This window comes from Coffea eugenioides, unplaced genomic scaffold, assembly GCF_003713205.1.
Source record: "Coffea eugenioides isolate CCC68of unplaced genomic scaffold, Ceug_1.0 ScVebR1_130;HRSCAF=553, whole genome shotgun sequence".
Lineage (NCBI taxonomy): Eukaryota > Viridiplantae > Streptophyta > Magnoliopsida > Gentianales > Rubiaceae > Coffea > Coffea eugenioides.
The window spans coordinates 73,678-145,766 of NW_020861703.1; the positions used below are offsets into that span (position 1 = coordinate 73,678).

At 38.4% G+C, this 72,089-nt stretch overlaps 1 protein-coding gene across 1 annotated transcript; it reads left to right on the forward strand.

The window, feature by feature from the left end:
* The first annotated feature begins 11,324 nt into the window (after nucleotides 1–11,324).
* Nucleotides 11,325–32,516, forward strand: LOC113755219 (60S ribosomal protein L23a-like). Its single transcript, XM_027299274.1, has 2 exons — nucleotides 11,325–11,378; nucleotides 31,951–32,516. The coding sequence occupies exons 1-2, from the start codon at nucleotides 11,325–11,327 to the stop codon at nucleotides 32,368–32,370; spliced, it is 474 nt and encodes a 157-aa protein (XP_027155075.1). The 3' UTR covers nucleotides 32,371–32,516.
* Nucleotides 32,517–72,089: the final 39,573 nt, after the last annotated feature.

Consider the following 72,089-nt stretch of genomic DNA (forward strand, 5'->3'; position numbering starts at 1 on the left):
GATATACTAAACAAAACACATGTTATCTGGTTAGCAAACAAAGTGTTCACACGTTCAATGTTTGCAGACATGGTCAACTCTTTTTCTTGACTCTTCACTAAGGCCAAATTGTTCTTGCTTATCCCCACTCCCTTCTTCTCGGACCATTGATCCTTCATTGCACTTGAGTTTTGTTTTTCATTGGGGAGCTCTTGTTCACGGCTCGGCAGCAACTCATTCGTACGTGGCTCTTCAATCAACGAGGGACTAGACTGAATTTTTCCTTTATTACCACCGGTTGGCACATGGTTAAGTTGCTCCAAGTGTGAATCCAGCACTTGGCTAAGTCTTTCCATCATGTCATCAATCAATGCTTTAGTCTGACTTCGGAATTTTTCCTTTGATTCACGAAGCTTTGACTCAATTCGAGAATTCTCAAACTCCTCGTCTTGATTGTCAAGACGCTTCTTAGATGCACCTCGTTTGCTTGAAGTTGACCTCGATTTGGATGCTCTATGCAGACTTCTTTGCTCCTTCTCATACTCATCACAATCTTGTTTATATCTTTCATATACACACAAAGCACGGTGGTGTTGCATCTCCTCTCGGAGTGAATGATACCCATGTTGTGAACTGGATTGCATGGAACTAGAGTACTTGTGAGTAGGCATCTTGAGACCCCTCCTCTTGAGAGGCTCATTCTCCAAGAATTCTTGGTTGTATCGGTAAGACGCAACTTCTCTAGGCATGAGTGCGTGACCTGCCAAAATGGTAAGCAAAGAAAAGGAGATTCCTCACGTCACACAAGCTCACGTGTATGTGCTCATCCCTCGTGTATCTCTCGAAGCGTTCTAATGGACTTACCAAATACCTTTACCTGTTGGATTAGGTAGTTGAGAAATGCTGCTCAAGTCCAACAACCGTTACCAACCTTTCCACAAGTGTAACCACAAGAATGTAAGAGAAAAAGTAGGAAAGTGTTCCTAAAATCTAGGAGAAAATATAGGAGCAAAAATGTAGGAGAAAATGTAGGAAAGTTTCCTAAAATCTAGGAAGAGAATATAGGAGATTTTCCTAAAGTGGATGAGAGAATATAGGAGAGTTTCCTAAAGTGGATGAGATAGGAAATGTCCTAAAAATGAATGAGAGAATTTGAGGAGAGTTTCCTAAAAAATGGATGAGAGAATTTAGGAAAGTTTCCAAAAAATAGATGAGAGAGTTTTAGGAAAATTTCCAAAAAATGGATGAATGGATGAGAGAATTTAGGAAAGTTTCCAAAAAAATGGATGAGAGAGTTTTAGGAAAATTTCCAAAAAAAATGGATGAGAGAATTTAGGACCAAAAAAAATGGATGAGAGAGTTTGGGAAAGTTTCCTAAAAAGGTAGGAGAGAGAGTGTCCAAGTGAGTACAAAGAGTTATCCAAGTGCTTTACTTAGTTTCCTAATTGATTTTGGAAACAAGTTAGTTTTTGGAAATCTTTTGAAAATCCTTTTCCTCTTGAGCAACTTTTGGTAACCTTCTTGAAACAACTTTTGGTAATCTTCTTGAAACAACTTTTGGTAACCTTCTTGAAACAACCTTTGGTAATCTTCTTGAAACAACGTTTGGTAACTTCCAAATTCTATTCCAAGAAAGATTGCACAAATCAGATTTGGTTCCCTATTCAAAACAATTCGGTTGCCCCTTTCTTTCCTTTCCCTTTTTTTTTTCTTGCCAACCGATTCCTTTTTTCTTTCTTTTTTTTTCGTTTTTGTTTTCTGTTTTTTTTTTCTTGACTACAACTATCAACCACGACACAAAACAAGGAAGTCCACAAATAATAACTACCAAGAACTCCAAGATCTTTCAAGAACTTCCAAGGAAGTTGTCAGGAACTTCAGAAATTTCAAGATTGTGGTCAAGAATTCAAGAAGCTCAAGACTATTGTAAGTTCTCTTCAAGATTCACAAAATTCCAACAAGTTTTGCCAAAAATCCAGATTTGAAAACCAAGTAAACAAGTTGGATAACAAAAACAACAAGGCTGGACAGATTTGTATTCGAATGAACAGTAACTACGAACAGTGTCGGGTGAACAGTACCGGTGAACAGTGTCAGGTGAACAGTACGGTGAACAGTACCGGTGAACAGTGACTCTTTTTTTTCTTTTTTTTTTTTTAACAAGGCAGCGGAAAGTACTAAGAATTCTACGACATAACTACGAAAAATATGGATATAACGAAAGATACCTCTACCAAAGCTCTGAAGCCAACTGATACGTTCCTCGATCAACACGTTTCGAGACACGTAGCACGTTTGCCCAAGGATCTAGCGAGGATGTCCAACGCTTGGAATTGCGGGATCTAGAACCAAACGGACGACACGATTTGATTCAAGATGGTAGACGACACTCCGATGAAGGTGAATACTCCAGGGGAATAGGTCGGTAGAACAATCTAGGACAGGACGCAAGACTGCTCAAAACCCTTGCCAAAGCAAGTAAAGGGGTCGAATCTCTCTCTCAAGAAGAATCGAAAATATGCAAAACTTTATTGATAAAACGTCTCCCTAAAACCTTACAAAGCAAGCCTATTTATAGGCTAAAGTGACTGAAACCCTAAAGGGACTAGGAAAGGGAAAAGTCGGCCCATGGTCTTGGGACAAGATGGGCCGGCCCATGCTCTTACTTAAACACTAATCAATTGCTAAAAACTACTAAGGCCTAAGGCCCTATTCGGCCAACTCATTTGGAGGCCCACTTGACTCTTCATGGGCTTGGGTCATGGTGTAGATAACCCGATTAAAATCCTTCAAGCCTTCGAGGTCTCTATGAGAGTCTTGAGTTAAAGCCGCTATCCATCTCGCCATCCGTGCATACATCAGTCCCCTCCTCTTAAGAAGGATTTGTCCTCAAATCTGGATGGAGATGAATGATACTAGCAAGAGTTGCCAGTATGACGCCTCAAATCTCCACATATTGGCCCTCTTTGATTGAATAACACTTGTACATGTTATGATCAATATAATTTGGTGCACATGTCTCTTAGTCAGCTTCAAGGGCCTCTCGAACAAGGACATTCGCCAAGGTAAGAAGGAACGTGTGTAAGGCTTGTGAACGTTCCAGGTTGCAACACAAAGCTCTCCAATTTGTCTTCGAGTATGGGCATTCACGTGCACTTGATAACGATGTTCGTTGGGACTAAAAAAGCCCCGAATCTGGTTGTGCAAGATGGTACAGTTCGACCCTAGGCATTGCTGAATCGACTCAACTTTCCAAGCTGGAGGTAGGACACTGAACCACCCGTGTTGTACACCCATATAAACATGACCCAGGGAGGTAGGGGTAGCATTCGGATTGTGATTGACACACTTGTGTGCATCACCCAACATAAGCGGTAGTAATGAAGTGAGACGCACTCCATACGAATCACATGCGTTCGCGCCATATGCATCTGGAACAAGTACGAAATCAGGTTGCAACTCCTTAGTCATAGTTGGGAATTTTGGCCAACTTTACAACCTACAAACACAAAATAACCTTCAACTTGAAACAATTCAGAAATTGGATAAAGAAATAAGGGAACATTATTAACTAAATAGTAAGAAGGTTTAGAGCAAGATTGAAATGTGAGAACTCCCTTTGACACTTCAATATTCCTTCCACCAATTGATTCAACTTGAGAGTCCAGTGCTAGTCCTTCCTCATTAAGATCTACGTAAGAGCAACAAGAGTTAGTGCTAGTAACATGCTCAAAATAAGGCAAAGGTGATGAATGAACCATAGGTAAAGAACAAGAAGTAGAATCTGGAATTTCCCTTTTAAGATGAGCTCGAATGAATCCTCCAATGGCGCGGACAGATTTGATTGGACATTGTTCCATGAATTGATACCAAAGAGATTTAGTTCCTAAAAGACAAACTCCATGGAAATTCACAAAGTGTCCAAGTGACTTCGGGATGGAACATGCCATGACCAACTCTACTTGACTTTGTTTAACCTGCACAAACGAGGATATACTAAACAAAACACATGTTATCTGGTTAGCAAACAAAGTGTTCACACGTTCAATGTTTGCAGACATGGTCAACTCTTTTTCTTGACTCTTCACTAAGGCCAAATTGTTCTTGCTTATCCCCACTCCCTTCTTCTCGGACCATTGATCCTTCATTGCACTTGAGTTTTGTTTTTCATTGGGGAGCTCTTGTTCACGGCTCGGCAGCAACTCATTCGTACGTGGCTCTTCAATCAACGAGGGACTAGACTGAATTTTTCCTTTATTACCACCGGTTGGCACATGGTTAAGTTGCTCCAAGTGTGAATCCAACACTTGGCTAAGTCTTTCCATCATGTCATCAATCAATGCTTTAGTCTGACTTCGGAATTTTTCCTTTGATTCACGAAGCTTTGACTCAATTCGAGAATTCTCAAACTCCTCGTCTTGATTGTCAAGACGCTTCTTAGATGCACCTCGTTTGCTTGAAGTTGACCTCGATTTGGATGCTCTATGCAGACTTCTTTGCTCCTTCTCATACTCATCACAATCTTGTTTATACCTTTCATATACACACAAAGCACGGTGGTGTTGCATCTCCTCCCGGAGTGAATGATACCCATGTTGTGAACTGGATTGCATGGAACTAGAGTACTTGTGAGTAGGCATCTTGAGACCCCTCCTCTTGAGAGGCTCATTCTCCAAGAATTCTTGGTTGTATCGGTAAGACGCAACTTCTCTAGGCATGAGTGCGTGACCTGCCAAAATGGTAAGCAAAGAAAAGGAGATTCCTCACGTCACACAAGCTCACGTGTATGTGCTCATCCCTCGTGTATCTCTCGAAGCGTTCTAATGGACTTACCAAATACCTTTACCTGTTGGATTAGGTAGTTGAGAAATGCTGCTCAAGTCCAACAACCGTTACCAACCTTTCCACAAGTGTAACCACAAGAATGTAGGAGAAAAAGTAGGAAAGTGTTCCTAAAATCTAGGAGAAAATATAGGAGCAAATGTAGGAGAAAATGTAGGAAAGTTTCCTAAAATCTAGGAAGAGAATATAGGAGATTTTCCTAAAGTGGATGAGAGAATATAGGAGAGTTTCCTAAAGTGGATGAGATAGGAAATGTCCTAAAAATGAATGAGAGAATTTGAGGAGAGTTTCCTAAAAAATGGATGAGAGAATTTAGGAAAGTTTCCAAAAAATAGATGAGAGAGTTTTAGGAAAATTTCCAAAAAATGGATGAATGGATGAGAGAATTTAGGAAAGTTTCCAAAAAAATGGATGAGAGAGTTTTAGGAAAATTTCCAAAAAAAATGGATGAGAGAATTTAGGACCAAAAAAAATGGATGAGAGAGTTTGGGAAAGTTTCCTAAAAAGGTAGGAGAGAGAGTGTCCAAGTGAGTACAAAGAGTTATCCAAGTGCTTTACTTAGTTTCCTAATTGATTTTGGAAACAAGTTAGTTTTTGGAAATCTTTTGAAAATCCTTTTCCTCTTGAGCAACTTTTGGTAACCTTCTTGAAACAACTTTTGGTAATCTTCTTGAAACAACTTTTGGTAACCTTCTTGAAACAACCTTTGGTAATCTTCTTGAAACAACGTTTGGTAACTTCCAAATTCTATTCCAAGAAAGATTGCACAAATCAGATTTGGTTCCCTATTCAAAACAATTCGGTTGCCCCTTTCTTTCCTTTCCCTTTTTTTTTTCTTGCCAACCGATTCCTTTTTTCTTTCTTTTTTTTTCGTTTTTGTTTTCTGTTTTTTTTTTCTTGACTACAACTATCAACCACGACACAAAACAAGGAAGTCCACAAATAATAACTACCAAGAACTCCAAGATCTTTCAAGAACTTCCAAGGAAGTTGTCAGGAACTTCAGAAATTTCAAGATTGTGGTCAAGAATTCAAGAAGCTCAAGACTATTGTAAGTTCTCTTCAAGATTCACAAAATTCCAACAAGTTTTGCCAAAAATCCAGATTTGAAAACCAAGTAAACAAGTTGGATAACAAAAACAACAAGGCTGGACAGATTTGTATTCGAATGAACAGTAACTACGAACAGTGTCGGGTGAACAGTACCGGTGAACAGTGTCAGGTGAACAGTACGGTGAACAGTACCGGTGAACAGTGACTCTTTTTTTTCTTTTTTTTTTTTTAACAAGGCAGCGGAAAGTACTAAGAATTCTACGACATAACTACGAAAAATATGGATATAACGAAAGATACCTCTACCAAAGCTCTGAAGCCAACTGATACGTTCCTCGATCAACACGTTTCGAGACACGTAGCACGTTTGCCCAAGGATCTAGCGAGGATGTCCAACGCTTGGAATTGCGGGATCTAGAACCAAACGGACGACACGATTTGATTCAAGATGGTAGACGACACTCCGATGAAGGTGAATACTCCAGGGGAATAGGTCGGTAGAACAATCTAGGACAGGACGCAAGACTGCTCAAAACCCTTGCCAAAGCAAGTAAAGGGGTCGAATCTCTCTCTCAAGAAGAATCGAAAATATGCAAAACTTTATTGATAAAACGTCTACCTAAAACCTTACAAAGCAAGCCTATTTATAGGCTAAAGTGACTGAAACCCTAAAGGGACTAGGAAAGGGAAAAGTCGGCCCGTGGTCTTGGGACAAGATGGGCCGGCCCATGCTCTTACTTAAACACTAATCAATTGCTAAATAACTACTAAGGCCTAAGGCCCTATTCGGCCAACTCATTTGGAGGCCCACTTGACTCTTCATGGGCTTGGGTCATGGTGTAGATAACCCGATTAAAATCCTTCAAGCCTTCGAGGTCTCTATGAGAGTCTTGAGTTAAAGCCGCTATCCATCTCGCCATCCGTGCATACATCAGTCCCCTCCTCTTGAGAAGGATTTGTCCTCAAATCTGGATGGGAATGAATGAGACTAACAAGAGTTGCCAGTATGACACCTCAAATCTCCACATATTGGCCCTCTTAGATTGAATAACACTTGCATATGTTATGATTAAAATAATTCGGTGCACATGTCTCTTAGTCAGCTTCAAGGGCCTCTCGAACAAGGACATTTGCCAAGGTAAGAAGGAACGTGTGTAAGGCTTGTGAACGTTCCAGGTTGCAACACAAAGCTCTCCAATTTGTCTTCGAGTATGGGCATTCACGTGCACTTGATAACGATGTTCGTTGGGACTAAAAAAGCCCCGAATCTGGTTGTGCAAGATGGTACAGTTCGACCCTAGGCATTGCTGAATCAACTCAACTTTCCAAGCTGGAGGTAGGACACTGAACCACCCGTGTTGTACACCCATATAAATATGACCCAGGGAGGTAGGGGTAGCATTCGGATTGTGATTGACACACTTGTGTGCATCACCCAACATAAGCGGTAGTAATGAAGTGAGACGCACTCCATACGAATCACATGCGTTCGCGTCATATGCATCTGGAACAAGTACGAAATCAGGTTGCAACTCTTTAGTCATAGTTGGGAAATTTTGGCCAGCTTTACAACCTACAAACACAAAATAACCTTCAACTTGAAACAATTCAGAAATTGGATAAAGAAATAAGGGAACATTATTAACTAAATAGTAAGAAGGTTTAGAGCAAGATTTAAATGTGAGAACTCCCTTTGACACTTCAATATTTCTTCCACCAATTGATTCAACTTGAGAGTCCAGTGCTAGTCCTTCCTCATCAAGATCTACGTAAGAGCAACAAGAGTTAGTGCTAGTAACATGCTCAAAATAAGGCAAAGGTGATGAATGAACCATAGGTAAAGAATAAGAAGTAGAATCTGGAATTTCCCTTTTGAGATGAGCTCGAATGAATCCTCCAATGGCGCGGACAGATTTGATTGGACATTGTTCCATGAATTGATACCAAAGAGATTTAGTTCCTAAAAGATAAACTCCATGGAAACTCACAAAGTGTCCAAGTGACTTCGGGATGGAACATGCCATGACCAACTCTACTTGACTTTGTTTAACCTGCACAAACGAGGATATACTAAACAAAACACATGTTATCTGGTTAGCAAACAAAGTGTTCACACGTTCAATGTTTGCAGACATGGTCAACTCTTTTTCTTGACTCTTCACTAAGGCCAAATTGTTCTTGCTTATCCCCACTCCCTTCTTCTCGGACCATTGATCCTTCATTGCACTTGAGTTTTGTTTTTCATTGGGGAGCTCTTGTTCACGGCTCGGCAGCAACTCATTCGTACGTGGCTCTTCAATCAACGATGGACTAGACTGAATTTTTCCTTTATTACCACCGGTTGGCACATGGTTAAGTTGCTCCAAGTGTGAATCCAGCACTTGGCTAAGTCTTTCCATCATGTCATCAATCAATGCTTTAGTCCGACTTCGAAATTTTTCCTTTGATTCACGAAGCGTTGACTCAATTCGAGAATTCTCAAACTCCTCGTCTTGATTGTCAAGACGCTTCTTAGATGCACCTCGTTTGCTTGAAGTTGACCTCGATTTAGATGCTCTATGCAGACTTCTTTGCTCCTTCTCATACTCATCACAATCTTGTTTATACCTTTCATATACACACAAAGCACGGTGGCGTTGCATCTCCTCCCGGAGTGAATGATACCCATGTTGTGAACTGGATTGCATGGAACTAGAGTACTTGTGAGTAGGCATCTTGAGACCCCTCCTCTTGAGAGGCTCATTCTCCAAGAATTCTTGGTTGTATCGGTAAGACGCAACTTCTCTAGGCATGAGTGCGTGACCTGCCAAAATGGTAAGCAAAGAAAAGGAGATTCCTCACGTCACACAAGCTCACGTGTATGTGCTCATCCCTCGTGTATCTCTCGAAGCATTCTAATGGACTTACCAAATACCTTTACCTGTTGGATTAGGTAGTTGAGAAATGCTGCTCAAGTCCAACAACCGTAACCAACCTTTCCACAAGTGTAACCACAAGAATGTAGGAGAAAATGTAGGAAAGTGTTCCTAAAATCTAGGAGAAAATATAGGAGCAAATGTAGGAGAAAATGTAGGAAAGTTTCCTAAAATCTAGGAAGAGAATATAGGAGATTTTCCTAAAGTGGATGAGAGAATATAGGAGAGTTTCCTAAAGTGGATGAGAGAATATAGGAAAGGTCCTAAAAATGGATGAGAGAATTTGAGGAGAGTTTCCTAAAAAAATGGATGAGAGAATTTAGGAAAGTTTCCAAAAAATAGATGAGAGAGTTTTAGGAAAATTTCCTAAAAATGGATGAGAGAATTTAGGAAAGTTTCCAAAAAATGGATGAGAGAATTTAGGAAAGTTTCCTAAAAATAGATGAGAGACCTTAGGAAAGTTTCCAAAAAAAATAGATGAGAGAGTTTGGGAAAGTTTCCTAAAAAGGTAGGAGAGAGAGTGTCCAAGTGAGTACAAAGAGTTATCCAAGTGCTTTACTTAGTTTCCTAATTGATTTTGGAAACAAGTTAGTTTTTGGAAACCCTTTGAAAATCCTTTTCCTCTTGAACAACTTTTGGTAACCTTCTTGAAACAACTTTTGATAATCTTCTTGAAGCAACTTTTGGTAACCTTCTTGAAACAACCTTTGGTAATCTTCTTGAAACAACTTTTGGTAACCTTCTTGAAACAACCTTTGGTAATCTTCTTGAAACAACTTTTGGTAACTTCCAAATTCTACTCCAAGAAAGATTGCACAAATCAAATTTGGTTCTCTATTCAAAACAATTCGGTTGCCCCTTTCCTTTTTTTTTCTCTTGCCAACCAATTCCTCTTTTCTTTCTTTTTCTTTTCGTTTTTGTTTTCTGTTTTTTTTTTCTTGACTACAACTATCAACCACGACACAAAACAAGGAAGTCCACAAATAATAACTACCAAGAACTCCAAGATCTTTCAAGAACTTTCAAGGAAGTTGTCAGGAACTTCAGAAATTTCAAGATTGTGATCAAGAATGCAAGAAGCTCAAGATTATTGTAAGTTCTCTTCAAGATTCACAAAATTCCAACAAGTTTTGCCAAAATCCAGATTTGAAAACCAAGTAAACAAGTTGGATAACACAAACAACAAGGCTGGACAGATTTGTATTCGGATGAACAGTATCGGTGAACAGTAACGATGAACAGTGTCGGGTGAACAGTCGGTGAACAGTGATTTTATTTTTTTTTTTTGAACAAGGCAGCGGAAAGTACTAATAATTCTACGACACAACTACGAAAAATATGGATATAACGAAAGATACCTCTACCAAAGCTCTGAAGCCAACTGATACGTTCCTCGATCAACACGTTTCGAGACACGTAGCACGTTTGCCCAAGGATCTAGCGAGGATGTCCAACGCTTGGAGTTGCGGGGTCTAAAACCAAACGGACGACACGATTTGATTCAAGACGGTAGACGACACTCCGATGAAGGTGAATACTCCAGGGGAATAGGTCGGTAGAACAATCTAGGACAGGACGCAAGACTGCTCAAAACCCTTGCCAAAGCAAGTAAAGGGGTCGAATCTCTCTCTCAAGAAGAATCGAAAATATGCAAAACTTTATTGATAAAACGACTACTCTTAAACCTTACAAAGCAAGCCTATTTATAGGCTAAAGTGACTAAAACCCTAAAGGGGCTAGGTAAAGGAAAAAGTCGGCCCATGCTCTTGGAACAAGATGGGCCGGCCCATGCTCTTACTTAATCATTAACTAATTGCTAACTAATTGATGGGGCCTAAGGCCTTATTCTCTTGGTGGCCCGCTTGACTCTTCGTGGGCTTGGATCATGGTGTAAATGGCTCGATTGTCTCTCTCCAAACCCTCAATATCTTTGTGAACTCCATGTTGGTCTTGCACAACTCTAACCGGAACTTGGAATGATTCTTTGAATAGCTTGGCCCATGCATGCGTGACTGGGCCCAATGGGACTCGAAACATGTAAGTCATTGCGTGGGCTTTGACCCGTACACACATCATGTATACCCCGTGCACATCAGTAGTTAAAGATTAAGGGTTCAAAAGGTATTTAGCAATCCAAAGGCCAAAAATAGCCTTCAATAGTTATAAACTACTATTTGAAACACCAGCAAAATTTCAAGGGCCCAATTGGTACTTGAATTGCAAGGCGTTTCACTTTCTTAGTACCGAAGTCTAGATGCATGTACTTAGAAAATTTATGCATTCAAAGTTGGCAAAAGAGGTTTGAAAAATTTTGGTAAACTCTAATCAAGAGTAGCTAATGTGAGAAAAATAAGATTGTAGGAGCTCAAAAGACAGTTTGAGTTAGTCCAAATGAAATCCATGGAGTCCAATTAAAGATTTTACTAGCAAAATTAAAGAAATTGTCAATGATGTGGAGTTGGTGAGAATTTGGAAGAAGTTAGAGTGGTTGAAAAAGTCTTGCAATCTCTAACTACCAAATTGCATACCAAGAAGATGGTCCTTGAAGCCGCAGAGGATCTTGATATATTGTCACTTGCTGAATTGGAGGTGAATTGCTAGCCCATGAGATGTCTTTAAATTAGCAGCCATCAGATGCATAGAAAAGTTGTTACAAGTTAAGGTGGATCATGGATACAAATCAAAGGGGTTAGAATTTCAGAGGCAAAGGACATGGAGGTAAAGGAAACTATCGTGGTCGTGGTAAAGATAATTATTCTTACTAGTCTAAAATAATTATAATTGGGAGCAACAAAATGAATTTCAAAGACATGATAGATGCATATTGAATGCTATAATTATGATAAAATTGGTCATTATCAGAATGAGTGTTTGACTAACAAATAGGTGTATGCTAAAGTGGCTAAAATAATGGTGATAAATAGGATACATTGCTGTCTTCAAGTTTTGCAACTGAAGAACCTATAAAAATGACTGATTTATTGATTCTGTCTATAATAATCATATGTGTGGTAAGAAGGAATGTTTTCTAACTTGATTAATCTTTTTGTAGGTTTGTGAAATTTGGAAATAATGAAAGGGTGCTTTTCCTAGGAAACGGAAAGATTATAATTATCTTTGAAGATGGTTCTTTGAATTACATATGTAGACACCAAAATTTCACCATTTTATTTATTCATATTTTCGTTAATTTATTTTGTTTCATTTTATATTTCTTGAGGAAAATCATCGTAGAAAATGAGTTTTATTTGTTTCAAAATTTTGTTTTATTTTGTTTCTTCATGCAACAGCCCACCAAATGAGTTTGTCACCTAACTTGCTATGTGGTCTTGTGATGGAAAGAGGAAGTTGAATTGTTGGTGTTGATTTTGTGTTGTTGGTCCAAGATTAGGCTCCAATGTTTGCTGGAAATCAAGTTCCTGTAATGGCCGAAAATTGCAGAAACCTGAAACCAGTTACGAGGAAGAAAATGCCTCGTAAACTTTGTATGCAAAATTTCTGAAAATTTGAAATTTAGACCCTTAATTGCTGCCTAATTCCAGTGAGGCCCAGAAAATAAAAAAAATCAATCAATTTGGTCCCTTTTAATGTCAATTTCCTTTGCCATGTTTAATTTGTTTTTGGGCAGATTGCTTAGGAATTTTAGGATGGAATTTGAGTATTTAATGATTCTTGATAATTCTCAGTTTTGATTTGAATTTTAGTGGAATTTTGGTGTTTTGTTGTTTAATCGTAGTAAATAGTTTTTTCATTTTTTTTGTGAGAATTTTATTTTTGGTTCGGGCTGGGTTTCACCTTAAGTCCTTAATTTATTTCTTTTTAGACCCTTAGTATTTATAATAATAATTAATTGTCTCCTTACGCTTCTTTAATCCTTTCAATGGGGTCTTTGTTTGTCTTAATTGGTTAAATATGGGTAATACTTTCCTTGGAATGTTTTGAGTGAATCAATTTTATATTCATTTCCATTTCATGTGATTATTTGTTAATTAAAGTGATGCCTTGACCTTTTCTTTGTTTTTGGAGGGTAAATAAGTAATTTCGTTTCATTAGAGCACCAATTCAAGGGAGGTACACTCTATCCCTTATTTTTTACTTTACTTGACCTTATGTGCCCCTATTTGACTTTATGTGTTTAATTCCATGCCTTTTGAATGTTTTCATTTCATTTATTTATTTATTCGCTTTATTTGTTTTAATTTTGTATATTTATTTTAGTTCAATTTTGATTATTTGGGAAGGCATTTAAATGCCAAGTTGTAATAGTTTCAAGACCTGTATTTAGATAGAATATGTAATAGTTAGGGATTTATTTATTTATTTATTCCTTTTTCCCCTTAGATTGTAGTAGGGCCCCCCTAATGTAATAGTTAGGGCTTGTTTGCTTTATTTGCTTGGTATGTTTTGCATGCTTATGTGTTATGTGTTATCCGCTTTCTTAGGGTCTTGTGTGACGCCTCGAAAGAATGAGTGCGAGAACCCGAAAATTTTCTAGGTTTCCAGGGTTTATTTTATTGATCGCCCGCCTTTTTGACATTTTCTTTATTAGAAAATTCCCCAGAGAATTTTATTGAGTAAATATAGTTTTTAGATGATTTTTCTAGTATCAGTTAGTTTTTGAGAAATTAAGAACATATATCGGACGTGGGACCCACTGGTGTGGAAAGTTCGGTAAAATTCGGCCAGTTAGGTTAAGTTTTGGATACCGGGTTTATTTTACTAGGTGCTAAGAGATAATTAGAGGTTGTTATATGGATGAGAGTGGAGAGACAAAAGGATAACCATGTATTACTTATAGTGACAAGTGTCACTTGGAGAATTGTTCTTACTTTTGACCACTATTCATTACTTTACCAAATAAATCAAAAATTGACCCAAAAATCACTCAAAAATCCCAAGCTCTTGGCCGGCCACTCTTCAAGAGAAAAGAAGAAAAACCTCTCCAAATTTCTTGCTCCAATCTTGCCCAATTCAACAAACTAACCGATTAAACTTGAAAACTCTCCATAAAAACCTCTCTCTTAGTGATTGTGAGGTGATTAGTGAAGTGGTTTGGGAGATTAAAGTGCAAAGTTGCTCCTTTTCTTGTGTTGATAAGGTGAGTGACTATGGAACCCCTCTCTTCTATCTAATGATGTTTAATTAATGACTTGTGGTGATTATAAGTGTGATTTGGTGGATTATTTCTTGATTTTAGTTAAGATTGGTGAATTTTTCTATTTATGTGGGATTTTTCTGTTTTCATATGATTAATATTATGTGGCCATGTATGATGGTTGGAAATGGTTTAGAATGAAGCCTTGGTGTTAAGATAGCGGCTATTTGTGGAAAATTTCCGCATTGAACGGAAAATTTCGGACTTAGGGTTTCAATTTCACCCTTTCTGCCTGGTACTGTTCCTCCTAGTTAGAGGCCGAATTAGCCTTAGGTTAAAACATGAAAGTTGTATAGAATGATGTTTTGTAGTTGCCTAAAAAATTTCAGCCCAATCATAGCAACGTAGCCTGTGAAAATGCCAAAATACCCTCACTGCCCTAGGATGCATTCCAGTGTTCCGTGTTAGACAATTCATCTATTTGGTTGTATTGATTCACTATGATCCATGCCGATTTAGCTATTTTCAAAAACATGAAAGTTTTAGTACTCTGTCTTAGCTTTTCAACGCCACCAAGAAAACCTCAAACGGATCTATGAAGCCTGAGTTATGGCCAAAATGGTTGCATCTATTCTAAACTCAGCATTCTGCCGTGTTTCTTGTTTTAACCTCTGACCATGTTCTGTCCGTTTTGATAACGTACGAACTGGGTGTTGACCCCTTCATAAGAAATGTAGATCTTGGTCTTAGCTTCGAAACAGTATAAAGTTCATCCAAATTCGAGTCCCGTAACTCCATTTATGACCAAAACAAGATCGGTTGTCAGAACTGCCTTCGAATTTGGACAGTTCTGACAGGAATGTTTGGACCCATTTTCCTCCAAGCTCTGTATTGATTCAGCTTTTGGTCCAAACATGAAAGTTATAGCCTTATGTCCTAGCTTTCCAACACCTTTGGAATTTATTGATTTGGATTTGTGAGCTGTGAGTTATGGTCCAGAAAACAAACCCTGTTCGTCACCCGAACACGTAAATTTCTGGTACTGTTTTCCATAATTTTGACCTGCTTCCATTGAGATCTAGATTAAGGTGTCTTCATGAGAATTGTAGCCCTTCATCATAGCTTCGAAAAGGTGTCTCACTCACCTTGATACGACATTCCTAGCCTAATCTTTGATCAAAACGGTTTGAGATGACGGATTTGGCCGTTTCCTTTTGCCGTTCCGCGCGCGCGCTTATCTATCTTGCCGTTTCCGCACTTGCGTGTGCCGATTTTTGCCGTTTTACTTGTTTTGGGTTTTTTAGTAACCGTTTGTGATATAATGTGATAAATCTTCTATTTCAGACAGTGGTGAGTTAAGCGGAGCCGGTGGGGCCCACTACTAGAGAACACGCGCGAAGTGATTTTTGCTCTTGTACTACTTTTGTGTTTTGAGTAAGTATTCGGGCCATTTTGTACATAACTTGCTTATGTGTTTAAGAGGAATGAAAGGGTGCCTAGGCGAGGGTGTACTTCATCGCACTCGACCTAAACCCTAATTTACGTGCATATTTATACATGACATGTCTAAATGAATTATTTTGGGTTTGAACCCCTTGAGCTTGGAGCTTGGGGTGACTTTCGTGAGTTCGTGAAGTATGTTGAAGTTGTGGGCCCGATCTCAAGACCTGGATGGACTATTCGAGCCGGCCGGGGCTTGGTCGGAGCCAGTCCAACCTAGTCTGAGGTCACCAAGTTCGTAGGTTCCAGTTGTGAACCAAGTTTGTGACCCGAGCTTGTGACTCAAGCTCAAGTTTGTGATTTCGTTCGCCCGGGCAATTTTGTGAGGTGACTGGCCAGTGAGGGTGATAAGGTGTTCGGTGGGTGTACAAGTGGAGTTCTACGGACCTTATTTATGGTCGACGGAGTGTCGACAGGAGATCACGCATGGCAAATGACTTGGCTTTGGAGCCAACCTGTATCCTTCCTTTGTATTGTTACTTTTGCACTTGACTTGACATTTTTGTGAAATAGTTGTTTATTTAAATGTGAAATTTACGCTTTTACCCCTGTTTACTTACTAAGCTTCTAGCTTACCCCGTTTCCTTTGTTTTCCTTAGCAGGGGAATACGCGGGGAACTTTTGGACACTGCCACTAGTATAGTTAGGTTTAGTTTGTATTAGTTGGACAGTTAAGATGTTCCTTTTGTTTTGGTGATTTGTATAAGGACCCACCTTAGGGTCCACCCTCTGCTGGTTGTTGATATCATGTAAATAGTGATTTGAATAGCTACTTTTGGGAATGTAAATAGAACTCTTTTGGCGTTAGATATATTGTGAATAGTACGCTTGTGGGTGTATCTAGTTTTATTGTTTTGAAATTTTGAGTCCTGGCGCGAGTTAGGCAGGCGTCCCGCCAATACCCTAGGGTTCGCCCTTGGGAGAAGCGGGGGCATCACATCTTGCATCTAGATATCATGATTATGTGTTATGTGGTTATGTGATATTATGTGTTTACATGCTTTTATTATGTTTTACATGATTAATTAGTTATAATCAATGTGTGACGTTACCACACTAGTCCAACGCTAGTTGTGGTCCATTTCCCGAATCCACACTAGTCCAACGCTAGTTGTGGCTCTTTGTTCCGACTTTTCTCACTAGTCCAATGTTAGTGAGAATTCATAGACATAGGCTAGTCCAATGCTAGACCCTTAGGAGCCCTTCGCGCGTTAGATCATGTTTGTGTGACTACACTATATTTTCATGCATATTTTTCACTTTCTGGGGTCTTTTATCATTTTGCATGATATCCCTCCTTATACGTATATCCCTTATCCTATGTTCCCCCTTTATGTATATCCCTTATCCTATATTTTCCCCATATATGTATATTTCTTACCCCTTTGTATGAAAACATGACATTAGACTTGCATTTCATCTGAGCATTAGAATTAGGTTAGATCATTTGCTTGTTTAGATAGGAAAACCCCTTAAGTATGGGATATGGACGAGTTTGGCTTTCTAGCCTTAGCACGCTCATATTCCCTTTATTAAAGGGAACATTGAGTCACTAACATTAGTCCCCCGTACCCGACATGATACATTCCTTTAGGTCATGTATATTTGTATAATTATAATTATCATTATTATTTTCCTTTTCTTTTCTTAGAGTCTTCTGACAGCCCCACCTTCCCCTAAGGCGAACCAAAGGGTTCGGCGGACCGCCTGCCCAACTCTCGCCGGGACTACGGAAACAAATCACACAAACCCTGCATAACGCGCGAAAAAAAACCAAAAGAAAACAAACAATCGGAGACCACCAGGCCAAAATATAACTTACCAAACCATATGGTGAAGGACATCGATTAAACACTTCAATGAAAAGGAAGATGGAACCGAAAACGAAACGAAAAGTGGTCCACGTCACAATCCGGCCAGATTCACGGCCGAATTCAAGGTAGTAGCGAAACCAAAAAATTTTTTCAACTTCCCCTACCAATCCGGCCAAGAACTGGCCGGATTCGGTGAACAGTTTTTCGTCAAAATTTTCTTTTCTCAATCAAATCCCACACTCGTTCGAATCCCCAACGGATACAAGTAAAGTTCATATAAATCCATCGAACGTACATTCACCAACAAATACACGAGAGAGACATGAATAAACACTTTTAAACACACGTTGGAACTTTACAAGTCAAAGTGTGCTACTAGATCAAAATACAATTTGGGTTTTTATGTTACAAAGGAGCTTAACAAAAGAACGTTTACACTAGCTCGACCCTTTCTTCCAAAAATCATGATTTCACAGTTTGCCTCTGCAAGGAAAACAAAGATAACGGGAAGGGGGTGAGCTTACGCTCAATGAGGTACCAAAATACTAGTAGTCAAGAATCATGGCATTTCACGTTTAATCAGTCAGATACACATACTAGATATAAAGTAAAGCAGTTAAACACAGTGATTCAAATAGGAAGGATACAGATGGCTCTCAGGAGCCAGATTCCTGTTGCAGTACCATATCTTGATCAAGTAGTAGTTGACACTCCGTCAACTTTCAAGTAAAGTAACTAGTTCAGTAGAACACCACTTAACACCAAATTCCGTCCACCAAACATACCCCTTACCGGGCCCGAACACCTCAATAGGAACAGGAATGGTAATATTCGAGTACCCCGGAAATCCAGAGTCTCCAATACCCATAGATTCCCCAGGAACAGACACCCATGGATTGTCAATTTCCTCGACCAAGCCCTTGCTAGCTCGATTCAATTAACTCCCCATGAGGTTGAGCTCAAGTTTAACAAGAAGGTCGTTGGATACACTTCCAAATGACATGATAACAGGCGTAGGTAACTGATTCAAGCTCATAACAAGTACAAGTAACAGATTCCAGTTTATACAGTAAACAGTCACGCAGGCCAGAGAACGAGTGTGATAAAGTACACTCTTGTCTCATTTAGAATAAACAGAGTTCATAGTCATTCATGTCACAGATTTCAAGTATAGATGACCGAATTAAGCAACAATTCAGGGGAGTGGTACACTCACCAGTTCAAACAAAGATAACTTCACACGTTTTCACCCAAAGTAGGGTTTTGATCACCGTGAAACCCTAAAAATAACCCTAAAACAATTGAGGTTTCCACATCCAAAACCTAGTAAACGGAATGTACAAGTGAGGCTCGACTACGAGTCATATGCCTATTCAAATGAACTACAAATGCAAAGAGATAAAATGTGACTTTTGAGCGAAAAGGTAATAGTTGGTCCTAGGGACATGAACGACCTCAAAGCCTTTCACCTCTTCCCAAAACCCTACCTACAATGGTTTACTGTTTCCAAATTTGAAGTGGAAAATGAAAGTAAGACCAGTTCTAGGAAAACAGAATTTTCCAGTTTTGCGCAACACTATTTGAAAAATCATATCTCAAGCTTCTTACGTCCAATGGAAAATAGATTCAAAGATTTACAACTTTCCAGAAAACACTATGGTAAGATTCAGAACACAAGTCAGTCATATTCGAGCCTCAAGTGGTCGCTTCATCCAGCAAAAGACAGAACAGGTATGCAATTTCAGTTAACTTTGAAAAATCACAGATATTCATAGGAATTAAAAAAAATCATGAAATTTGGACGGTAGAAACTACTCTGAATCTAGTTTCAAACACAATAAACGGAACTAGATTCTGACTTTTCTACATCAAGATATAGCAGATTTCCCAAGACTGCTCAAGGGTTCCTGCGGAACAATTTCAACAGCACCTCCCTCTAAAATCTCTATTTTTCCCTCCTACAAACAACCACCAATTTCATCTCAATTGCACATACAAATTACAAGTCATTGAACACACTCTTTTAGGGCCATAACACCCTTAATATAAAGCCAATTAATAGCTCCAACATCAACCATCTTCAAGGCCAAATTCGAAACCCTAAATCTGAAATTTAAGTACATAAGCTGAAAATTTCTTTAGGCAAGTTAATCTACTCCATAATCCTTCAATCTTTCATATAGCAAACTAGCAAAACATGGCCAACCCTCAATCATTACATGTGAGCAGAAATTGCATCATAAAAACTGGAAATTTCTATATCATCACCTCAAACCAGAATATTTCTCATAAAATCACAAATATTGTAACCCTAAACCACAAATATCCTAGTTTTAGATGTAAAGAGGGATTTCTTAGCAAATTTACCTTGTAACCTCAAGAAAAATGGTAGCTTAGGCTTCTTCCTCCCAAATTAACTCCACCAACACCTCTCCTTTACCTTAGTGAATGCTTGTATGGCGTGGTTTGCAAAGTTGTTGGCCAAAACTCAAGATTCAAGCAATTTTGGAAGTTGGAAATGAAGTTTTCCTCTCCTGGTTTTTCTCTCAAATGGCCGGCCAAGCATGAAGAAAAATGAGAGGAATTTTGGTCAAATTTTGGTTTTAGTAAAGTAAGAAGGTCTTGGTCAAAAGTGCAACATCCAATGGCATCATGACACTTGGCCTTTCTTAAGTTTAATCTCATCCTTTGGTCTACCAATGGTTCATCTATCTAGCTAACCTCTAATTATCTCCTAACACCTTGTAAAATAATATTCCTTTACACAAAAATCACCTAGTCACCAAAATTTTATCACACTTACCGCACTAGCGGGTCCCACGTCTATAATATACTTCAAACTTAACATGAACCGACTCATACCAGGAAAATGATTTGAAAAACTATATTCACTTATAAAAATGTATATAAAGTTAATATATTGAAGGAAAATATAAAATTGTAGACAAGGAAATAAAATAATGTCTAGAAAATATAAAAATTTTCGGGTTCTCACAAGTCTCATATTTTTGCATTTTTCGTGACCTCTTCAAAGAGTCCCTATTGGGCATCACAATTAATGTGATTGGCACCAATTGAGCTTTGAAGAGATATTTTGATCCCCCGATACATTAGGTCTAGGGTTTGCATTCATATAGTACATTCAAATGTGATAAATTTTTAGGTTAAAATAAGAAAATCTTTGACTAAATCACGTAACTAGCCTTGGGTGGGTCGAAAGGGTGCCTTGAATTTTTATCCTTGCCTTCCCTTTCTTCAAATGTGACTCCCGAACACCTTCTCTGATTTTCGTAAACTTAGGAGTCGTTTAAAAAGGGTTTTCCATAATTTTATGTAAAAATTCATTTTTAGGTGACTTGGTACATCTTAACTCTATACCGAGTGGCGACTCCGATTTTTATTCAAAAATCCTTTTTAAACTCTAATTTGGGCCAAAATCCACTACAAGAAAATCAGTCTTTTGTGACCATGAAATGTCATCACTAAAATAGAAAAAGTCGTCATTAAAAAAAAACACAGTGACAAATTTTTTGTTATCACTTGATTGTCACAGATTCTATGTCACAAATGGGTCTATGTGACCACCTTAATTAGGTCGTCACAGATTCGTAGTATTCTGTGACGAGAATAATGTCATCACTAACCATTAACATTTTGTGATAACTTTTCTTGTCACTGTTTCACTTATATTTTTGTCATAAATAATACGAAAGTTGTCACAAATTACAACTCTACAGTGACGACATCCACATGTCACTTGTAGTCCTATTCATCAGTGACAAGAATTGTTGTCACTAGTTGATTTTCCAGCAATGACAACCTTCCATGATGTTGTCACTGAGCTAAGTTTAGAATGTCTGAAAATTGTAATACGAAAGCTACTTCTGTAGCATTTCTAGCAACCATAGCAGAAAATTGTAGTATAATTAATGCCAAAAACGATAGCATTAAACACATAATGAACCCTGAAATATACATATGGACATAAACATCTCTAAATTTATCCAAACAAACATCAAACAAAATAGGTTACAAAAACCACACTAGTTCAAGTTCTAATAGCCATTATCTATCCAAAAAGTTAAAGTATTGAGCCCACATTAGCTCAAATAGTAATAACCATTATCCATCATAAAAATAGAGTACTAGATCTCTAAACAAAAACATAAACTAGAGTAGCAATCTATGTCAAAATGAAGCCATCTTCATGAGCATATCCAAAACCCAAGCTATTGTTCATTTCCTCGTGAGCATTTAACAGCACTATACTGCATTGAAAGAAAATTGGACATTGGAATATCAGCATAATACATCTCAATCATTGCTTGAGAAGGAAATTTTTTTTTTTATCTTGCATCTGTGTAACTAAAGCAGGAAACTCTAAAATCTAACTGCATGCACCTGTGTAAGTGACATATGAAGCATATAAAATTGTCCCATTAGAAAAACACTGTAAAGACATATACCTAAATTACCTGCACCAATTGCTCTGGATCCACAAAATAGATCTTTCAATTGGGTTTGATGTTATATGATATGAAAAACCCTTTTCTGCCAACCTTGTGAGCAGATGTCCTGATATACAAAACTAAAACACTTGCTTAACAACTTACTAGAAAAAAAGGTGCATGAAAAGAACTTTAGCAAAGTGACTACAAGAGCACTATGTATTACTAAGCATGCAATGTCTAAATATGTGCACTACGTATTACTCAACATGCAAACTATGTATTACTAAACATGCAATGTCTACAAGAACACTATGTATTACTAAACATGTGCCTTTTGAGATGCTTTTTCCAGTTTGCCTATGCTTTGAAAATCATGCAATGTCTATGCTTTTGTTTTCATATAATAACCTGAACAATTTTCCTTAACAAAATAAGAATGTACATGTGCTTCGTTAGTGCACTCAATACAAGCTAACACTCTGTTCTGTACAAAAGAATCCAATATTATCAACTATTTCCAGAAACTCCATTTAACTTGACCAATTGTTTTTCCAATAAATCATCCTCAAGTGCTTAAGGTCGCACTAAGATACTAGTTCCAATTCACCAAGCATACATCAAAACCCTTACTTATTGAAAGGTTTATACTTCAAGAGGAAAACAGAGATCCAATATAACAGCATTGCCAATTGCAGATTTCAACCTTATGTGCAAAAGGTCTTCTCTTTCTTTGAATAGCTAACTTCATTCAGCTTGCTTTGTGGCACTGGTTCATATTTCCATTTGAATTTCTATTCATGGCTTTGGTTTGTGTGGATTCTATAGACTGGGTGCAACAAAAATTACTAAAATTTGTGAAGATATATATTGTGGAAAGAATGACAACTCACTTTATGATCTACATCTGTGTTATGGCTCAACCATGCATAGGCCTCTCTGAAGTCATCAAAAACATGAAGGCCATCAGGAGATTGACATGTTAGCACTATGGAGGGTGCTGAACAAGCTTCTGCTGCTGCCCAAACACAATGAACCTACATGAAAAATCGTCTGTAAACAGTGAAGAGCTCAACCAGGAAGCTAAAGAACAACATGGAAATCCAGCATAAGGACCAAAAAGTGCAACCAAATTTTCAAGTGTTGCTTCCATCTCAATGTTTTTGTGAACTTCTTAGAAAGCACTCACAGATTATATTGTAGTATTTGGAGTTAAATTTGCAAAAAAATATGTCATTCAGAATTTTATGAAACTCTAAGCTACTACTTACACACTATAACAACAAGCAAATTTCTGTACAAACTACAAGTAAAGGCACTTACAGGCCAACTGAAAACACAAGCATAACAACCACTTTTAACATTCTTGGTGACAGAATCCCCTTAATATATATAGTAAACAAGAGCTACAACATGAATAATAATAAACACCTGTACATGCCCAGGAATGGAAAAGTAAAATTAGAGATTAAGAGCAACATAAGGCATAAATTTGAAAAGATTGAGGAGCATAAAATAAGTAATAGCGAATCCCTGGCTACAGTAATTGCGAATGAGAAAGCAATAATGGCAGGAAAACCAGCCCGTTGGAACTAACCAAAAATGAAGCAAAATTTTCAGATGTCATGACGGCATTAAAGCCTAGAACAGGAACCAAAGCAGCCAACAATGTCCCAAGACAACTTGTATTTGAAATTACAAAGAAATTAGTACAAGGATGACTTGCATAACAGCATTAAAGAGGCATATTTATCTTAAAGACATTACTAATTCAATATCAATCAAAACAGATTTGGACAATACTACAACCAGACATAAAAACCCATAATACAACACAAACCAAAACCATAGAAACAACAGAAAAACTGGAGATTGATGCCAAGGGTAAAAATAAAGACATAAAATAATAGGTCACTTACCATAAGAAAGTGTGGATTCAACAAATCTGGAGCTCAATTCAAACTCCTCTGTCACATCAAATATCAAACCAGTTCTTCCCCTCAACACTCGGCTCCTCCCCTCAGATTTGTGTGGCAGTTTCCAGCAACGGTTCCTAAAGTTGACACCACAAAAAAGCTTGATACAAAGGCTCAGGCAGCCAAGGTTGCCAATTCAAACTCCTCTGTCACATCAAATATCAAACCAGTTCTTTCATTAGGTTCATGAGCTCCCAATCCTCCCCTCAACACTCGGCTCCTCCCCTCAGATTTGTGTGGCAGTTTCCAGCAATGGCTCCTAAAGCTGACACCACAAAAAAGCTTGATACAAAGTGTGAGAGCCCGTTAAATTTTTCTTAATTTATACCATTTAATTCTATTCCTTTTCATGCATTTTCCTTATTTTATTTTACTACATTAATTTTCTGGACACTTTATAAGTGAATATAGTTTTTCCAACCATTTTTCTAGTATAAGTTAGTTCGGGTTAAATTTGAAGTGCGTTATGGACGTGGGACCCGCTAGTGCGATAAAATTTTGGTGATTAAGTGATTTTTGTGCGAAGTATTATTATTTTACAAGGTGCTAGGAGACAATTAAAAGTTAGCTAGATAAATTACCATTGGTAGACAAAAGGATAAGCTTAAAACCATAAAAGGAGCCAAGTGTCACTATGCTATTAGAAGTTGGGCTTTTGACCAAGGTTGGTAACTTTACTAAAATCAGATTTTTGACCAAAATTCATTCATTTTCTTGTCTCCTTTGGCTGAAATTAGTGAGAGAGAAACCAAGAGAGTTCTTCATCTTCCACTTCAATTTCTTGCCCAAATCTTGAGTTTCAACCGATTAATTTGCAAACTACTCCATAAAACTTACTTTCCAAGTAGTTTCCAAAGTGTTTGAGGAGTTATTTTTGGAGGACAAAGCCTAAGCTACCATCTTTCATAGGGAGATAAGGTATTTTGCCAAGAACCTATTCTTTACTTCAATTAATTGCTTATTAGTGGTTTTTAGTTGCTTTAGATGTTGTTTTGTGGAAGATTAGCAATTGAATGCATGAATTCCAGCTTGGATGATAACCTGCCCTGCTTCTGCCCGGTTCTATTTCACCTTGTTAGAGTCCGAACTAGACTTAGTACAAAACATAAAGGTTGTAGAGAATGATGTTTTATAGTTGGCTACAAAATTTCAGCTCAATCGGAGCAACGTAGCCTGTGAAAAGACCGAAATACCCCTGCTGCCCTGTTTCTGTCCGAAAATGAAAATCAGCCTCTATAAGTGGTTAGTTTGACCAGGAATATTACCGAATTGGTTGATGATGTCTTCTTAAGAATTATAGCCTTGTATCTTAGCTTTCCAATGGCTTTGGAATTACCTGAATTGGAGTTGTGTGTGCTGAGATATGAGTGAATAAAGCAGGACTGCTAGTTGATTTCTGCAGTGAATTTCGAACTGGAAAATCTGGAGTTGTTTTGGTAAATTTGACCTAGTTAGGGTGAGAACTGGACTGAGTGGTCTTCATCAAAGTTGTAGGTATTTGTCTTAGTTTTTCAACGCCTCCAAGAACGCCTTAAACGGACTTTGGTATCCTGAGATATGGCCATTTAAATGTAGTACGGTTAAGTAGCCGATTAGTTAGAACTTGGTTCTGGGAATTGGGAATTTGACTAGGTTACACTGGAATTTGGACTAAGTGGTCTTCATCAAAATTGTAGCCCTCTGTCTTAGCTTCGAAACGGTATAAATTACATCCCAATCCGATAAGCGTAGCTTCGGATGTGTCCGTTACGCAAAACCCGTCAAATCTGTCTTTTGTTAAACTTCATTTCCGTACATGTTGTTAGCTTGATTTTTGTACTTATATGACTTTGAGCCTATGGAATGGCTATTGAAATGAGATGATATTGTGTGTGATTTTGGGATTGATTGAGGAAAACAATGAAGCCATAAATGGCTGGAAAAATAGGTAAATACAAAGGGCGTGCTGCCCAAATTTTCGCTCGAGGGCTAAGTTTCTATTTGAATTTGTATATTTTCGTTTGGCAAATACTATGACCGTTTTCCATCTTAAAACATGATCCTTCTTCAATTGGAAACTCCAAATGTTTACTTATGCTTACCAAATAAAAAAGAATGGTTTAGGGTTTTCTTGGGTATTTTGTCCTCCCTTTTTCATGGATTTCATTAAAACATTTAGTCTATAATATCTACTTAGATATGAGATGATTTTGAACCATATAAACGATCCCGAAAACAGTATTTCTTAGCCTACCTAGCTGGATTCCGACTTGCCTTTGGTTTAAGTGTTTCCATTTGAAAATTTTATAACCCTTTTGAGTTAGGTTTTACGTTTGGACTATGAAACCCTAGTTATTTTTGTCCACGGGTCCAAATGTCCTCGTTTCACTTTAAAGTCTTTTATACGTTCTACTCATCAATTGTCGAGTTCTTTGAGTTCACCTAATTGTTTGTGTTAGATGAGCTGTAATATTCTTTCTTGTTTAATCTTAGGTTTTCTTGGTGACTAAAGATAATATCCGGAAGGATATTTTGCACGTTGTTTTGCGTATATAGGTGAGTGTTCCCTGTTTGTTATATTCTTCTGGACTTCATGACTTGTTGTTGTTGTTTGATAATGTGTTAAGTGTTTTCAACGATTTCCAAAACGAATTTTCTAGGCGAGCGTGTACTTTATCGCGCTCGACCTAAATGAAACTTGAAATTTTAAATGATTTAATGATTAATACATTAGTTGTGCATGATGTAAGCATTTTGGCTAAACTGGGCCCTGCCCTTCGTTACCGATCGACTCGAGCCAGAAGCGGACTCGGTCGGGCGATATGGTGATCCTAGGTGTGAACGTTGGTATACTCGAGTATTACCTTGTAGGTTGGTGGAGCCTGGCCAACGTCCAGGAGGGGGTGAATGAAATGAACAAACGAACGACCGAGGGGTTTTACTTACAAAAATTTCATTTTCAAACGATCGGAGGAATAAGGGAAAAGGTCAGGAGAACGAAGGAACGAACGAACAAATGGCTCCTTGTGAGCCCGTATCCTTTTAATGTATGTGTTAATATCGCTTTCCATGGTAAATGTCTCTTGAATTATTGATGCTCTATGTTTAATGTATTGGATTGATTATTTGATTATGTGTTCGGAACCTCACTGAGCTTTTAGCTCATCCCTTTAGTTTTGTTTTCCTTAACAGGGGAAGGGACGCAAGGATGAGAGCTTGGTATAGACTAGCTTGGTCTAGCTCTTTCTTTTGTAATGGTTCTCGCCATAGCGTTTGGCATGGGCTGGATGTATGAGGAATTGAGAACCTTTGTATATTCAATGGTTGAACTCCCTTTTGAGATAGAAACGTATATAAGTTTTGCTTTAAGTTTTCGATTTTTGCTATATGAATTCTTGTGGTTTTATTTCGGATTTGTTTGAGTGAACGACTGAGTCCCGGCGAGAGCTGAACAAGCGGTCCGCCGAACCCTTTGGTTCGCCTTAGGGGGAGGTGGGGCTATCACAGTTGGTATCAGAGCCTGCTTCGCGTGGTTTCTGCGTGAAGTGAGTCTGGACTGAGTGGTGAATAGGTATGAAGGATTAAGTGCTTGTTCGAGCATAAGCTATGAACTGTGAATATTATAGGCCTTAAATCTTTTTCGTGGTATCTGAGGACCGTAGATAGGTACGTCAGGGAGAAATTTCGATTGTAGATAGTTTACTCTTGGGACTGGCCAGCTCGAGACGTGAATTGTCTTATTTCGGATTCTTGTACCCGAGTACTCCAGAGTTGAGGCGGGGTTAAGTATTTGATATTTGCATTTTGGGAACATGAACAGGCTTTGTCTGGTTAGAATGAGTACAAGAGGTCAATGGACATCTAGTTTGGATAGTAAGTGACGTGAGAGACTGGACGGGGTTATCTTAGCTGAGACTGGGACGACTTCACCTTTTCCTTTTGATTCTCCCGTATATTGCTACCACCTGACGTTAGTATGTGTGTTTGTGTACATGGTCATCTGGCCAACTTGATATGTATTTGTGTATTTGCTTATCTGTCTTCTTGATATGGCATGTTATGTGCGGATATGTTTATTTGTGTATTTGGTATGTTGGATTTTGTTATTTTAGTCAATTTACTGCATTCATTCATTAAAGTACCCTTTTGAAAAGAAAAGAAAGAGGGAGGGGAAAAACTATATATATATATATGGAAGGAAGACGTAGTCGCGGACATGGTCATAGCAGTGGAACAAAGCGAGGCCAAGAGTCAAGAGAAGAAAGGGGAAACAACAGCTGAACAAAACACGGACCGAGAGTGCCACTTGTATTTAAGAATTTATTATGACCCATTGTTTTGCCCGACAGGCTATCATCTGAGTTCCAGCAATTCTGTGAGATGGCACATTGGGTTGAGATGTATAAGGAAATCGTGGTTCTTCGAGACGAAATAGAAGTCCAAAAGAAACTAGCCGCATACTGGGAAGGGCGATGGAAGCACGAGTATTCAGAAAAAATTGAGCTCTTGCACAAGAACTTAGAGCTAAAAAGGAAATACGAAGGAATTTCCGAGGAGGCCTTAGCAATGGCACCAAGCACTACTTCTATGAGGGTTCCAGAGAAAACTCAAAGGATAGAAATTGCAAGGCCACAAGTGAAGACCTTCCATGCAAAGAAAAGGAGCGCATCTCTTGAGAGTCAAAGGCCAGAACAGGGTAAGCAAGGTAGGCCATTTGCTAAGAAGGGTCGTGGAGCGGGTGGTGTGAAAATTTTGGAGACACTTAGGAAGGATACTCCAGGAGGAGACCCGAGTGGAAAAGGACCACTAAGAGGTATCTCACGAAGAGATCAAACCTCAATTCCTTTTCCATTTTGTAGCTATTGTAGAAAATCCAATCATATTGAAGTGGGTTGTTGGAAAAAGGGGGGAAGATGTCTGCGCTGTGGGAGCGCCAAGCATCGGATTGCTAATTGCCCGGTTCAATTGCGCGAAAAGAAAGAAACCCAGCAGCCAACCCAGACCGACCCTGGACCGTCAAATAGAGAAGGGATTGGAATGAAGACCCTCGTTTCTTCTGAGGACGTAGAAGGTATAGGCCATTGGTTACTTTAGATTTGATGGATCCCATTAAAAGGAAAATTTCGAGGACGAAATTTTTTTAAGGGGGAGAGAGTGTGAGAGCCCGTAAAATTTTTCTTAATTTATACCATTTAATTCTATTCCTTTTCATGCATTTTCCTTATTTTATTTTACTACATTAATTTTCTGGACACTTTATAAGTGAATATAGTTTTTCCAACCATTTTTCTAGTATAAGTTAGTTCGGATTAAATTTGAAGTGCGTTATGGACGTGGGACCCGCTAGTGCGATAAAATTTTGGTGATTAAGTGATTTTTGTGCGAAGTATTATTATTTTACAAGGTGCTAGGAGACAATTAAAAGTTAGCTAAATAAATTACCATTGGTAGACAAAAGGATAAGCTTAAAACCCTAAAAGGAGCCAAGTGTCACTATGCTATTAGAAGTTGGACTTTTGACCAAGGTTGGTAACTTTACTAAAATCAGATTTTTGACCAAAATTCATTCATTTTCTTGTCCCCTTTGGCTGAAATTAGTGAGAGAGAAACCAAGAGAGTTCTTCATCTTCCACTTCAATTTCTTGCCCAAATCTTGAGTTTCAACCGATTAATTTGCAAACTACTCCATAAAACTTACTTTCCAAGTAGTTTCCAAGGTGTTTGTGGAGTTATTTTTGGAGGACAAAGCCTAAGCTACCATCTTTCATAGGGAGATAAGGTATTTTGCAAAGAACATCTTCTTTACTTCAATTAATTGCTTATTAGTGCTTTTAGTTGCTTTAGATGTTGTTTTGTGGAAGATTAGCACTTGAATGCATGAATTCCAGCTTGGATGATAACCTGCCCTGCTTCTGCCCGGTTCTATTTCACCTTGTTAGAGGCCGAACTAGCCTTAGTACAAAACATAAAAGTTGTAGAGAATGATTTTTTATAGTTTCCTGCAAAATTTCAGCTCAATCGGAGCAACGTAGCCTGTGAAAACACCGAAATACACCTGCTGCCCTGTTTCTGTCCGAAAATGAAAATCAGCCTCTATAAGTGGTTAGTTTGACCAGGAATATTACCGAATTGGTTGATGATGTCTTCTTAAGAATTATAGCCTTGTATCTTAGCTTTCCAATGGCTTTGGAATTACCTGAATTGGAGTTGTGTGTGCTGAGATATGAGTGAATAAAGCAGGACTGCTAGTTGATTTCTGCAGTGAATTTCGAACTGGAAAATCTGGAGTTGTTTTGGTAAATTTGACCTAGTTAGGGTGAGAACTGGACTGAGTGGTCTTCATCAAAGTTGTAGGTATTTGTCTTAGTTTTTCAACGCCTCCAAGAACGCCTTAAACGGACTTTGGTATCCTGAGATATGGCCATTTAAATGTAGTACGGTTAAGTAGCCGATTAGTTAGAACTTGGTTCTGGGAATTGGGAATTTGACTAGGTTACACTGGAATTTGGACTAAGTGGTCTTCATCAAAATTGTAGCCCTCTGTCTTAGCTTCGAAACGGTATAAATTACATCCCAATCCGATAAGCGTAGCTTCGGATGTGTCCGTTACGCAAAACCCGTCAAATCTGTCTTTTGTTAAACTTCATTTCCGTACATGTTGTTAGCTTGATTTTTGTACTTATATGACTTTGAGCCTATGGAATGGCTATTGAAATGAGATGATATTGTGTGTGATTTTGGGATTGATTGAGGAAAACAATGAAGCCATAAATGGCTGGAAAAATAGGTAAATACAAAGGGCGTGCTGCCCAAATTTTCGCTCGAGGGCTAAGTTTCTATTTGAATTTGTATATTTTCGTTTGGCAAATACTATGACCGTTTTCCATCTTAAAACATGATCCTTCTTCAATTGGAAACTCCAAATGTTTACTTATGCTTACCAAATAAAAAAGAATGGTTTAGGGTTTTCTTGGGTATTTTGTCCTCCCTTTTTCATGGATTTCATTAAAACATTTAGTCTATAATATCTACTTAGATATGAGATGATTTTGAACCATATAAACGATCCCGAAAATAGTATTTCTTAGCCTACCTAGCTGGATTCCGACTTGCCTTTGGTTTAAGTGTTTCCATTTGAAAATTTTATAACCCTTTTGAGTTAGGTTTTACGTTTGGACTATGAAACCTAGTTATTTTTGTCCACGGGTCCAAATGTCCTCGTTTCACTTTAAAGTCTTTTATACGTTCTACTCATCAATTGTCGAGTTCTTTGAGTTCACCTAATTGTTTGTGTTAGATGAGCTGTAATATTCTTTCTTGTTTAATCTTAGGTTTTCTTGGTGACTAAAGATAATATCCGGAAGGATATTTTGCACGTTGTTTTGCGTATATAGGTGAGTGTTCCCTGTTTGTTATATTCTTCTTGACTTCATGACTTGTTGTTGTTGTTTGATAATGTGTTAAGTGTTTTCAACGATTTCCAAAACGAATTTTCTAGGCGAGCGTGTACTTTATCGCGCTCGACCTAAATGAAACTTGAAATTTTAAATGATTTAATGATTAATACATTAGTTGTGCATGATGTAAGCCTTTTGGCTGAACTGGGCCCTGCCCTTCGTTACCGATCGACTCGAGCCAGAAGCGGACTCGGTCGGGCGATATGGTGACCCTAGGTGTGAACGTTGGTATACTCGAGTATTACCTTGTAGGTTGGTGGAGCCTGGCCAACGTCCAGGAGGGGGTGAATGAAATGAACAAACGAACGAACGAGGGGTTTTACTTACAAAAATTTCATTTTCAAACGATCGGAGGAATAAGGGAAAAGGTCAGGAGAACGAAGGAACGAACGAACAAATGGCTCCTTGTGAGCCCGTATCCTTTTAATGTATGTGTTAATATCGCTTTCCATGGTAAATGTCTCTTGAATTATTGATGCTCTATGTTTAATGTATTGGATTGATTATTTGATTATGTGTTCGGAACCTCACTGAGCTTTTAGCTCATCCCTTTAGTTTTGTTTTCCTTAACAGGGGAAGGGACGCAAGGATGAGAGCTTGGTATAGACTAGCTTGGTCTAGCTCTTTCTTTTGTAATGGTTCTCGCCATAGCGTTTGGCATGGGCTGGATGTATGAGGAATTGAGAACCTTTGTATATTCAATGGTTGAACTCCCTTTTGAGATAGAAACGTATATAAGTTTTGCTTTAAGTTTTCGATTTTTGCTATATGAATTCTTGTGGTTTTATTTCGGATTTGTTTGAGTGAACGACTGAGTCCCGGCGAGAGCTGGGCAGGCGGCCCGCTGAACCCTTTGGTTCGCCTTAGGGGGAGGTGGGGCTGTCACACAAAGGCTCAAGCAGCCAAGGTTGCCAAATTTGTCAAATCTGGGACAACTTTAAAGAAGAAAGCCAAGAAAATCCGGACCAAAGTTACCTTCCATCGTTCTAAGACATTGAAAAAGGACAGGAACCCGAAGTACCCACGCATCAGTGCTCCTCCTAGGAATAAGTTGGACCATTATCAGATTCTCAAATATGCTTTGGCTACTGAATCTGCCATGAAAAAGATTGAAGATAACAATACCTTGGTTTTCATAGTTGACATCCGTGCTGATAAGAGGAAAATCAAAGATGCAGTGAAGAAGATGTACGACATACAGACCAAGAAAGTGAACACTTTGATCAGGCCTGATGGAACAAAGAAAGCATATGTTGGGTTGACTCCAGACTACGATGCTTTAGATGTGGCAAACAAGAATGGAATAATATGAATGAATTTAGTCACTGTTTTGTTTCGATCAAAGATAATGTCTTTTAAGTGTGACAATTTGCTAGGCTCTTTTGTCCTGAATTGTAGTTCTGTTTTGGTAACTGAAAATCTTAATCAGCATTTTCCTATACTGGAGATACCATTAGTATAATTTCGAGGAAAAAAAAAAGAGCTCCCAATCCTCTCTCAAACTCATTATCAGACTGCAGACATATCAATCTACTCTCTGAAAATTTTCCAGAAAAAGGAAGAAGAGAACAAAGATGAAGCAATTGTAACAAATATGTCACCATTGAAAGATTTAAGTGGAAAATTTGGCCCATAAACTCAAGATTCAGTCTACCCGACCTACATTTGACAAAAAATATCAAAATTAGATAGAAAATATTGAGATTATTTACCTCAAATTATGCCTTCACTCCCTTAGCTCTTGTTTTCCTTAAGATTTAGTCTTCAAACTCTGGCTTTCCCTCAAAATTCACGGCCAACTTTCTATGTTCTTGCCATTAAGCAAGTTGTGCGCCAATCTAGGGATTTTTGCTATTTGCGAGGTCACTAAAGTTGCCCAAATCCTTTGGGTAGCTCAAATTAGGGATGAAAAAGATGATTTAAAGTGATTTTGTGGATAATTTTAGCAAGATGACAGTAGAGCAAAAGAAGAAATGGAGAAGATGATAATGTTCGAAACTTTCAACGAGAGAGAGAAAATGTTGTCTGAAAATTTTCCAAGTGTTGTGAGTCTTTTAGTTTAACTCTTGCCAAAACGATGTCGTTTCTATCTTATTTTGTTCACCCGCCTCCACACCTTGAATTTTCAGCTTCCCGCTTCCATTTTACCTTAGCACAAAAAATAGCGCTTTCATCCTCTTTTGTACAAACTATTTGAACCTTTCTTTACAAAAATAACCCTTCTCTAATATCTCTCTTTTCTCCCCATCTATGTGTAATTAAGATTGTTTATTATTTTGAAAATTTTTAGCTGTCAAGTTGTATTAAAACATTATTTGTTATATTAAAACTTTAGAATATGAAAATTAGTATTTTTGGATTTTTTTTTACTAACATAGGATTTTTTTTTGGATTTCTACGAAAAAATAATGTTCAAAAACTAAAAAGTTTATTAAATATATGTTTCTGATTTAAAAAATCTTTTAATACAAATATTTTTGGTATCAATTTAATAATTTTTTCAATTATGTACAAATTGTGGTCTGACAATACCTAACAATTAGTTTAGTTGATCAAATAACCAAAATAGTTTTCTAATACATGCATGAAACACTAAATGTATTTGGTACGAGTACCGATTCATAAGGTACAACTAATTTGACTATTGTAATTAATAATAAACTATAGTCATGCAATTGTGAGGATTTTACTTAATTTTGTTTTAAATTTTACTGTTCTTTACCATCATTTTCATACTATGCTAATCACTAATTTTCCATGTGTTGTCAAGAGAACTAGATAGGGAATCCATAATATTTTTTACCTTCATAACAAGTTATTAACTAATTTTAGAACAATTATAAAATATGTATACATTTTTTATTACAATACCTTCCTCATTTTACTAATGAAAAACATAGGCTAAATTATAAAGGATAGGGTGCCATAATATAATTAATGAAATTGGTTTATCACATACAAGGCTAAATTGCAAAAGATAAGATGTTATGGTAGAGTTAATGAAATTAGTTTATCATATACAGGGCTAAAATATAAAAGTTAGGGTGCCATAATAGAAATAATAAAATTTATTTACAATATTTGGGGCCATATTGAAAAAATTAGGGTGGCATAGTAGAATTAATGAAAGTGAGTTAGGAACAAGTACTTTAGACAGTGACAACTAATTGTTGTCACTAATTATGAACAGGTAATCACATTGTGACGATCTTATAAGTAATCACTGTAGGGCCCATTTTAGTGACAATGTTTTTGATTTTAGTGACAATGTTTTTGCAAGTCGTCACAATGGTGATTTCCCGCCACACCGACCAGTTGCGCGCCACTCATATTGTGACGACTAATCCCATGTTGTCACTGATGATGAGTCTATCTCGGTCAACTATGATGACATCAAAAGTCGTCACTGAATTTGCTCAATTGTGACAAGTTTTTCTGTTGTCGCTGAGAATATTGTCACAAAAGACCAAATTTCTTGTAGTGATCGTCGCACTTTCAAACCCCATTTAGGCCCTTTTCATTTTTCTTTATTCATTTTCATCGAAAATAAAAAACTTATTTTCAATAAAAAATAAACCAAAATACATTTTCTAAACACTTTAATTTTTATTTTTTCAAAAATGGGGCGCGACAACTGGCGACTCCATTGGGGACTTTGAGAGTTCGAGCATTTGATTTAGTCAATCTTTTTCTTTTTCTAACCTTCCTATATATCACATTTGGAGGTTTTAGGTTGCATTCCTCTTTTTCCTTTTTTTCTTTCTCTTCTTAGGATTTCTTGCATCTATCAGGCGCATAATCACTCCTTGCACACTATGTATGTGATGAATGGATTGTTTCTTTGCTTTTACTTGTATTGCGCTTGCATTTTTGGGTGGGGGGTAGTCTGTGACAGTCCCACCTCCCCCTAAGGCGTACCAAAGGGTTCGGCGGACCGCCTGCCCAACTCTCGCCGGGACTCAGTCGTCCACGTCAATCCTCAATCGAAACCAGAATAAACCCACAAGACTAAACATAACAACGATCCAAAACTTAAAGCAAAACTTATATACATTGCTATCTCAAAAGGGAGTACAAACATCAAATATACAAAGGTTCTCAATTCACCATACATCCAGCCCGTGCCGAGCACTAGGGCGAGAACCATTACAAAACCAAAGAAACCAGTCTAGGCTAGACTCTACCGAGCTCTCGTCCTTGCTCGCCGTCCCCTGTTAAGGAAAACAAAACTAAAGGAACTTATAACCAATAGTAAACCATCTACAAATCGAAATTCCTACCCGACATACCTATCTATGGTCCTTAGATAAAATGAGAAAGATTTAAGACCTAGCTATAACACTTCAGGGTTCATAGCTTATGCTCGAACGAGCACTTAGTCCTTCATACTTATTCACCACTCAGTCCAGGCTCACTCCGCGCAGAGACCACGCGAAGCAGGCTCTGATACCAACTGTGACAGCCCCACCTCCCCCTAAGGCGTACCAAAGGGTTCAGCGGACCGCCTGCCCAGCTCTCGCCGGGACTCAGTCGTCCACGTCAATCCTCAATCGAAACCAGAATAAACCCACAAGACTAAACATAACAACGATCCAAAACTTAAAGCAAAACTTATATACATTGCTATCTCAAAAGGGAGTACAAACATCGAATATACAAAGGTTCTCAATTCACCATACATCCAGCCCGTGCCGAGCACTAGGGCGAGAACCATTACAAAACCAAAGAAACCAGTCTAGGGTAGACTCTACCGAGCTTTCGTCCTTGCTCGCCGTCCCCTGTTAAGGAAAACAAAACTAAAGGAATGAGCTAAAAGCTCAGTGAGGTTCCGAACACATAGGCAACAAGAAGTTCAATGCATTCATTACATATAACCAATAATTCAAGATACAAATACAAAATAAAGCGATAAACACATTCATTAAAAGGATACGGGCTCATAGGGAGCCATATATTCGTTCGTCCGTTCGTTCACCCCCTCCTGGAAATTGGCCAGGCTCCACCAGACTACAAGGTAATACTCGAGTATACCAAATTCACCCAGGGTCACCATATCGCCCGATCGAGTCCGCTTCTGGCTCGAGTCGATCGGTAACGAAGGTGTGACAGCCCCACCTTCCCCTAAGGCGAACCAAAGGGGTTAGCGGACTGCCTGCCCAGCTCTCGCCAGGACTAACGGTTCAGTTTGGAGCGATCTAATACGTTCCGGAACATACAAACGCGCGTAAACAAGTCAAAATAAAAAAATAAAAAAATGAAACCGGAGTCGGTCATGAATAGTAACCGACACGTCAAAACCCAACCAAACATCAAGCAAATCTTTACATGTTGAAATTAAGCATATACAACCCAAAGTGGCACACAAAAGTATTCAAAAGTTGATACATGTACGGTTTGCCAAATCAAAAGAGAAATGGACCCAGAAGTACATTTAGGTAGAGCTGTAAACGAACCGAATCGAACCGAGTATCTCATGTTTGAGCTCTGTTCGTTAAGCAGTTCGAACAACGTTCGTGTTCGTTCGTTAATTTTCGAACTCCAAACCTGTGTTCGTGTTCGGCTCGTTAAGCAAAATTCGTGTTCGAGTTCGAGTTCGTGTTCGACTCGTTTAACATAAATGAGCCGTTCGCGACCATGCTCGAAATGCTCGAATCCAAATTATTTTAACCCTTAAATATGCCATGCAAATTATTAACCATTCTCAAAAACAATTAAAGCACTAAGTGACTAAATTCTATTATTCATTAACTATATAACTAACATTAACATAAAAATAACAAATAAAACAAAGCAATTTGCCCTCCAAATATAAAAGTCCAGCCATAAAATTAACCCTAAAATTTATCAAATGATAATTATGTCCATGTTCGCGAACGTTCGTTAAAACTCGCGAACATACTCGTGTTAGCGAACGTTCGTTTAGTATGTTCGCGAACGTTCGTTAAAACTCGCGAACATGCTCGTGTTCGCTCGATTATTAATCGAACAAAAAAATTCGTTCGAACTCGGTTCGTTTAAGATTTCGAACGAGCCTTTCACGAACACGAACGAGTCGAAACGAAATGAGCTACCGTACAGCTCGGTTCGTTTAACAGCTCTACATTTAGGGTTTCAATCAATGAGCTATACAAAAGATATGTCCATCTAGCTCAAGTCGGCAACCAACTATCAAATCCAGTCCAAAAGGATTTATTTTCCTGTAAGGAAAACAAAAGGGACAGAAAGGGGTGAGCTTGCGCTCAATGAGGTACCAGACATATAGCAATAAAATCATGGCATTTCACATGTAACAAATCAAGTACACATGCCAGATGTAAAGTAAAGGAACCAATGATTCAAATAGGAAGGATACAGGTGGCTCTCAGGAGCCAAATTCCCATTTCCGTCACCGAAGCTTGATCGAAATAACAGTTGACACTCCGTCAACGCTAAAGGAGTAACCAATACCGTAGATCCCACTTTCTTCGATTCCTTCCACCTCACATACCCCCACCGGGCCCGAAATCCAATCAGATCAGAAATAGTAATACTCGAGTATACCGGAATCAAGGGTCTCAATACCCAAAGATCCCAAAACAGACTACCGTGGTTCGTTATCTAATCGACCAGGCCCTTGCCGGCCCGACTCGAGTAACTGGCCACAGGTGTTGAGCTCAGAGGTCACAGATAGGTCGTTGGATACCAACTTCAAAACGACATCAGAACAGATACAGATACAGATGACAGATAACAGATTCAGATTCGCACCAAAATTTGGCATATGAATAGACAAGAGAACGAGTGTGATAAAGTACACCCTCGTCTCAAACAGAATAAACAGATAGTACAGTTATTCAGATCACAGATTGCAAGTACAGAAACCAAGGTAAGTAACAATTAAGGGGAGTGGTACACTCACCGGTGTCAGTACAGATACCTCAAAAGTTTTTGTCCAAAAGAGAGCTTTAATCACCAAGAAACCCTAAAATAATCAAAGTAAAACAATTGAAGGTTCCACTTTCAAAAATCGAGTATACAGAATGCACATGTGAGGCTCGACTACCAGTCGTATGCCTCGCCAAATAATTACTAATGCAAGGGTGCAAAACATGATTTTTGGAAACGAAAAGGTAACATGAAGACCTAGGCTCAAACAACGCAAAAGCCCTTCATTTCTACCAAAAGGCAATTCAAACTTAAAGGAACCAAACGGCCTAGAAAATTGGACAGCATTTCCCCTAAATTTGCTTACTTTTCCAGCCGTCATGGCTTCATTATTTCCTCAGCCAGCCCCAAAGTCATACGAAATATAATTCATCACAACAGCCGTTCAATAAGCTCAAAGTCATTCAAGTCATTTAGCTAGGAAAATGACCGGAAAGGAAAGTCAAGCCCTAAAATATTTCAATAAGCACAATAAGACTAGATTACAAGTCATAAACCAATGCCAAATACTACCGAAGTAGGGTTCCATAAGCATACATAAGCATTAGAGGAAACCAGAAAAATCCGGAAATGGAGTTAAGTGTTAACCCAAAAAAAATAGTTTTTGACATCATTTTACGGTTTTGGTACCAATGGCACTACGATTATCGGATGGAGGTGCAAGATACACTGTTTCGAAGCTAAGAGATAGGGTTACAATATTGCAGAAGGTCACTCAGCCCAGTTTCGAGTGTAACCAGGCCAAAAATGCAAGATACTACACCAGAACCGGAAAAACAGATTCACAGAACGCATTCTGGTTCAAACATCATAAGTCAGCCTACCTAAGTCCAAATCCAGGAATTCCAAAGCCATCCGAAAGCTAAGAAATAGGGTTACAATTCATCAGAAGACCTCAATAACTAATTCCGAAGCATTCCCAACCAAAATAACCCATTACACAAGCAATTCTCAAATTCGGGTAAAACCAGGGCAGCAAGGGTAATCCATCAAGGTACGCTACTCCGATTGACCTGAAATTTTGCAGGAATCTCTAAAATATCATTCCCTACAACTTTTATGTTTTAACCCAAGGCCAATTCGGCCCCTAACTATGAGCTACAGTGCCAGGCAGAATGTAAATCAAAGAAACCCTAACTTTCCAATTTTCTTCCAAAACAGAAATTGCTTGCAATTAACCACTTTTTCCACCTTCTAGCTTCCTTAAATATTATTTCCAATCATCATACATGACCACATAATCATATTCATATGAAAACAGAAAAATCCCCAATAATTATAAAACTTCACCAATTCAACCAAAAATCAAGATATAATCCATAAAATTGCATCTTATACTACCACCAATCATGAATTAAGCATCATTAGAGGGAGGAGAGGGGTCCTTAACTACTCACCTTGGCAACACAAGAGAGAGAGCAACTAATCACTTTAGCCTTCCAAACAACTCCACAAAACACCTCACTATCACTCCCTTAAGTGTTTCTATGGAGCAAAAACAAAATTCAATGGTTGATTTGGTAGATTGGAGCAAGATTGAAGCAAAACTTGGAGAGCTTTTCCCTTTCTTTTGTTCTTGAAGTGGCCGGCCAAAGAGAAGAAGAAAATGGTGAAATTTTGGTAATTTTTGTGATTTATTTGGTCAAATGGAAAAAGGTGAATAGTGGTCTTCAAGTCCAACCAACCACTAAGTGACACTTGTCACTTTATTTAATGCATCCCTATCTTTTTGTTTCCTCTCACACCAATCCAAATAGCACCCTCTAATTATCTCTTAACACCCGATAATTTAAATCCAGTATCCAAAACTTAACCTAGTTGGCCGAATTTTTCCGAACTTTTCGCACTAACGGGTCCCACATCCGGTATACGCTCTTAATTTCTCAAAAACTAACCGATACTAGAAAAATCATTTAAAACCTATATTTACTCATAAAATTTATTTTTAAAATTTTTGAATAAAGAAAATATGGAAAAACGTGCAATTAAAAGAAATTAAAACCTAGAAATTAAGAAAAGTACGGGTCCTCACAGAAGGGCAGGGCCCAGTTCAGCCAAAAGGCTTACATCATGCGCAACTAATGTAGCAATCATTAAATAATTGAAAATTTCACGTTTCATTTAGGTCGAGCGCGGTAAAGTACACGCTCGCCTAGAAAACTCGTTTTAGAAATCCTTGAAAGCACTTAACACATTATCAAACAAGAACACAAGTCATGAAGTCAAGAAAAATATGGTAAACAAGGAACACTCACCTATTTACGCAAAACAACGTGCAAATATCCTTCCGGATATTACCTCAGTCATCGAGAAAACCTAAGAGTAAATGAGAAAGAATATTACAGTCTATCTAGCACAAACAATTTGATGAAATCGAAGAAACCCAACAATTGATGAATAAAATGTATAGAAATGACTTTAAAGTGAAACGAGGGCATTTGGACCGGTGGACGGAAATAGCTAGGGTTTCATAAACTAAACGCAAAACCAAACAAAAAGGGGTATAAAATTTCCAACGGAAAACACTTGAACCAAAGACATGTCGGAATCCAACTATATAGACTAAGAAATATTGTTTTCGGGATTGTTTATATGGTTCAAAATCATCTCATATTCAAGTAGATATTATAGACTAAATGTCTTAATGAAATTCATGTAAAAGGGAGAACAAAATACCCAAGAAAACCCTAAACCACTCCTTTTTATTTGGTAAGCGTAAGTAAACATTTGGAGTTTCCAATTGAAGAAGGATCATGTTTTAAGATGGAAAACGGTCATAGTATTTTCCAAACGAAAATATACAAATTCAAATAGAAACTTAGCCCTCGAGCGAAAAGTTGGGCAGCACGCCCTTTGTATTTACCTATTTTTCCAACCATTTATGGCTTCATTGTTTTCCTCAATCAATCCCAAAGTCACACATAATATCATCTCATTTCAATAGCCATTCCATAGGCTCAAAGTCATATAAATACAAAATTCAAGCTAACAACATGTGCGGAAATGAAGTTTAACAAAAGACAGATTTGACGGGTTTTGCGTAACGGACACATCCAAAGCTACGCTTATCGGATTGGGATATAATTTATACCGTTTCGAAGCTAAGACAGAGGGTACAACTTTCATGAAGACCACTCAATCCAGTTCTCACCCTAACTAGGTCAAATTTACCAAAACAACTCCAGATTTTCCAGTTCGAAATTCATTGCAGAAATCAACTAGCTGTCCTGCTTTATTCACTCATATCTCAGCACACACAACTCCAATTCAGGTAATTCCAAAACCATTTGAAAGCTAAGATACAAGGCTATAATTCTTAAGAAAATATCATCAACCAATTCGGTAATATTCCTGGTCAAATTAACCACTTACAGAGGCTGATTTTCATTTTCGGACAGAAACAGGGCAGCAGGGGTATTTCGGTCTTTTCATAGGCTACGTTACTCTGATTGGGTTGAAATTTTGTAGGAAACCATAAAATATCATTCTCTACAACTTTTATGTTTTGTGCCAAGCCTAATTCAGCCTCTAACATAGGGCACTGAAACCGGACAGAACTGAAGCATACAAATCCAGAAATCTGGAATTTTGGGATTTCAAGGGCAATCTCTTCATTTTCTTGATTCAATCACTACCACAACCTCTTATACAAGCCTATATACATCATATACCACTCCTACAACAAGTATAAGATGGAAATCAGTCACACCCTAGCTTACATACATCACCCCAAAATCATCACAACAACTTGTATAGCTACTAATCTAACCAAAACATGAGTTATATAACAACTTAAACAAAAATAAAAGAACCAAAGCCATGGGTTAGACCTTATACCTCAACAAAAGGGCTTGCAAGAGTAATACTTCACCTCCTCTTGAAATTTTTGGTTCCCTTAGCTTCCCAAGTTCACAACTCACAAGTTAATCGGTTTAGAATCTTGTTTCTTTCACTCAAATGGTGCAAATCAAGATGAAAGAAGGTTGTTTCTCTCTTGCTCTCTCTCTCTCTCCCTTGCTCGGCCAAAAGACAGATAGAATGAAGGAAAATAAGCTGAAATGAAGGATAAAAGAACAAGGAAAAAAAAATTAATCAAAAAGCCATAGGGTGGTGACACTTGTCACCACCAAAGCCATGCAAATTTCTCTTTCTTTCCCTTGCATTTTGGCCACAAATTTTGGCCATATGGATGAGTATGAGGGGGGATATTTTGCAAAAATATCAAGGGTATGTGGTGTCGCTCATCCCATTAAGCTTGTTTTCTTTAACAGACTTTGGAGGTGGATTGGTGGTTCTAGACTAGCGACTTGGTGGATGCTAGTATAACTTTTGTATGAACTTTTAATGGCTCTTTAAGTGTAATTTTATTATTGTTGGTGGGTGGATTGTAATCGTAACTTTTAGCTTTGAAGCTATGGTTTGCATATTCGAAATACTTTTATTTAAGTCGATGGTAGTTCCATGGCTCTATATTAAGTTTGAACGAGTGCGTGAGTCGTGACGAGAGTTGGACAGGCATCCCGCTGATACCCTAGGGTTCGCCCTAGGGAGAGGTGGGGGCGTCACATAATATGCTTGTTCAATTTCCACACATGGCTATATAGACGATTATTTTGTATGTAGATGGGCCAATCCTCCACGGATACGTGTCAGTCCTACTTGCCTGTTCTGTCAAACCGACTAGCCTGTTCAAAACTCAACCTTAAAGCCTTCCCGAGGCCAAACTAGTTAGGAGTTCCTGATCTATCAGCATAAGGCCATAGTTGGAGTCCAAGAGGGACTCCACATCTAGTAACCTAGTAGGACTCATAGTTGAGAATGGGATAACTACTACAAGTAGAGAGATAATTTCAGACTCCTTCATGGCTAACCCAAAGAACTCTATAAATAATGAACGGGAGAACCAGAAAAGATATGCAACACAATACTATTGTTTTACTTTACTTTACTTTATTTCCTTAATTTCTCATATATTTTTATAAATGAGTCAAGTTTTAAATCATTTTCTATATGTAAGTTAGTGCATGTTAAATTCGTAGTGTATTATTGTAAGGATCGAAGACAAACTAAAAGGGGGGTGAATTAGGTAGTTTAAAAAACTGGCCAAGTTGTGAGTCACTTTTTGAGTACTTGTCCTCTTTTTCTAAAAGACCACACAATGAAGCAATTAATGAGTTAGCACAAGTGCTTGTGAGTAGAAAAGATGTGTAATTTATATAGCAAGACAGTAAGTAAAAAGAGAAAGAATATCAAATCAAATGCCAAACTGCTCTTGAGTTTGAATATCACTTTAGTGAGCAACCTTCTTCAAGTTGATCAACTTACAACCAATCTTTATGTACAAAGGAAGGATCACTTCCTCCTTGCCCCAAGCCACACTTGGTCAAGCAAGGAAGTTTTACTATCACTCGAATTATCCTCACAAAGCTACACCATTGAAGTAATTGAATCACACTAGAAAAGTTTCTCGAAATTTTCACAACTAAGATTACAAATCTCATTTGAAGAGTATTTTCCTACTAAAATCACTCTTGATCTGATGTAATCTCAATGTGCAAAACTTATTTGAAATAGTTGACTTTGTTCTAATTATATGAGAACAAAAAGTTCTTCAATTAATGCTCCCAACGGATAGAAGGCAGCTGAAGAGTCAACTAGCCGTTGTCAGTGTCGGACTTCCGGTAGACTAATTTCTTGCCTCCGAACGTGGATATTGAGCTCAAGAAATCTTCTTGAGTTGTTTCGGATGTCCGGTGCCTTCAGTGTATGCATATGAAAGTATGAAGTGAAACTGAGAATTCTTCTTCAATTCTTTCGGACGTCCGATGCCTCCAAAGCTTTGTGTTCGAAGTGTCGCAATGTTTGTCGGACGTCCGGTGCTCTGATGATGTGCTTCCGATCGAGGTCTGTGAGCTTAGAAGGAATGACTTAATATCTTCGGACGTCCGAGGGTGGAGTTCTTCATGCGTCCGAAGTTGTGCAATGGTTGTCGGACGTCCGATCCAATCTTCTTGTGCGTCTGACAGCAGCTTCAGCATCCTTTGTGCTTAACCTTTGAACCTGTTTTGCTCCATTTCTGAAAAGGTCTATTGAGAGATCATTAGTAACATCTATTTGTTTTGTAATCATCAAAAGTTACAGATTGAGATTAACAATCTCCCCCTTTTTGATGATGACAAAACAATGGATGGAGAAAAGTAATTGAGACATAGCTCCCCCTTACTTAATGCATCAAGGAGTGAATACTCCCCCTCAAAATGATATCCTTTTATCACACTTATCACCAGATTGACATCATTTGAAATTATTATCCATTTCTCCCATCTTTTGTCATTATGAGAACAACCCCAGAAACCAGTATTCAAAAAGCAATACTATCAACAATTATCAATCATTATCAGGAAAATCAGAAACCAAAGCACATCATCATCAATATTGGCAACAACCAGCAATTGTCAACAGCACCATGAACAACATCAATTATTGGCAGTCAATATCAGAAATCAGAGGTCAAACTAAATTAAGCAACATTCATGCAAAATGAAGGGATAATCCACTAAAGCAACATTCATTCAAAACATAAAAAATAACCATATAGTTTTACAGACCAACAAAGGACGGGAAATAGAATCCTTAATACAGAACATACGAAATGTTTAAAATGCAAAAGATGCCAAAAGTCTATTATGAACTGTCATCCTAATCATGAAGTGCATTAGCCTAGAAGAGCCTAAATGGTGATTTTGGACGATCCGGGCCTTCTCCTTGCTAGCCGGTACTGAGCAGGATCCACTTTTTCCTCTTCAGTTTCCTCATCATTCTCTTCAGTTTCATCTTCAGTTATTGGAGCCTTTCCTTTGTGATACGTTCCTCGATCAACACGTTTCGAGACACGTAGCACGTTTGCCCAAGGATCTAGCGAGGATGTCCAACGCTTGGAATTGCGGGATCTAGAACCAAACGGACGACACGATTTGATTCAAGACGGTAGACGACACTCCGATGAAGGTGAATACTCCAGGGGAATAGGTCGGTAGAACAATCTAGGACAGGACGCAAGACTGCTCAAAACCCTTGCCAAAGCAAGTAAAGGGGTCGAATCTCTCTCTCAAGAAGAATCGAAAATATGCAAAACTTTATTGATAAAACGTCTACCTAAAACCTTACAAAGCAAGCCTATTTATAGGCTAAAGTGACTGAAAAACCCTAAGAAAACAATGGCAAGAGTTCGGCCATCTTGGTGTTCAAGATGGGCCGGCCCAATGAGCTATAAAGACAAGTTACTCCAATCTAACAAGTACTAAGGCTAAGGCCCTATAGGGCCGATCCTTTTGAAGGCCCACTTGAGTCTTCGTAGGCTTGGATCATGGTGTAAATGGCTTGATTGTCTCTCTCTAAGCCCTCAATATCTTTGTGAACTCTATGTTGGTCTTGGACGACTCGAACCAGGGCTTGGAGTGAGTCTTTGAAGAGCTTGGCCCGTGCACGTGTGACTGGGCCTAATGGAACTCAGACTGGGTCGTTGCGTGGGCCGAGACTCGTGCACACATCACTTTGTCTTGTGGCTGAGAACTGGAAGCACGAGCCTCTGGAGTAGTTTCAGTACGAGGAGTTTGCTCAGTTGGCTCAGTTCTTGGCTCTTTCTGATGAACATTCTCATTGTCTTGAGGAATAGGAGGCACAAGCAAGTTCATTTTGTCAATGAAGGTGGCTTGTTGGCCGGGTGACATCGTCATCATCAAACCATCTTCTAGAAGTAGGATGTGTTGTTTGAGATCCTCTAGCAAAGAAATGACCTCATACATGTTTGGTTCTAGATCCGAGCAGGTGTTAGGTGGGTGGAGGAAGTTAGTGGAGCACTACGGTGGTGTTACTACGTGGGTTGACGGAGGATCAACCCCAGATGTATCAAATTGATCGAGACGTGGAAATAGCTCCTGAGAGTTCCTGTATCCTCCTTGTGTGTTAAATTCCTATTTGTGCACTTAAATGAAATGTTATATTTAAAGGTTGTTTAAAGCATGTTATTTGATTGATTGGTATTATTTCTTTGCCTGTTTATTTTCTTGATCTCACTGAGCGTTCGCTCATCCCATTAAGCTTGTTTTCTTTAACAGACTTTGGAGGTGGATTGGTGGTTCTAGACTTGCGACTTGGTGGATGCTAGTATACCTTTTGTATGAACTTTTAATGGCTCTTTAAGTGTAATTTTATTATTGTTGGTGGGTGGATTGTAATCGTAACTTTTAGCTTTGAAGCTATGGTTTGTATATTCGAAATACTTTTATTTAAGTCGATGGTAGTTCCATGGCTCTATATTAAGTTTGAACGAGTGCGTGAGTCGTGACGAGAGTTGGACAGGCATCCCGCTGATACCCTAGGGTTCGCCCTAGGGAGAGGTGGGGGCGTCACATAATATGCTTGTTCAATTTCCACACATGGCTATATAGACGATTATTTTGTATGTAGATGGGCCAATCCTCCACGGATACGTGTCAGTCCTACTTGCCTGTTCTGTCAAACCGACTAGCCTGTTCAAAACTCAACCTTAAAGCCTTCCCGAGGCCAAACTAGTTAGGAGTTCCTGATCTATCAGCATAAGGCCATAGTTGGAGTCCAAGAGGGACTCCACATCTAGTAACCTAGTAGGACTCATAGTTGAGAATGGGATAACTACAACAAGTAGAGAGATAATTTCGGACTCCTTCATGGCTAACCCAAAGAACTCTATAAATAATGAATGAGAGAACCAGAAAGATATGCAACACAATACTATTACTTTCTCTATTCCCTCCTACTTCTCAACTGACTTGAGCATCAGACGCACAATGTGACGCCCCGAAAAGAATGAGTGTGAGAACCCGAAAATTTTCTAATTTTCTAGGGTTTATTTTATTTAATCGCCCGCCTTTTCTACATTTTCTTTGTTAGAAAAATTCCCCAGATAAAGTTTATGAGCAAAGATAATTTTAAAATAATTTTTCTAGTATCGGTTAGTTTTTGAGAAATTAAGAGCGTATTTTGAACGTGGGACCCGTAAGTGCGGTAAATGCATTATATTTTTGACAACTTGTTGGAATTTTGTATTAAGTGATATTATTTTACAAGGTGTTAAGATATTTGTATTGGAGAGACAAAAAGATAAGTTTTAAACCAAAAAGGTGACAAGTGTCACCTTGTGATTTAATCTTGGACTTTGACCATTATTTCTTACCTTTACTAATACTCAATTTTGACCCAAAAATCATCCTATTTCTATGCTTCATGGCTGGCTCTCTCTCAAAGGAAAAGAAGAAAAATCTCTCAACTTTCTAGCTTCTCATCTCACTCAATCTTCAATTCCAACCGATTAAACTTGAATTTACTCCATAAAACCTCTTAGTTTGGTGGAGTTGAGCTTGGTTATGAAGTTGTTTGGAAAGTTAAGGTGACTAGTTGCTCTCTTTCTTGTGTTGCTAAGGTGAGTTGTGAAGAACCACTCTCCTTCCTTAATTGATGCTTAAATCATGCTTAGTGGTAGTATGAGATATCATTTTATGGATTATATTTTGAGTTGTGGTTGAATTGATGAACTTTTATAATTTTTGGGGATTTTTCTGTTTTAATATGAACATGATTGTGTGGCTATCTATGATGATTGGAAATGGTATATAATGATTCTAGAAGGTGGAAAAAGTGGATAATTGCAACCAATTTCTGTTTTGGAAGAAATTTTGGAAAGTTAGGGTTATGATGAATACATTCTGCCCGAATTTATAGCTCCTAGTTAGAGGCTGAATTGGCCTTGGCTTAAAACATGAAAGTTGTAGGGAATGACATTTTAGAGTGCCTACAAAATTTCAGGTCAATCGGAGTAGCGTAGAATGAGAAAAGTCGAAATTACTATTGCTGTCCTGGTTTTACCCGAATGTAAGAATTGCGCCTGTAATTGGTTGTTTTGGCTGGAATTGATTCCGAATTGGTTGTTGAGGTCTTCTGATGAAATTTAGTCCTATTTTTTAGCTTTCATCTGGTTTTGGAATTTCTGGATTTGGACTTGGATAGCCTGATTTATGATGTTTCCGCTAGAATGCGTTCTGTGAATCTGTTTTTCCGGTTCTGGTGTAGTTTCTTGCATTTTTGATCTGGTTACACTCGAAACTGGGCTGAGTGACCTTCTGTAATATTTTAGCCCTGTCTTTTAGCTTCGAAACGGTGGATCTTTCACTTTCATCTGATAATCGTAGCGCCTTTGGTGCCATTACCGTAAAAGGACGTCAAAACCTGTTTTTCTGGTTTTGAGCTTAACTTTCATTTCTGGACTTTTCCCTAGCTTGACTTGTACTAGTACTACTTGGAGCTTGCTGAATGGCTATTGGATTAACTCGTTGTTGTGTGTGTACCTTTGGGACTGCCTGAGGAACTAATGAAGCCATGATGGCTGGAAAAGTTAGCAAATTCAGGGGAAGTGTTGTCCGAACTTTGAAGGGATTTGTTTGCATTGAGTTTGTGTGATCTAAGACTTGGATTTGAGCAAGGCAATGTTATATGCTGGATGATTTCTGAGCCGTGGAGGTGAGTGACCTCAAACTATTTCTAAAGTTATTTATGAACCGTTTCCTGCATTATTTACTTTTGAACTGTTTCCAAAGTTACTTTTGAACCGTTTTCTTGCATTATTTACCTTTAAACTGTTTCCAAAGTTACTTTTGAACTGTTTTCTTGCATATCATGCGTGCTTGCATATGAGTGTTCCTTGTTTGCTGTATTCCTTGACTTATTGGCTTGTTATTATGGATTGATAATGTGTTAAGTGCTTTCAATGATTGTTAAAACGAGTTTTCTAGGCGAGTGTGTACTTTATCGCACTCGACCTAAATAAATGTGAAATTTTCAATGATTAATGATTAAATGCTAGTTGCGCATGAATGTAAGCCGGTTGGCTGAATTGGGCCCTGCCCTTCGTTACCGATCGACTCGAGCCAGAAGCGGACTCGGTCGGGCGATATGGTGACCCTGGGTGAATTTGGTATACTCGAGTATTACCTTTGTAGTCCGGCTACGTCCGGATGGGTGGAGTCCGGCTACGTCCGGATGGGTGGAGTCCGGTCAACGTCCGGAAAGGGGATGAACGAATAAAAGGATGAACGAGGGATTCTACTTACAAAAAATGAAATTTTCAAATGATTGGAGGAATAAGGGGAAATGACAAGAGAACGAATGTATCCTTTTCATGAATGTTACTATCGCTTTCCATTGTACATGTTTCCTGAATTATTGATACTCCATATTTAATGTTTTGTAAATGTTGTAATTGTTTCTGGACTTATCATTTGATTTATGACCTCATTGAAATGAACTATTGTTAAACCGATTGATTACTGATTTTTCTGGTTACTCGCTGAGCTTCTAGCTCACCCCAAAAATATTTTATTCCCCTCCACAGGGCTCAAGGCGAAGGAAGGACTTGTAGTACTTGTGCACGTGACTGGATGGCCTATGTTTTGTACAATTTGGATTTGGAAATCATTTTATGTATAGTTGGGAATTGTTTCCGCTTCGCTTATGACATGTAATTTTTGGAGAATTTGATGTATATTGGAGATTTATATTGTAATATTTAAGGTTTATTCTTGTAATTCATTTGAGGATTGTAGTGAACGACTGAGTCCCGGCGAGAGCTGGGCAGGCGGCCCGCCGAACCCTCTGGTTCGCCTTAGGGGGAGGTGGGGCTGTCACACACAAGAGGGAGCCAGTCCCTGTGAGGACAAGAAAATTATTTTATTTGATCTTATTTCTTTGAGTACATTTTCTTTACTTTAATTTATTTCCTTAATTTCTCATATATTTTTATAAGTGAGTCAAGTTTTAAATCATTTTCTATATATAAGTGGGGGTGATGTGTGCACGGATCTCAGCCCACACAATGACCCAGTCCGAGTTCCATTGGGTCCAGTCACACATGCACGGGCCAAGCTCTTCAAAGAATCCCTCCAAGCCCTTGTTCGAATTGTCCAAAACCAACATGGAGTCCATAGAGATATTGAAAACTTGGAAGGAGACAATCAAATCATCTACACTGTGAGGCCCCAGTCCGTTCGTACGTTGAAATTAGGGTTATTCATTATTCGGTGTGGTGAAATTAGGGTTTTAGGGCTAAGGAGAAAACCCTAATCTTGGTTAAGATTGAAAACCCGAGTTTATGTATTATTATTCGTAGGTTCGAGCTATAATTTATATTCGGTGTTCTAGTGTGTGTTTTGGCATACGTAAGTTTAGGATTCGTTTTAGTTTACAAAGGTTTAGCAAGTTTGAAATGGTTAGCAAACTCTAGTTTAGCAAACCTCTAGTGTTACAATTTATTAGAAAGCTTAAGTGGGGTTTACAAACCCTAATTTTGCCAAAGTTATAAAAGTTGTTGTTTGATTGTTTTTTTTATGGAAAAAGTATGTTTAAGTATAGGTGATTAAGAGAGGAAAGTGATTAGGGAAGTAATTAAGCGTGATTACATGTTTTAGACTAGATTAAGTGATGACCTATGGGGTTAATTGAAAGATTATCAAATGTTTGAGGGCAAGAGTAGAATAAAAGCTAGGTTGAAGTGCAAGGGTTTAAAAGGCAAATAAAGCATTTTTATGTGATTGGTTAGCCTAAAAATATCTCCTATTGTCTTTGACTATTTATTACCTTAGGATTATAAGACAACCACAAGACAAACAAGACAAGAAAAGGAGAGAGGAGAGCCGAGATTGAGAGAGCAAAGAGAGGAAAGAAATTCTTCAAGTTCTTCATCTTCTAGCCTTTCATCTTGCCTTTGAAGCTTGAGGGAACAACTTAGGAGCTTGATTGTTGAAGTTTGATCATCTACCAAACTCATTTGAAGGTATGCCATCTTCTTTGAAAGATAAATTTTGGGGTTGTTAATCTTTAAGCTATGGAATTGATGTATTTTGTTGTGATTATGGATTTGTATGGTGGATTTGATGTTTATATTGAAGTTTTATGATTAATTTTAGTGTTTTGTTGCTGTTGGAAGTTCGGTCAAAAGGAAAGAAAAAATTAGGGCTTCTTGCTTTATTGTTTTCCTTAGTTGCTTTGATTAAGAAATTGATTTGTAGATGGGATTTGTGGTGTATTAATTGTTCTTGTATGGTTAGATTTTGGTAAAATCAGATTTGGTTCATGAAACCCTAGACTCCATTAGGATAGTTTAGCTTGGCTAATGCCTAGTGAGTTGGGGTTTGGTTAGTTGGATGTTAGAGCAAGCTCATTAGTGCGAATGAAGTGAGGATAGGGATTTTGGTTAGTGTTTGGTAATTTTGTGGTAAAATCAAGAGAGAATTTCGGACCACTAATAGGCTGATATATGTATGGTTATTGGGTATCAAATGGGTTAGAAAAGTTGGTATAAGAATCATAGAACGGACTGTACGGTTGCGGCGCACAAAACCGGCAAATCTGGAAAACTAGGGCTGTTCAGCATCCGAACTTTGGCTTCATTTTTTCTTGATGTTACCTACATATTCAGAAGTTTCTCAAAACATGAAAGTTGTAGCCTCTTATGTCCTGAATATTCCTACAAAATTTCAGGTCAAACGGATTAGTGTAGCCCGAGTTATAGACAAAACACTAGCACCTGTTTTGTACCCTGGATTGTGTTACGTTTTGACTTTTGCTTCTGCCCATGTTTTATCCGTTTTGATAACGTACGATCTGGGTGTTGACTCCTTCATAAGAAATGTATATCTTGGTTTTATCTTCGAAACGGTATAAAGTACGTCGAAATCCGAGTTCCGTAGCTCCCGTTATGACCAAAACAAGATCGATCGTCCGAACTGCCTGTGAATCTGGACAGTTCTGACGGGTACTTTGGCATTCAATTTTCGTTCTGTTCTGAGTGGATTCAGGTCTTGGCCAAAACATCAAAGTCTTAGCCTTATGTCCCAGATTTCTAATGCCTTTGGAATTTCCTGATTTGGATTTGTGAGCTGGGAGTTATGGTCCAGCAAATATACCCTGTCCATCACTCTAAAGTGCGAATTTATGGAACGATTTTCCATACTTTTGACCTATTTCTATTCAGATCCGGACTTAGGTGTCTTCATAAAAATTGTAGCCCTTCCTCATAGCTTCGAAACGGTGTCTCGTTCACCTTGATCCGACATTCCTAGCCTAACTTTTGATCAAAACGGTTTGAGATGGCAGATTTGGCCATTTCCGTTTGCCGTTCCGCGCGCGCGCGTGCACCCATTTTGCCATTTCCGCACTTGCATGTGCCAATTTTGCCGTTTTACTTGTTTTGGGCATGTTAGTGGCCATTTGTGATAATATGTGATACAATCTTCTATTTCAGACAGTGGTGAGCTAGGCGGAGCCGGTGGGGCCCACTACTAGCGAACACGCGCGAAGTGATTTTGCTCTTGTACCACTTTTGTATTTTGAGTAAGTATTCAGGCCGCTCTTGTGTGTTAGTTGCTTATGTGTTTCGATATGTATGAAGAGGGTACCCAGGCGAGGGTGTAATTTATCGCACTCGACCTAAACCCTAACTTGCGCACATATTTGTACATGGCTTGTGTATATGAGCAATTTTGAACAGTCACCCTTGAGCTTGTGGCTCGGGGTGACTTTTGAATAATTTTGTGAAATTTGTGAGTTTGGGGCCCGATCTCAATACCTAGATGGACTATTCGAGCCGGTTAGGGCTTGGTCGAAGTCAGTCCAACCTGGATTGAGGTCACCAAGTTTGTGAATCCGGTTCACCGAGTATGTGGACCAAGTTTGTGATCCGAGCTTGTGAACCAAGCTCAATTTCGTTCGCTCGAGCAAGTTTGTGAGGTGTCTGGCCAGAGAGGGTGATAAGGTGTACGGTGGGAGAACAAGTGGAGTTCTACGGACCATTATTTGTGCTCTGATACCACAAGTGTCAGACGCCATCGCAGCAACCCTCCATTACCAGATGGTCTATCGTGTTCAGAATCATGCCCTTGATCTGGCCATTCCAGGAGGAGAAAATGCTCTTTTAATAAGAGTTGATGAAAAGAATGGTGCCTCTTGTACTCATGTTCCCCGGCAAATCTCAAAGCAAGATTTAATCCAGTTATTACCAAATGACTGGATTACAGACTATGAAGATTTGCATGCTCAAGCAAATGAACCCCTTGAATCCTCAAATTCAAGGATATCTCATACCAAAGAAGGGAGAACATCAATTTCATTTGATCATTCTCATTTTAAAGATTTGATTTCAAAATCTCATCCTTCTATTATGTGTGCACAGGTACCTATGTATTATCCCTCAGAATTTGAGAAACAATGGGAAATACATGATGATCATCCTCAGAATCTTCAGCAGGTACATCGAAGCCAAGATATTATCAAATATTTTGATAACGAAGGACTCCCAGTATCATGGTTTCAGGATCCTATCTCAGGTCATATCTATTTTGATATTTGCAACATTTGTGACTCCTGTCAACTTGAAAATATTCTTGGTTTTGACTTACCAGATTTATCTTGTAAGAAAAAATCAAAATCAAAACAAGTTGAACCCCGACCCTGCAAACCAGACCTGGATCCACAAGATCCAGACACTGACACCTTTGCATCTCAAAGAAGCCAGTTTAATGGTTATCAAATTCCTTCTGATTGGATTCCAAAAATTTCTCAGACACCTGATTCATATTCAAAAAAGGATCTTCATCCTTATTATCAAAAGTGTCTTGATATTTTGGACAAAGAAGCACAAGAATCCAAAAAGGAATGGACTCTTCAACCATTCTGTAAATCTGAACCAATACTTCGAATTCCAACTTTTCATGTTCAAGAATGCTTTATGTTCAGTGAAGCAGATTTTCCAAAATTGGAAACTTTCAATAAGAATGGTGCTAGACATACTCCAAAAATCCAAAATACTTCTTCAACAGTTTTACCAAGTGGAGAAACTGTTCGACCAAATCCTACAGAAGATGTTCTAAATTGGCAAACTGAGAACTCTCTTGTTCAAAACACTGCCCTTATATCCATTCATAAGAACATCTCAGAGGCCAAAGACAAGATTGAACAAATTGATACTACGGTCTCAACTCAGCAATCTCAGGTGTCTCACATGATTGAAGTTTTTGAGAAAAGACTTCAAGAGCTTAAGTACATCTTGCCCTCTGATCCATCTACTTTAGCTGATTTTATTCTCAACAGAGAAAAAGAAACAAAGTTTATCCAAAATCAGCTACATGTCTTGAAAACCACAGGTCAAGTTCCTACATATGATGTAGGGTCTTCCACACCTCTTTTTAAGGTAGGTCCCATGAATGGTGCAGTACCACTTCAAAATTGGCCGACACCTTTCTATTTTGGTGAAGTTACAACTCCATCACCATCTCTTTATTTTTCAACACCACAGCCACAGGTTACCAAACCTTTTGATATTGCAGCAACTTTACGAGAATATCGTAAAAATAAACAAATTCAAAAGGATGCTGAAATAGCAAAGAAAATGGCTGAAAAAGAACAGAGAAAGGCTGAAACTGAAAGGGAAAGAAAAGCCAAACAAACTGCCATTGAACAGCCGTCATCTCAACAAGAACCGCCGGCTTCATTAATGTTTAGTACCTATACTAATCCAATTTTTTCTGTTGAACAGGAAAGGAAAGCAAATGAAGCTACTAGGGTATATGATAATCCCTTGTCAACAGTGCTAGATGAACTTCATGAAGATTCAGTTCCATATATTTCAACCTATACTGAATTTCATGATAATTCCTCTAAAGATACAGGCTCCGAAGAAAGCAGTCTTTCTACTTCTTCAGATGATGATACAATATCAACAACTGATACTTTAGAATCCTCATCCGATGAAGAAAGTACCCCTCAGATTCATATGGCAGATCCAGAACCAGAAGTGGTTGAACCTGATGACAATGAGGAGGAAGGAGAAACATCATTTGATCGAACCCAGCGAGCTACTTTTCCAAAATCAAAGGGAGTACCTCTGTTTACAATTGATAATATTCCACCTGAGAAGTGGGAAGCAAGGTTCCATGAATTCCATGCTTGGATGCTTGCCCAAAATTTGACAGAAGAGTCTCACTTTGAAATTTTATCAATTTTTACAGCTCATTTGGCTGGAATCCTCAAGGATTGGTGGACAACCATTGGAGATGCAGATAAAATGCTCTTTTTAACCAAACAAGATTTCCTGGAAAATATTCATATTCTCCATCTCACATTTCTTGGAAATGTCCGAGAATTCCAGGAAGCAAAAAGAAAAGAATTCTTTCAAATAAAATGTTTATCTTATGATCGACGAGATCTAAATAAACATTTTAAAAAGATGATTAAGTTATTTTACTCTCTTGGTGCAGATATTAATCTCAAACAACCGTTTATCAGTTCCCTTCCCAAGCCACTTGCAGATGGTGCAGAAATGTATATCCATAATAAGTATGGATCAGTTTTAAATCTCACCATTGGCCAAATCAAACAAGCAGTTTTCTTATCACTTGATGACCTTTGTCATAAGAGGAAAGTTATTCGAGAATATCTAAAAGGAGATGTTTGTTTGGACCAAGCCTGCAAAAAGCCAGAGCTAATAACCAAGGGAAAATACCAAGCCTGTACTCCATCCCAGAGACGAAAAGGATCCAGAAGATTCAAAAAGTTCAAAAGCTTTACCAAGGCCTATAAGAATTTTCCAAGAAAATCCTTCAGAAAGAAATGGAGATATTTTAGACGAAAGTCTAAAAGGTTCAGAGGCACAAAAGGCAACAAATGTTTTATCTGTGGAAAGCCTGGACATTTTGCAAAAAATTGTCCTCAAAATCAGAAGGGAGTAAAATTAATTTCAGAAATTCAAAATGAACTTCATTTTCCCATATCTGATTTAGAATCTGAATTTTCTGAACAAGAGGAGCCTACTGACACTACTCTATTGGCTTTACAGGTCCCCGAAGAAATCTTAAGTATTGGGCCTATTGCTATGGCAAATAAAGAGAAAAAAGAAGAGAAGTTTATCCACAAACTCTTATTCATATCTTGTTGGATAAATATTCTAAACCTATACCTCTTATTGCATTTTTTGATACAGGTGCCCATACTTCCATCATGAGGAAGGATATCTTACCAGACTCATATTGGATTCCTGAAGTGAATAAGTTTAGAGGAGCTGATGGAAATCTTTTTGAAACAAGATTTGTCACAAAAAATCCCATCACTCTCAAACTTCTCCCCGATTGCTGTGTTAGTTCAAAATTTCTGGGAGCTAACTTTACCGGTAAGGACTTGTTGTTAGGATTTGATCTTTACAGGCAAAATAAATATCTTATTACAGGGAATGGGATAAAATCAAAAAAGTTTTTTAAACCTTTCATTGAAATCCCAAAGCTGTATTTAATACAAGAAGAAAGTGTTCAACAAGATCAACTCCAACAGTTTCAAAAGCAGATTATTCAAGAATCATGCTCAACAAATCATCAAGAGTTTTTACAAAAGTGTGATAATCCTTTGTGGGAAAATTCTGAGTTTTTTATCCGACTTCATTTTAAGAAAAATGAGGATATCAATTGCACAAAAGCTAGTCATTCTGGAATGAATCCCAATGACACAAAGCTTGCAGAACAAGAATGCCAAGAACTTTTAAAGTTTGGACTCATCGAGATTTCTCATTCTCAATGGGCCTGCCAGGCATTTTATGTTAACAAAAGATCTGAACAGGTAAGAGGGAAAATGAGATTGGTAATCAATTACCAGCCTCTTAATATTTTCCTGCTTGATGATAAGTTTCCAATACCCAACAGATTTACTATTTTTTCCCAGATATCCAAGGCCAACTGGTTTTCTAAATTTGATTTAAAATCTGGATTCTGGCAGTTGGGAATTCATCCTGAGGATAGGCATAAAACTGGATTTTGTATCCCAAATCATCATTTCCAATGGAAGGTGATGCCTTTTGGTTTAAAAACTGCACCTTCTCTCTTTCAAAAAGCGATGATAAGGATATTTCAGCCTATCTTACATTCCGCACTTGTTTACATTGATGATATTCTTCTTTTCAGTAATACTTTTGAAGAACATCTTGAGTTGCTTAAAGATTTTCATCATCTTGTTAAGCAATACGGGATAATGCTTTCTGAAAAGAAAATGTTTTTAGCTCAGCAAGAAATTTCATTCCTAGGCATGAAAATTGCAAAAGGAAAATGCACTCCTGAACAGCATGTTGGACAATCCATTAAGGATTTCCCTGAAGAAAATCTTTCAAAAACCCAGGTCCAACAATTTCTTGGTGTTGTTAACTATGTCCGGGAATTTATTCCCAAAGTTTCTAAGCACATTAGTCCTTTGACTAAAATGCTTAAAAAGACACCTCCACCATGGGGTGTTTCACAAACCCAAGCAATCCAAATCCTCAAGAAGGCACTCCAAGATCTTCCCACACTTCATATTCCATCAGATGGGAAAAAGATCTTACAAACAGATGCCAGTGATAAATATTGGGGAGCTGTACTACTTGAAGAAGATGAACAGGGAGCAAAGCATTGTTGTGGATTTGCTAGTGGAAAATTCAAAGTTTCCGAACAACATTATCATTCCACATTCAAAGAAATCCTTGCAGTCAAGAATGGTATAAAGAAATTCTCTTTTTTCCTTATATCCCATCATTTCTTGGTTGAAATGGATATGGGGTCATTTCCTAAAATGCTGCACTTTAAACAAAACACTGTCCCTAATCCTCAGTTACTTAGATGGTCAGCATGGTTTTCCCAATATTCTTTTGATGTCAAAAACATAAAAGGGAAAAAGAACATTGTTGCTGATTTCTTCTCAAGGAAAGAACCTTTGCCTCAACAAGACCAACCTTGTTTCATGTTCTCACCTGTTCGTTCTGAACCCCCAGATATTCACCAAATTCCTCATCCATGGGAAAAGGAGGATATTGAAAGAATCTGAAATCAATATGAATTTGAAATATTCAGTTCATATGGAGGTTCAATCTTAAATCCCTTTGGAACTAATCCTGAATATCCTTTCTGTCAAATTTTCATTGCCAGACATGATGATTTTCCAAAGTCATTGTTATGGTATTTTTGGTGTCTTTGCCATCAATATCATATTCTTATGGAATTTCAATCACCTTTCTTTAATCAGCCATTAAATCCAAACCTTCAAGTTTTCCTGCAATGGTTTCGACCATTAACATATTGGTCTGGATTATTTTCAACTCAGTCTAAATATGTTATTTTCCATTTCCATAGACCTTGCAATCTGCAAAATAACCAAGTCCAATCCTGTCCAAGTGCAGTAATTTATAAAGAAATGGATCATACTATTTTAGACCTTGATGATGAGTATGAGGAAGCACAGAGATACATATTTCAGGAAAACAGATGCATTCCTCCTGAAATATGGCCTGGTCACTATGGATCGTGGAACTACCACTCAAGTCATCCTCATTGGACCAGAATCAAACGAGCAAAGAAGGAGTATCAGGACAAAATGAATGACACTGTAATGCAAGATTCCCAAGACCCTTATCATAACACAGGATCATCACAGGATTTTCCATCATCCTCAACAATTTCTTCCTATAAATTCAAAAATAGAACAGAATGGAAAAGCATTGAGAATAGAAGGAGGAATGCACAGGCACATCAACATCACATTGAAATGCTTAACATTACAGATCCAGCTACCACACCATCAGATACACCAGATGATGAGTACCAGTGGGCCTGGAATGATGTTGATATGGAAGAATCACCGTAGAAGAGTTGTTTGTTACTTCTCCGAAGAGTCGTTTGTTGTTTACTTTTCCGAAGAGTCGTTTGTTACTTTTCTGAAGGGTCGTTTATCCTGAAGGGCCAAATTCTATTTCTATAAATAGAGGCCAGTTTTCATTGTAAAGGATCATCGAGGAAAATATCAATAAAATTCCAAGTTTGCTTCTATCCCTATGGCATTCTAAGTTTTTAGTTTCACCAGGGAAGGCCGAGAGATCCTCATAACTGCGTGATTGTTTAGATGTCCATAGCTTTGCCATAAGTTGTTCTTGTGATAAAAGTCCCTTGAACTTTTGAAGGCCCAAAGGAGAGAGGCTGTTGTGTTCGGGAATACCTTCAAGGAGCAAATTATGGTTCTGATATGGTATCTAAGCAGACACTCTGGTATTTGGAAAAATTTGACAGAAGAGTCTCACTTTGAAATTTTATCAATTTTTACAGCTCATTTGGCTGGAATCCTCAAGGATTGGTGGACAACCATTGGAGATGCAGATAAAATGCTCTTTTTAACCAAACAAGATTTCCTGGAAAATATTCATATTCTCCATCTCACATTTCTTGGAAATGTCCGAGAATTCCAGGAAGCAAAAAGAAAAGAATTCTTTCAAATAAAATGTTTATCTTATGATCGACGAGATCTAAATAAACATTTTAAAAAGATGATTAAGTTATTTTACTCTCTTGGTGCAGATATTAATCTCAAACAACCGTTTATCAGTTCCCTTCCCAAGCCACTTGCAGATGGTGCAGAAATGTATATCCATAATAAGTATGGATCAGTTTTAAATCTCACCATTGGCCAAATCAAACAAGCAGCTTTCTTATCACTTGATGACCTTTGTCATAAGAGGAAAGTTATTCGAGAATATCTAAAAGGAGATGTTTGTTTGGACCAAGCCTGCAAAAAGCCAGAGCTAATAACCAAGGGAAAATGCCAAGCCTGTACTCCATCCCAGAGACGAAAAGGATCCAGAAGATTCAAAAAGTTCAAAAGCTTTACCAAGGCCTATAAGAATTTTCCAAGAAAATCCTTCAGAAAGAAATGGAGATATTTTAGACGAAAGTCTAAAAGGTTCAGAGGCACAAAAGGCAACAAATGTTTTATCTGTGGAAAGCCTGGACATTTTGCAAAAAATTGTCCTCAAAATCAGAAGGGAGTAAAATTAATTTCAGAAATTCAAAATGAACTTCATTTTCCCATATCTGATTTAGAATCTGAATTTTCTGAACAAGAGGAGCCTACTGACACTACTCTATTGGCTTTACAGGTCCCCGAAGAAATCTTAAGTATTGGGCCTATTGCTATGGCAAATAAAGAGAAAAAAGAAGAGGAAGTTTATCCACAAACTCTTATTCATATCTTGTTGGATAAATATTCTAAACCTATACCTCTTATTGCATTTTTTGATACAGGTGCCCATACTTCCATCATGAGGAAGGATATCTTACCAGACTCATATTGGATTCCTGAAGTGAATAAGTTTAGAGGAGCTGATGGAAATCTTTTTGAAACAAGATTTGTCACAAAAAATCCCATCACTCTCAAACTTCTCCCCGATTGCTGTGTTAGTTCAAAATTTCTGGGAGCTAACTTTACAGGTAAGGACTTGTTGTTAGGATTTGATCTTTACAGGCAAAATAAATATCTTATTACAGGGAATGGGATAAAATCAAAAAAGTTTTTTAAACCTTTCATTGAAATCCCAAAGCTGTATTTAATACAAGAAGAAAGTGTTCAACAAGATCAACTCCAGCAGTTTCAAAAGCAGATTATTCAAGAATCATGCTCAACAAATCATCAAGAGTTTTTACAAAAGTGTGATCATCCTTTGTGGGAAAATTCTGAGTTTTTTATCCGACTTCATTTTAAGAAAAATGAGGATATCAATCCCACAAAAGCTAGTCATTCTGGAATGAATCCCAATGACACAAAGCTTGCAGAACAAGAATGCCAAGAACTTTTAAAGTTTGGACTCATCGAGATTTCTCATTCTCAATGGGCCTGCCAGGCATTTTATGTTAACAAAAGATCTGAACAGGTAAGAGGGAAAATGAGATTGGTAATCAATTACCAGCCTCTTAAAAAGAATTTCGTTCTCGAAATTCATACCTTCTGTAATCTCAGATAACCCTGAACCTTGTTGTGTGATCATTTCATATGTTCTTGTAGATGCCACTGGTCGGTTTCTTCTTCCATTGACTTGTCGAGGGATAGTTCCATTTCCTTGTTGAGTAGTAGTTTCTCGTGGATACCTCTTTGGACAGTCGTGAACTTTATGGTTGGTGCTCCCGCATCCCATACACTTTCGCCCCTTTAGCCAACAGTTTTCTTCGGTATGATTCGTCCTTCCACAATATCCACAAGTCGGACGAGGCGTTGTGACTTGACTTGCTTGCGAGGTTTCCTTCGATTGTATCTGTCCTACTGGAGCTCCTTGTGACATAGTTCCTTCTGGTTCCTTTATCATGAGTGGTGAAGGAAGTGATAGTCTTACTCTATCCACTCCTTTTCTAACTTTGGGTGGTGGTCCAATTTCTCTTAGTTTACTATCGGATACATCTCTCTTCCTCGCTTGAAAGGCTCTCAGTTGGGATTTTGTGCTTTCTACCCTTTGCGCTTTCTCGAGAGCGTCACTAAATGTTTCAATCTGTGCTGCAGCAAGGGCATCTTGGATTTCTAAATTTAATCCTTGGATAAACCGTCTTATTCTCTTCCGTTCCATAGCTACCAATTCCGGAGCATATGTAGATAATTTCGTGAATCGTGTTTCGTACTCAGCCACACTCAAAGTTCCTTGACGAAGCTTTGTAAAATCGTCTTCTCTCTTTTCTTGGACAAGTGGAGGAAAAAAATTTCTCATTAAACTCTCATACAAAGTTTATCCAAGTCCTTGGAGTTTGATCTCTTTCCCACTTGTTTCTTATAACATTCCACCAAGCTCGAGCTGCTCCCTCAAGTTGAAATATAGCAAAAGTGACTTGTCTTTCCTCTGTGCAGTCCAAGGCATCGAATATATTCCTTATATTCTCTAACCAATTCTCAGCCACTTTTGGGTCAGGTCCTCCAGAAAATTTGGGCGGGAAGAATTTCTGAAACCGCTCTAAAGCTCGATCCTCCCCTATCTTTTGGTTTCCACGTTGGTTTCCTTGAGCTCTAATACATCCGTCATGCGAGTTAAAACTACTCCCATTTGGTCATCTCCTCTCCCAGCCCTTGGCTCGGCGTTTTGATCAATACCAGACCCATTATCTACTTTTTTATTTCGGGGTTGTTTGGGCTGACGTCCCTTTCGTTGTCCTCTAGTTTCCATGTTCACAGCTAATCTATATGCATATGCATAAACCTCACACTAAGCCATAATTGAACTACACACATATACCAGTAACAACTTTTAAAGAAAAATGAAATCACTTACACAAATAACATTATCACCATACAAGTAAACACAAACTAGAGCTCATTAAATCATAACACAGGTTAGAGTCAAGTAAAGTTCATACCAAGTCAAAGTCAGTAAACAAAGTAAACAGGTGATCATTAAAAGTACATTCATCTCCAAGGCACAAACTCTTAACACATTCAACTTCATTCCCAACACTAGGATCTTCTGGGCTACGATCTTCTCCACCTGCCGCTCTTAATTATTGTGCCATCTTAGCCAAACGATTATTGGTTTCCTGTAACTATTCATGTGAAATATCGATTCATTCTTATTCCCCACAAATGGAGATCTCAAGTCCTTAGGATTGCCCTCAACTCTTAAGTACTCGGGTACAAGAATCCGAAACAAGGTAATTCACAACTCGAGCCAGCCGGTCCCAAGAGTAAATGACCACATTTGAGATTCCTACCCAACATACATATCTTATTTTCCTCCAAGTATCAAGATAAAGGTTTTATACCTATCACATTCAAGATCCATAACTTCACTCTAGAAAAACACTTAAGTCTTTACTCATTCATATAGTAAGGACCATAACACCACTTGGCCCAAACTCACCCCGCGCAGAGACCACGCGAAACGGCTCTGATTTTCATCCCTACAAGTGGTCACTTAACTTTCAAACCAATCCCACAGTCCGGCATCCTAAACTTTTAAGCCTAGGATACACTACAAAGATCTAAAGCCTGAGCTCTGATACCAACTGTGACGCCCCCACTTCTCCCTAAGGCGAACCAAAGGGTATCCGCGGGACGCCTGCCCAACTCTCGGTAGGACTCACTACAATCCATAATTCAAAAGCTCGAAATACTTCAAATAACTTCAATATATAATTAAAGTACTCCAAAATATTGCATGCTTACAATTAGTTAGCTTTCAATCTTAATACAATCCAAAAGAGTATGTACTACAACCATCCGCTATAATACAACTTAAGGTCTTCAAAAGAAAATAATCTAGTACTATTAACGAGCACTCTTGGTCTCGAACCCTATTAAGGAAAATAAAAATGTGGAATGAGCTACACAGCCCCGTGAGATTCCAAGACACTCTAGCAGTTCTAATAAATCAAGTAATTTGAACATAACACATGTATGGTTCAAGGTTGCATATTTGGCACATTAACATAAGATAGTTATCATTGTACGAGTAATTTGAGTATAACACAAGCATGGTTCAAGGTTGCACCTTGGCACATTAGCATGATACAGTTATCAGTATGCAAAAATAAACACACATTGAAGGATATGATGTTCCAGTGGAACCATTTCGGTCAACTTCACCTTATAACTTCGGATCCCCTCGGTTTGTCTGGCCATCACCTTATCCCTCCAGTGGTAGTACTCGAGTATACCGAAACGGTGTCCCAGGGTTCTAACCTACCCGACCGATCCCAGTCCTAGCTCGAGTAGGTTAGTAACCAAGGACCGGGCCCAGTTCAGCTTAGAGCTTACAACATGCACAAGTAATCGAATAAATCGGTGAACGGTAAAAATTTATCATTTTAGTAGGTCGAGTGAGATGAAATACACACTCGCCTTAAACGGTGGGCAATTTCATATGAACACGTAATTTACGGTAATCACATACTCAAGTAGTCAAGTAATCAAGTAAGCAGGTAATCAAGTAAATTGGTAAACAGTGAACGGTAAACGATAAACGGTAAATAATCTCGGTTAACGGTAAAAATTTATCATTTTCGTAGGTCGAGTGAGATAAGTACACACTCGCCTTAAAACAGTGGAACAGTTCATAGGAGCAATTATCTGTAACACTTAACAGTTAAACACATAATGACCATGGAGTAAACATGTCATAAAACTATTCAAATCACGTACTCCTATATGGAACACTTACCTATTCAAAACAAGTGAGTAAGTGCTCAACAAGTGTTTAGGCGTCCGCTTCGAGATCCTCTTGAAGGTCCTCTTGAGTGCCTGAGCAATTAACAATTACCTATCACTTAAAACCCCTAATTATCAAGGAAGATTGTACACTTGTACAATTTAAGAAAATACCGTGAAATGGAGCTTTACTCGCTTAAAATTCAAGATTCAAAAGTGGTGTTTTAACAACACAAGGAAAAACTGATTTCCTTCATGAAGACAAGTCCAAAATGGTCAATTAGTAGTGAAGGATTGGGAAGAGTCTCTAAAGCTCAATTTCCGTCAAGTTTGAAAATTTCAGATTTGAGGTGCGATCTTTGAAAAATCATATCTCACTCTCCGTAGGTCCAAAATTGGAAAACTTGATACCGTTGGAAACTACTTTCAAAGCACTAAAAGTTCCTAGGAACTTTTCCATGATTCAAAACGTAAGACACTCAAATTTTGGTTTCAAGTTGCTGATTTGAACTCCCGAGACAGATTTGGGTTGTTGGCAAATTTTGAAAATTCGGTAAAATTCCCAGAATGCGAACTAACCTCTCAAATTTGAAAATCAATTAGAGTTACAATGAAAGTTTAAAAAAAAAAACAAACGGAACAAGAATCATAGTTTTGAGCACCAAGATATAGTGATGTGTGCACGGACCTTAGCCCAAGTAATGACCCAGTCCGAGTTCCATTGGGCCCAGTCACACGTGCACGAGCCAAGCTCTTCAAAGAATCCCTCAAGTGGGCCTCCAAATGAGTTGGCCGAATAGGGCCTTAGGCCTTAGTAGTTATTTAGCAATTGATTAGTGTTTAAGTAAGAGCATGGGCCGGCCCATCTTGTCCCAAGACCATGGGCCGACTTTTCCCTTTCCTAGTCCCTTTAGGGTTTCAGTCACTTTAGCCTATAAATAGGCTTGCTTTGTAAGGTTTTAGGTCAGACGTTTTATCAATAAAGTTTTGCATATTTTCGATTCTTCTTGAGAGAGAGATTCGACCCCCTTTACTTGCTTTGGCAAGGGTTTTGAGCAGTCTTGCGTCCTGTCCTAGATTGTTCTACCGACCTATTCCCCTGGAGTATTCACCTTCATCGGAGTGTCGTCTACCGTCTTGAATCAAATCGTGTCGTCCGTTTGGTTCTAGATCCCGCAATTCCAAGCGTTGGACATCCTCGCTAGATCCTTGGGCAAACGTGCTACGTGTCTCGAAACGTGTTGATCGAGGAACGTATCAGTTGGCTTCAGAGCTTTGGTGGAGGTATCTTCCGTTATATCCGTAGTCTTGTCCTAGTTTTCCTTATTTCTCCGCTGCCTTGTTTTATAGAAAAAAAAAAAACGTCACTGTTCATCGTACTGTTCATCCGACACTGTTCACCGCCTACTGTTTATCCGGCACTGTTCACGCTACTGTTCATCCGGCACTGTTCACGCTATTGTTCATCCGAACACAAAATCTAGTTATCCTTGCGGCTAGGGATGTCTACTTGCGGCTAGGGTTTCTTTGTACTCACTTGGACACTCTCTCTCCTACCTTTTTAGGAAACTTTCCCAAACTCTCTTATCCATTTTTTTTTTTTTGGAAAACTTTCCTAAATTCTCTCATCCATTTTTTAGGAAACTTTCTTAAAGTCTCTCATCTATTTTTAGGAAACTTTCCTAAATTCTCTCATCCATTTTTAGTAATTTTCCTAAACTCTCTCATCCATTTTTTTTTTTGGAAACTTTCCTAAATTCTCTCATCCATTTTTTAGGAAACTTTCTTAAAGTCTCTCATCTATTTTTAGGAAACTTTCCTAAATTCTCTCATCCATTTTTAGGAAATTTTCCTAAACTCTCTCATCCATTTTTTTGGAAACTTTCCTAAATTCTCTCATCCATTTTTAGAAAACTCACCTAAAATTCTCTCATCCATTTTTAGGACCTTTCCTATATTCTCTCATCCACTTTAGGAAACTCTCCTATATTCTCTTCCTAGATTTTAGGAACACTCTCCTACACTTTCCCCTATATTTTCTCCTAGTTTTTAGGAACACTTCCCTACACGTTCTCCTACATCTCCGTGATTACTCTTGAGGAAGAAGTTGGTGACATTTATTGGACTTGAGCGGCCTTTCTCAACTACCTAACCCAACAGGTAAAGGTATTTGGTAAGTCCATTAGAGTGAGTAATTGTGAGTGATACACGAGTGTCGAGAGAAAACACGTCAGGGAACGTGAAAAACAATATCTTCGGTTTTGTTACTAACTTTTGCAGGTTCCCTCATACATTCATGGCGAGTACAAGACGCATAAAAGTTAGCTCACCACATTGGCTTCCTGATCCTAAGGGAGTCAAAGAAGTGGCATTACGTGGTGTAGATGAGCAATTGGACATCGTCAAATCTCAGTTGCTTGGTTGGTTTTATACTCGTTGTGGTGTCAAAGATAAAATCTGTAGCTTGGCCATTGATGGGAGTTGTGAAGTCAACCTTGCAAGTGCTATCATGGTTGATAAATTAAATCTTCCAACCATTGATCATCTTCAACCATACAAGTTGACGAGCACTCATGGTAATGTTTGGGTTACTAAGTACACACTTGTACCTATTCAAATCGGCAAATATGTGGATGAGGTGTTGTGTGATGTAGTCCCAATTCAAGTGACACATGTGTTGTTGGGCAAAGCATGGATGTCGAGGCGAGAAATTAAATATGACGGACATACTAATAAGTATTCCTTCTTATTTAATAGTCGTCGTCTTGCACTTGTATCACTTACTTATGACCAACTTTGTATTGATCTAGCATGCATGAAAAGTGAGCTTGAGCGTTATAGAATGGAGAAAAAGCTAGATGAGGGAATTGTGCCTAAAGAGGTAAAACCCGAGGGAGTTGAAAGTAATGAGATGAAAGGGTCAGCTGTTGAACTAGAAAAAGAGATGGAAAAATCTAATGAGATGGGTGGTAAAAAGGAAGAAAAGAGAGAAAGTGGGCTGATCTTGAGCAACCCGGTGAAGGCCTATTATTTTCCTAACGAACTTACCTTCGCTTTGTTGAGTGTTTCTACTTTTATACAGATCAAGCAAAGGCAGGTTGAGTTGATCTTGGTGTGTTCCATTCCAAAATCAATTGTAGACTTTGCAAGCCTCCATGGAGTTGGCACTCCAAGAGTTAAACCCCGTTGGTATCTATTCATGGAACAATGTCAACTCAAATCAGTCCACACCAAAGGGGAGTTGATTCGAGCTCGTCTTGAAAGGAACACTCCACATTTTGGGGATCGTTGTGTACCAAGGGTTCGTTTAAAGAACAAGTACCTCAATGACCATTATGATTTTCGTCTTGCTCTTAGTCCACATGAAGCTCCAACATCACCAAATCCGCCTTGGTGCCTTGCAAGTGTGTTCGAGCCGGAGTTTGATTTCATGGGATACACTTCATACCACTTTGAGGACCCTTACCTCATGACCACAAACGATCAAGTTGAGCATACATTGAAGATGGTTTGTGAGATTCAAGGTTCGACAAGGGTTATGTTCCAACTTAGCCCATGGGCTTTGCATTGGATGCCATCTGTAGCCATCATAACAAGATTGAGTCGAAGGCATGTAACTCGTCTTGTCACCATTCGTGCTTCAATTTGTGGGCAAATTGCTTTCAAGAGGGGGGGAATGATACGAACAAGAGGAACCACTGGAGCCATGATACCAACCCTTGTTCGTGTCATTCATTTCCATCCAGATTTGAGGACAAATCCTGCTCAAGTGGAGGGGACTGATGTGTGCACGGACCTTAGCCCAAGTAATGACCCAGTCCGAGTTCCATTGGGCCCAGTCACACGTGCACGAGCCAAGCTCTTCAAAGAATCCCTCAAGTGGGCCTCCAAATGAGTTGGCCGAATAGGGCCTTAGGCCTTAGTAGTTATTTAGCAATTGATTAGTGTTTAAGTAAGAGCATGGGCCGGCCCATCTTGTCCCAAGACCATGGGCCGACTACGCCCTTTCCTAGTCCCTTTAGGGTTTCAGTCACTTTAGCCTATAAATAGGCTTGCTTTGTAAGGTTTTAGGTCAGACGTTTTATCAATAAAGTTTTGCATATTTTCGATTCTTCTTGAGAGAGAGATTCGACCCCCTTTACTTGCTTTGGCAAGGGTTTTGAGCAGTCTTGCGTCCTATCCTAGATTGTTCTACCGACCTATTCCCCTGGAGTATTCACCTTCGTCGGAGTGTCGTCTACCGTCTTGAATCAAATCGTGTCGTCCGTTTGGTTCTAGATCCCGCAATTCCAAGCGTTGGACATCCTCGCTAGATCCTTGGGCAAACGTGCTACGTGTCTCGAAACGTGTTGATCGAGGAACGTATCATATAGTGGCTCAAAATTGGTTCAAAATGAAGATCATTAGGCAATTTTCCAGATTTGAAACATAACTTTGGGCATCAAAATAGACTTATAACGGCACCAAATTTGGTATGATTATGCTACCATATAATGGCTATTCCTCTGTCAAATTTCATGCAAAAATTCGTTCGGGAAGTCGGTTAACAAAATCATTAAAGTTCCACAATTTGCTAAGGCAAATCTGCCTTGCACTTTCGTTTTTCTTTTCTCAAACATTTGGCCAATGAAAATTCCTCGAACATGATTCATTTATGAAGACAAAGTCTAGGAAACATCCAAAATACATTTGGTAGGTGATTAACACCAAGGATTTCGAATAACAAGTCCCAAATCAAGATTAGCTATAAATCAGTCCAGAATTAGGGTTTTCTTTCACGAAGACAGATCTGAAATCCGGCCACAACTCACTCAATTCAACTCATAATTGAGCGTGGTCAGTGGCGTTGAAAACTAAATTCATAACGCTACAATTTCTCAGAAGGAATCGTTTTAAAATTCTATCCACAACTAGCTCATATTTGAGCATCAAGTCGCAGCTCAAAACAGGGCTTCCAGTACAGACGAGAAACAGAACAGGCAACTTTACAAGGTTTGTACGGCTCACTCAGGCGGAATCAGGGTATGAATTTTATACCGTTGGAAAACTGGAAGTGTCTAGTTTCTAATGCGGCAAACAGCACTCGATTTCGACGTCGGAGCAAAGAGTTATGGCCGAAACAATACCACTGCCAGAGAGGCTCTGGTTACATTTCCAGTTTTTCTACATTTTCGAAATCTCAACTTTTGGCCAACCAATTTGGATGATTTTTGGTGAAAACTTTCCACACAACCCACACAACATATTTACATCAAAATCAAGTCAATTGAACCACAAAAAAGTGCACTAATGCTCACGGAAAAACAGGGGCAGAATCGTCACTTTTGCTCATCTCACTTCCTTTGAGTTTTCTTTCACAACACAACTTATTTTCACTAGATTAAGCACTAATCCAACATTAATAACATCAAATCAGTTCATCAAGCCATTGTGGGATTTCATAGAGCCCACTCACAAAATTTCCAACAATATAGAGCTACCCACATGCATCTATAACTTACATGTGCAAATCAACTTACATAAACTAAGATTCAAGGGTTTGATATTTGATTACCTCTTTAGATGATAAAACCAGAAATTTTCGGTCCGTTGAAACTCAAGAAAACCCTGAGAAACAAGCTCCTTTCCTAGCTTAAGTTGATCTCCGAGTTATTTGCAAGGTGTAGTGTGAATTTGAGGTGATTTGGTCAAGAAATGAAGCAAGAAAATGAAGAACTTTGGGTCTTCTTCCTCCTAGGGGGTGCACGGCTGCTTTGAGCAAGGAGAGAGAGAGTTTTGCTGAAAATGAAGCTTCCTTGAGAAGCTTAAGTGTGTGGCCAAAAGGTGCTCCAAAAGTCAACCCTTTAACAGTGCGCGTTCGCGCGCGTTTCGTGCCCGATTCCGCTCGGATTTGTTTCACTTGTGCACTAAACCTCCAATGCACTTTCTTAAACGTTATAATTATTCACTCTTAATAGTCTAGAATAAATTCCTTAAATCTCCAATTAACCGCTCCGGCTCGATATACGCGAACTTTCGATTCGCGTGCAATACAGCGAAATTTCTAAGGAATTCTTATAACGATAGTATACTAACCATCACTTGAGTACTTAAACATAAAAAAATACCTATTTTAAGACTAATGTATAAGTCTTCAATCTCCAAGCTCATTGTACCCTCGAATCGATTGTTACCTCCAAACGCAAATTCATTATCCTCACTAAACGAGCTTTCCAAAAATTAATTTTTGTAACAAGTCATTTTAAAAACACATGTAAGCCATAGTTCCGTGTAAATAAGTTTAAAATGGTTGAAATAAATTATTCAGAGAAAACGGGTGAGTAATAACTAATTAGGCCGGTAAAATAAAATAAAATAAGAAAAAAAAATTCGGGTCCTCACAACCTTCCCTCCTTAAAAAGAATTTCGTTCTCGAAATTCATACCTTCTGTAATCTCAGATAACCCTGAACCTTGTTGTGTGATCATTTCATATGTTCTTGTAGATGCCACTGGTCGGTTTCTTCTTCCATTGACTTGTCGAGGGATAGTTCCATTTCCTTGTTGAGTAGTAGTTTCTCGTGGATACCTCTTTGGACAGTCGTGAACTTTATGGTTGGTGCTCCCGCATCCCATACACTTTCGCCCCTTTAGCCAACAGTTTTCTTCGGTATGATTCGTCCTTCCACAATATCCACAAGTCGGACGAGGCGTTGTGACTTGACTTGCTTGCGAGGTTTCCTTCGATTGTATCTGTCCTACTGGAGCTCCTTGTGACATAGTTCCTTCTGGTTCCTTTATCATGAGTGGTGAAGGAAGTGATAGTCTTACTCTATCCACTCCTTTTCTAACTTTGGGTGGTGGTCCAATTTCTCTTAGTTTACTATCGGATACATCTCTCTTCCTCGCTTGAAAGGCTCTCAGTTGGGATTTTGTGCTTTCTACCCTTTGCGCTTTCTCGAGAGCGTCACTAAATGTTTCAATCTGTGCTGCAGCAAGGGCATCTTGGATTTCTAAATTTAATCCTTGGATAAACCGTCTTATTCTCTTCCGTTCCGTAGCTACCAATTCCGGAGCATATGTAGATAATTTCGTGAATCGTGTTTCGTACTCAGCCACACTCAAAGTTCCTTGACGAAGCTTTGTAAAATCGTCTTCTCTCTTTTCTTGGACAAGTGGAGGAAAAAAATTTCTCATTAAACTCTCATACAAAGTTTATCCAAGTCCTTGGAGTTTGATCTCTTTCCCACTTGTTTCTTATAACATTCCACCAAGCTCGAGCTGCTCCCTCAAGTTGAAATATAGCAAAAGTGACTTGTCTTTCCTCTGTGCAGTCCAAGGCATCGAATATATTCCTTATATTCTCTAACCAATTCTCAGCCACTTTTGGGTCAGGTCCTCCAGAAAATTTGGGCGGGAAGAATTTCTGAAACCGCTCTAAAGCTCGATCCTCCCCTATCTTTTGGTTTCCACGTTGGTTTCCTTGAGCTCTAATACATCCGTCATGCGAGTTAAAACTACTCCCATTTGGTCATCTCCTCTCCCAGCCCTTGGCTCGGCGTTTTGATCAATACCAGACCCATTATCTACTTTTTTATTTCGGGGTTGTTTGGGCTGACGTCCCTTTCGTTGTCCTCTAGTTTCCATGTTCACAGCTAATCTATATGCATATGCATAAACCTCACACTAAGCCATAATTGAACTACACACATATACCAGTAACAACTTTTAAAGAAAAATGAAATCACTTACACAAATAACATTATCACCATACAAGTAAACACAAACTAGAGCTCATTAAATCATAACACAGGTTAGAGTCAAGTAAAGTTCATACCAAGTCAAAGTCAGTAAACAAAGTAAACAGGTGATCATTAAAAGTACATTCATCTCCAAGGCACAAACTCTTAACACATTCAACTTCATTCCCAACACTAGGATCTTCTGGGCTACGATCTTCTCCACCTGCCGCTCTTAATTATTGTGCCATCTTAGCCAAACGATTATTGGTTTCCTGTAACTATTCATGTGAAATATCGATTCATTCTTATTCCCCACAAATGGAGATCTCAAGTCCTTAGGATTGCCC

Excerpts from the sequence above, each read along its gene's own strand:
- LOC113755219 (XM_027299274.1), top strand. The coding sequence starts at position 11,325 with ATGGTCCTTGAAGCCGCAGAGGATCTTGATATATTGTCACTTGCTGAA. Across the intron at positions 11,379-31,950 it reads TGTCACTTGCTGAATTGGAG|GCTCAAGCAGCCAAGGTTGC; the intron begins GTGAATTGCTAG and ends TGTCACACAAAG.